This window comes from Dermacentor andersoni, chromosome 1, assembly GCF_023375885.2.
Source record: "Dermacentor andersoni chromosome 1, qqDerAnde1_hic_scaffold, whole genome shotgun sequence".
Lineage (NCBI taxonomy): Eukaryota > Metazoa > Arthropoda > Arachnida > Ixodida > Ixodidae > Dermacentor > Dermacentor andersoni.
This window is the reverse complement of record NC_092814.1, coordinates 342717793-342789881: the sequence shown is the minus strand read 5'-3', so window position 1 is coordinate 342789881 and position 72089 is coordinate 342717793. Positions and strand designations below refer to the sequence as shown.

The 72089-nt window shown below is 45.7% G+C and overlaps 1 long non-coding RNA gene across 1 annotated transcript; it reads left to right on the top strand.

Moving 5' to 3' along the window:
* Positions 1 to 55585: 55585 nt before the first annotated feature.
* On the top strand, positions 55586 to 62562 carry LOC129381287 (uncharacterized). The gene is made up of 3 exons (XR_011892325.1): positions 55586 to 55747; positions 61307 to 61414; positions 62195 to 62562. It is a non-coding gene; the product is annotated as an uncharacterized lncRNA (long non-coding RNA).
* The last annotated feature ends 9527 nt before the right edge of the window (positions 62563 to 72089 follow it).

Below are 72089 nucleotides of genomic sequence, written 5' to 3'. Positions count from 1 at the left end.
GTGATGGCGGCCCTTTCTGTCACAGTGTCCCGACCCTGCAGCGCCGCTTCCCTGCTCGACGCTGGAGGACCGCACGCAGCCGCACGGCCACGCGCACCGCGTGCTTCGTCGGGGAACTGCAGCGGCCGAGTCTCGACGACGCGGCCGCCCACAATGCACAGCGACGCGAGGAGAACGCGCTGTCGTGGCACGGCCGCGCTTGTTTTTCTCGGTGATGTCGCTTTTCTGTGCCGTCACTTCTGGCGGCTGAAGTTCGTGCGCTTTCTTAACGATTTTATTACATCTATAATTAAATAAGTATTCAATTGTCAACGTTTATTGTGTCTGCGCCTGGCCACCCTCGTTGAGCGACACGAGGTGGTTGTAAGCTGTGCCCAAGAGAGTTTTATCCTATCTTGGCCCCCTTGATTGGTTAGGGACAATAAAGAACGATAACTTTAAATATTCACTTGACACAACTTGAAGTTTTTATGTATGCTTACAACACTCGTACTCATGAATGCATGAATATACGCTATTGCCGTACAAACAATGGTAAACAGACGCTTCGGTACCGCCTTTCCGCACTGCTAAATTATTTCTTGCGTAGCCATGGCATGGGTATTGCTGCAATTTTTGAAACCCTTACACGTATATTCTTCTGATGAATGATGGTATCAACCCCGATTCAAACTTTATTGTTCGCCCTTTCACTGCTTTATTAGAATGCGTCTTGTTAGTATAGAGCAAGTATGTGTATACTACTATGTCGCGCAACTTCGCAATTAGTCCTTGACTTCCGACTTCCTTCATTTTGCCTTCGTAACTTAGCGGCACTAATGATCAAAGCGGTTGTATGTTCTCTCAGTTTAAGTAATGCATATGCATGATACGATTTTCGAATCATATGTGCAGTGTCATTAATTTCTGTCATGCATTTATCACGCCAGTTGTCCGTATATTATTTATGCCCTCATACGTACGTGCATAATTGTTTATTATATGCCTGTCCTAAGCATCTGTTTAAATGTCATGCTGTTCATTGCTGCCAAAGAGGGGGCGGGGGCCTGCTCGGTAGTTTTCATAGGGCTGCTCTCTCCCAGAGAAATGTTCAGGTTAATTGAGCTGAAACGAATGAGAAGTGTCTCTCAAAAATTATGAGGACATGGCACTGAGTGTGTTGTCACGCTGCTACATGTATGCAGCTCGATGGCTCACTACATGGCACGGACTGACGTTAGTTCTAAAGCACTGGAAATGGAAATTAGGTGCATCTTTTTCTCACCTCGCCTGCTATCCCAATTCGCGCAAACATGCGCATATCACCGCCTTTCTATCCACGCGTTAAGATAACATTCCGCCGTTCTTTAGGTAAACGGAATTCTTCGCTGTAGCTTTCTTTTTATCGCAGTCTAAGAGGTCAAAGAAATATTGGATTGGCGGTTTTGTTTACAGGCTACAGAGCGGGACAATTAAGCGCTGCCCTTCTTGGCATGCATCTAGGAACGATAATATGCCTATCGCGAATTTGCTTTTCCATTGCTGTTTCACGTTCTGCGCTAAGATATACAGGGCATATACTAGCTAACTTTAGCCATGGTTTAAAAGAATGCAGGAGCACTGTAGGAGGACGCTACAAATGCATGTTCGCTATTGTGTCGAACAAGCCTTGTGTTCTACTTAACTGCATGATTATCCAAGAAAAGTTAACATCGCAAGTATCAACTTTAACACAAACTTCCAATGAGAGGGACAGCGTTCTAGGGAACATCTAATTCTGCACTTTCTAACTTACGATTTCTTATGTAAAATCTTTCTGCATCCAAAATGAAGCCCGCGATATATGAAAAAAAAAATATAAAACACTTGGCACTACCGTTTGCTCCCCGCGATTTCAGTTCTCTTAAACACTCCACATATGAAGGCATTTAACACTAGAGCTTGATCAATTAAACAAGTATTTTTTTTATTCAGACGATAGGTTTTGGCCAATCAATGATAAAAGCCAAAAACTAGGCAGTTCGAGCAAGGTGACTGCTAGCTAAACAGCGTTGTCCATGTGGAGCGCATGCTGTTGCAATTATCATTCGTGGGTGCTGGTTCCAAGATGACCCAAAAAATCTGGTTCAGTAAACAATATGAGCCCTTCTATCGAAAATGATTAAGAGGAAGTTTGAGCTCAGGCCCAACTCCGACGCGGCCTATTCAAATACATGCAAAACGCAAAAACGTTTTTATTAGGTAACCCCTGGACCAATCCTAATGAAATTTGTTGCATTTGAAAGAGAAAGTTAAATTCTAGTGACTGTTGGAAGCGGAATCGCGATTTAGGGCTTGAATGTTCTGAAAACGATTTTCAGATATTTGACCGTTAGAAAAAAATAGAAGCACGAAGTTTACAAATTCGTAGCTCTGATCAAGAACAGATATCGCGGTTCTGTAAACGGCATTCATTAGATCACTCAAAGCGGACCAATTTGGTATGTCATTTGACATCTTACGTCATTTTGTTACGTTGTTTACAGGGGTTCTGCAAAAGCTGTATTTGCAAATTACAAAATTCAAAACAAACAGTCATTCGATATTAAGGTTTTCTTTTAAACACAACAAATCTTGTCAAATTTGGTGCAGCTGTTGCCGAGAAAAACTAATTCTCCTTTTACATGTATTTAAAAAGGAGCACCCGAGTTAAAGCTTCCTCCTAAGCCTGATCATGTCAACGTCACTATTTTAGATCTAAAAAGAACCATGTGGTTGCATGTGTAACATTCATGCACACATACAAAAATATTAAGACGCGCACACACGCAAAGTGCATGAAATTATGAAACGTTCACAGAGTCCAAAATATTGTTTTTTCGCATCAATAACCAATACCCCGTCTAAACGGGAAACTTTGTTATGCGGGAACATTGTATGGCCTCAGAATGTTGGCAATTTTGTTCCCCTGGAACACTTTGCCGTAAGAGAGCTTAACAGCTCAGTTGATAGGTTCTGCTTTAATTATTTTCTTCAATATTTCCGTTCATGAGTTCAGTGCATGAGTGTTACCTCAATGTCGCCGTTGTTGCGTACCTGTATTGAAGACAACGACGACGGTTGAGAAAGAACACAGAGACGTCGTTGTGCGAAGATCAGCTCCATTTACGGTTATGAGAGTGCCAAAAGAGGTATACGGTAGCTGTAGGAAGAACACACGCTGAACGCACACCTCCGACGCCTGGACTTCGTTGCTATGGCTGCGCGGGAGAGGATTCGCTCCACCTTTAAGCTAACGCTTTATAACAAACCGCCAAAAGTTGTCCCGAGCAAATAGCGACACAAAAGCGGGGATGTATATCCCCTGTAGGTTGGTGGGTAAAACTTTTTTTGAGTGTCCTGCAGATTGCTGACCCGGGCCCCGGTCTCCCACGTCGGGACTTCCAGGCCTTGCCTAGGCGACGATTCACGGCCCAGATTTGGTCAATGAGCGTGGAGCTGAGAAGGACATAGGCCCAACCCCTGCCGGGATGATGCTGCCCGAACAGAGTACACGCGTGAACCAAAGTTTGCGGGAAGATTACACTTCCGCTCGATCAAGCGCAGCATTCCAATGCAAAGCATACAAGCGACAGAAGGAATTCGAGCTCTTCGTGCTAGAAGGAATGCCACCTGACTGACGAAGGAACGTAGATTTTTTTTTCGAGAATCTCCTGCCCGCCAACTTTTGTGTATGAGTTTTGGTATGTGTGACTGCATATAACTCGGGTAGCCAGGAAAAAACTGGGGACCGCAGTACGCTTCAGGCGCCGGTTCTAATTGGCGGACTCGGAACTGCAGTCGGTGCTCAAGAAGTGTAATGAGCAGACGACGCTACTGGTGTACCTATCATTTTGATGCCAGATTTGGATGGGGTTGTGCTGCGACATATGCCAGGGATTCCGAGGGCCGTATATAGTCAGTGGATCTTGATTCATACATTGTTAGTGTCTACACTCCATGCAGGGGTAAAGGTCGCAGAGCGTTTTTCACTCCATTATTGAACCCTGTACTTGGTAGGCTCGTGGGCGATTTCAACTGCGTGTTAGAGGAGATGGATCGTGTATCCTATAGCGGTACTCCAAAATTTAGACATGGTTGGAGATTCAGTACTCTGAGAGCTCGATGATGAGCTTGGAATGTAGATGCTTGGCGAGGGCTGAAGAGCTGAATTGATCGGTTTTATGTCTCATCATCACTGTCACCCAGTATGTACTCTTCGTGGTTGTTTCGTTGGGCTCTTAGAGAGCACTGCTTTCTAATTCTGCGGTTTGCCGATTAGTATTTAGTCTCGCAGGGGAAGAGACCATAGCGTTTAAATCCACGGCTCTTAAAGGATAGGCAGGCAACCGCAGAGGTATTGTACATTCTATTTCGCAAGATCCATAATAAAGAGAATGTCGAAATCAGAGAATGGGATGAAGTGAAGGCAAGTATGCGCGAGTGCTTCAGGTCTTGGTACAAGTGTCGATCGCGCGAGATTAAGATCGTCTCTGACGCAATCCTGCTGCGCTCGATACCTCTGTTGTGCGGTCCTGTGGCAATTCTACCACTGTCATCTCTCGGAAAGGAAGATCGGATTCCCCTGCAACGGTGCTGGGATGGCTTGAGGCGATAGAAATGGAAGCATGGTGCAGAAGAAACGCGCTCCGTAGAAATCTTTCAAGAAAGAGCACAAGTCTCTCTTCCTTAGTAGATCCAAGCACTATTTGCATACTAGCTTCACCAGATGGAGTTCTTGAGTTGGCGAGGCTGTTTTATAGGAATTTATATGCTGATCCAGCTGCCATTCCAGCAGTTGTTCCATTTGTTTCACCAGTTGAGCCGCCGGAAGTTTCTGATTCAGCCACAGTTGAGAAAGAGCTCTTTTCGGCTTTGAAGTCTATGAAACATAATCGCACTCCAGGATCTGATGGTTTGGCAGTTGAATTTTATGTTAAGTTCTGGCAAGAGTTAGGGAAGCCTTTTACATCCCTGGTGAATAGGCTGCTCAGTAAAGAGACTTTGCCAACGTCTCAAGTAGATGGGCTAATCACTCCCCTTTGTAAGCATGAGTCCAGAAGTACCGATATAAGACAATGGCGTCCCATCACACTTCTGAACTGCGATTACAAGCTCTTAGCAAAGTGTCTTTGTATGCAACTCAATCCACTGCTTATTGCTATTTTGGGCCCATATCAGACATCTTGCGTCCAGGGTCGTTTCACTTCGTCAAAATGAATCTGTAGTCCCCCATTACGGCGTGCCTAATACTCATATTGTGTTTTTGGCACGCGGACTCGCCGAATATCACTTTTCATAATAAGAACATTCCATATAACCACAGACCATGCGGCAGGGAGATGATCTCGTGACTCTGTCATAAAACACGTTGAGCGACTAAATGAGAGTTTACACAGTTTTTTTAAAGGAAGCATGCACGGTCGCAGGACTCATTCACAAAATTTCGCGTCGGCTAAGTCCCATTGAAGCCGAATACAAATTTTAATTTATCTGCCAATTCCGGTCACTTGCTGTTACATATACAAAGCTTTTTCTGACCAGAAAAATCTAGTAATTTTTTTCAGTGGGAAGCGGTTTATCTCGAACATTAATACCATGCTCTATCCTGCTTCACAAGCGTCAAACCTGCTTTACATTATTTTCTTGCAAGTAACTCTCATTACCAGTTTTTACTGCGAAAATATTGTTTGTCTAAAGTAAAATTTCATTGCGCCTTTGAATCCCCCCTCCTTTTTTTTCTATTACGTTTAGTGCTCCAGCTGCGTAGTTAATCGGTCAAGTACCAGCCAGCCTGAACTTCTCAACTTTCTTTTTTGAAATACGTAAGACGCATTTACAGAACTAGGCATATTGAAAATGGTGATCTAAGTGAAGGTAATGTCACCTGTTTTTATAGCGCTAATTCTCATCGCTCGACGAACGCCGCCCGGAACATGTGCTTGCTACCCGTTTTAGAAGCAAAGGAAGAAATAGTTACGCTGAGCCGATTAACTTCCAGGAGTGAGCTGTGTCAGGACGGAAGTAATTAAGTTTAAATTAATTAATCTTGCGAAGGTCAGCATAGCAGCACAACACTACGTAACTTTGTTTTGCCGTATAATTTTGTCCGCCCTTCCATCAGACGTTCCAGAACGGATTTCAGGTCAATGCTGCTAAAGCAATGCATGCATCAAACACGCACCGTGGCGACCACTTCATTTCCTGAGAATAGCATCAAACGTCTTTCGTGATATGCAGCTGGGCAGCAACAAAATGGGGATGTCTGTGACCAACGGAGCTGGCGACCGAACACGCAGCACGCGCTGGACAGACAAATCAGTACGAGTGCGCCGAGACAACCGAACAGTGACGATAAGTAAGCAACTGCCGTACACGCATGTGTACACACTTATGACTATAGCAGACGAAGCCAGATGCAATGCACGCTAAGCGTGGGGATGAAGGCGACTCCGCTCGATTTCGTAGGAAATAACGTCCCGCAACATTCCGTATGTACTGTTCTACAAGAATGCTGACTCGCATTTCAAAAACCCAAGCAGAGCAGGTGTCCCCCCTCTGGCATCGTACTCGAGAGGATGCCATTGAGATATCTCGGGGCTAATAGCATCGGATTTACGAGCGCCGCAACAAAAAAGAAAAAAGAAACACAGCCGTAGGGGTTCCTGTGACTGGTTAAGGTACCCTGAGTCGATATAAGGCGAGGATTCCTTTCGATCGATTATATTGCTTTTTACAGTGGAGCTATTACAACCTCGCTGGCTTTCTCTTGACGTGCGCCGCTTCGCCGAGCTGAGGGAAGAGAGAGGAGAGAGAGAGTGAAAGCAGAGTATGAAGGTAGCACAGCATAGCGACGCAGCGAGAGTGGGTGGAGCCTAGCAGGGGAGAATGAACGGCGCGCACGAGAGGGAGGAACGCGGCCCGGAGCGTGCCCTCTCCATATGGTGTGCGACACAGGGGGTTCAGGCGAGGGAGGAGGAGCGTTCTTCTCCGGCTGGTGCTAGAGTGCCCGATGTCCTCCTCGCCCGCTTCTCCGTACAGAGTGGAGACAACCACGGCTTCAAATACGGCGTTGGCCGCGCGAACTGCGACGCCGTAGTAAACTCTTTTGGCGGACGCCGTGGATATGCGTTGTTGGCGCTCGTGTCTCTTGTGTTCGGTTTGGCACTACTTTACTGGCCTTGCCCCAGTTCCACTAGTCTCTGGTGTTCGCGATAGCAGTGTCACGCATAATTTTTTCAATATTCACCCTTCACGGCCCGGCGGAGTGTAGCTCGGACCACGGACGAAGAACCAAAAGGAATATCATTAGAGTGCAATCTTTACAATATACCGACCCTATTAACGCAAATAAACTAAGGCCCCTTTAAACATGCCAGTTAGACATGCATATAAACTCCAGGACGGTTCGTGTCGCTACTACATCGCCAGTACTGCTACTGCTACGCTCGAAGAAATAAATTTCGCCGCCGCCACAGCCGAGAGCGAAAATAATAGCGAAAATATACAGCGAAAATGAATAGCATTGTAATGAAATCTTTACAATGTACCGACCCTGTTCACAGAAATAAAGTAAGGCCCACTTTTGCACCCCACATAGAGACGCATCTGATGTCAAGGACGATTCGTGTCGCTACTATATCGCCAATATTTCCACTGCTACGATCTAATAAATAAATTTGGTCGCCGCCACAGCCATAGTAATCACCTTAAGTAGAACTTGTCACGTGTTCTTAGTCGTCAAGTGTCAATGCGTTAAACTAGTTACAGTTTGTTCCTAAATGGGAAAATGTGGAGCAGAAAACACGAGTAGCCTTAGTCAAGCCCGGTGTTCACTTAACTCCTGTATAAGCACTCCACTCCGCTTTTCTTTTCTGTTCAGCGTAAAATATAAAGTGATTGAATGCTCAAAAAATAGAAAATGTCAGTTTTTTGGGAATATATTCATGCAATGGAAGCAAGGAGCTTGGTCAGTATTATTGCGTTTAGAGTTATCACCACTTCTGACAGGAAAGTCTAGTAGGTCCTCATAGTCCTCAAGCTGCTGGCTTGGGAGACCAAAGTTTGTTTAAAAGGAGAGTAGAACGATCGATTCGAATGATAGAACGGTAGCCAGTGCAATCAGGGTACGATATTCACGTGTTTTTCGACGGGTATTGAACTGTAAGGGGAACTTCCGTGTTTTTTTGAGTTAGCCTATAGCTGGCAAGGCCGCGGCCGATTCTACATTATTCTCCTGAACGCAGCGAAGGTGACGTGTTGCAAAGAAAGTGTAGAGACGTGATTCACATTGGTAACACGTAGTGCCAAACTGAATAGTGTATTTAAGGCCTAAACAAACTTTCCCAATAATTTTTCGCGAAGCGTCGGCATATGAATGTTGCGCGGTTTCTGTAAAACACGGTTTTCTAGAAACTGGAATACGGTGGCGAATTCCGTGCGGCAGAGGCTGCTGGAAGTGTGAGCATCGCACGCAGCACCACAGGCATGGGCGCCCATGTGTGTCGCCCGAGTCCGGGGCCACGACACCCGAAGCAGCCGAAGTGAATCCTTTTTTTGCCGAACGTGGTCGCCGCCTGCACTGCGCTGCTTTTTTACGAACGCATTCTTTTTTTTTCTTCTTCTTTAACATCGCTTTTCGCGGTTCGCGTCGGTTCGACTCTTTAAGATAGAAAACATTCCATCGGTAAGTATTGAAATAATGAAGATCTGTTTTCGTGTAACATAACTTTTTCCCCCATCACAGATCCTTCTTGTTTCAAGCTATACAGAGAGGCCTGAATATATCTTATCCCCAATGCTACAGACCTCCGAAAAGGGAGGACAACTCCACGAATGCGTGGCGGGGACGTGCATGCAAATAGGTGCCCGACCAAATCTATCCGACTGAGGTCCGATCCCAGACCGAGTGGACTGTCGATCTTCGCTCGAGTACTACCGGGTGTTTGCGCGTCGCAATAACGCATTTGGCAGGTCGATGTTCCTAACACGGGCTGTCGAAAGAAAACTTCCTTGCGAAGCATACAATAACAGAAAAACGTTGCGTCAAATATATTACATCGCCATATGCTTGAGTCTTTATAGTTCAACAGCCAGTAACTTACGACCATCCCTGGTTACGTAGTGACTTTGTCGTTAAGCTGCTAAGCCTGAGGGCACGGGAATAAATCCCGGCCGCGGCGGTCGTATTTCGATGGGGGTGAAGTGAAAGAATGACCGCCTAGCGGGCAATAAGTGCACAATACGCAACCTCAGGTTGTCAGATTCAATCCGGAATCCCCCACTACTTCGTGCCTCATATCATACTGTGGTTTCACCCCTAAAACCACAATTTCAATTAAAAATTCAGCTTCCCTTCTCACTCTTTTTTCTTTCTGCGTATAACGAGTGCAAAATAATATACGGCAAACACATGGTTGTTCGAATCATTTACTGTATTACGGAACGTAATTTTCCGTTTTTCAACGTGTAATAAGAACGTATTACATTAAGCGACACTAACTTAAAATTTTTAGGTTTGAATATATCAGGGTCGGGCACACCCATATTCAATGACACCTGATGTAGTTAGGTTCAAGACAGTGCTTGAAGGTAGATATTGAAGCGAGACTACAGAATGCCGTCTTCATGATTACGTGTATGTTATTGAATAACTACTTATTAAAGTGACCCTAGAGCTGTCTGTTTGCGCGTCTATTTTCGCCCCTATTGGGATTATTAGCGTTTTTTTATTATCTCAGCATTCCTACGAAGCAGTGCATACTAACGCGATTATACTAACTTGGAGCGGAAGAGGGGCCTTTGAGTTCGCCCACGGTTTTCAGAAGAAACATGTCCGCGCCTACAGTCTGGGCACAGAGTTTTTTTTTGGAAATGACAGGTCTCGGCCCACCTCGTGGCAGTAGGTGAAGAACCCTCGGTCCTGATTTTGTGCTCTGATAGGCTGCAGCTAGGTGAAAGAAAGAATATGCAAGTCATTCGTTAGCGAGACCACAACACGTGTCACGCACATGTGTGGCACGTGAATACCTGCCGCTGTGTTGAGTCAAGGACCTGCGCAAGCAAGAACAAGGGCACGGCGGCACGAAACGGTCAACGCTGTGTGTACGCACTTGCTTGCTCGACCTCGAGGTTGAGGATCGCAAAGTTTTACGATCGTAAAACTTTGCGTGTTCTTAGTTAACAGTTGAGATGCCAGTCAACTATTACGTACAACCAACCGCCTTAACAAGCTTAACCATAAACATGTTGAAAATAAGCGTTCGGAAAAAAGCGTCTACTACGAGTCTTATAATTGAACTATAGTTTGCGCAAGTGAAATGGAAAAATACGTTGTTCTTTTTTTCCGGGAAAATTCTGCGGCTGATAGTTCATGTCAGTCCATTTTTATTTGAGCTCAATTGATAATCACATCTCCTTCGGAAGTCAAAATGTACCATTTTTTTTAATCAATGAAGTTTCTGTTATAGAAAGGAAGAAGTTTCTGTTATAGAAAGGAACCTAAAGAGGAGCTAAAAATTCGGAAGTTCCATTGGAGACAGCGTAGCCTGACCTCATTTATTTTCTCCCTCACTTATTTACTTCATGCTTGCGGCACCTACACCTCCAACACAGCGACTAGATATGCTTCCAAGCAGGGCACACCGACATGGCTTCCTCACGAAGTGTCGTGGAAACGAGGACTTCAGTAGCTGCACCCTTGCTTCTCGCGAGCTGCAAGCAACCGCCGTTTACAGCGGAGAGCTCCGTTTTGGCCAAATCACTAAAGTATATAAAGAAAGGCATAAGGCTGGAAATGTGCTCGAAACAGTTTCAAGACGCCTACCTACACGTCATGCGTCAGTGGTAGCATTTCATGTTAAAAAAAGGTAGGCATGCAGACACGGGCACAAACAGAGGGAAACGCAAAACAAACACCCACCGTCAACTGAAAGGGCGCAGAGTGGCGGAAAAAAAGGCACGCACAAAACTTATTGGCGCATACTGAGGAATGGTAGTACCTTCCGTCAAAATTAGCTGCTCAAGCTCGGTCGACGCAGCTCCAAGAGTCAATCAGGGATGAAAATAAAGAGGAAGTGTCAGGCCTTAACAGTTATATTTCACGTAGGTCCACATGTAACCCCACTTAAGTTTTCGCACTACCACTGTGGCACTGCAATACTTACCCGCCTTGAAGTCTTCAAGCTTTTAGGTCATTTCTCGAGTTGCTGCACAACACAGCGTCAGCTGCAAATCGAAGCCTTCATGACCTATATTTCTCATTGACATGTTAACATTCTCAATCTGCCAGTTTGATTACTTTTTTGCACCCATATAATGAATAACTTTGGAGAGGAGGTGCTCACTTGCAGGGCATTGTTCTTAATCGGTACTATCCCGTTGCGTGAAGATCTATGCGAATAATCCATATTTGATTTCAGTAATCAACGTGCACGACCTAAAGACGGCAATTTGTAAAAAAAATTAAACAATTCGGGCCTGGTGCAATGCTCTAATTCGAAGACAAATACGCCAACGAGACGACGCAAGGCTTCGCCGTTACATGTTCTTTTCGTTCTTCTTCCACTACAATCCTGCCACATGTCCACTGCAGGGGAGCTATAACTAAGGGGTACGCTTAAGTTACATAACACTTTGAAGTTCGAACAGATTAGTTTAGTGAATTGTTACAGTGCGATTAATCTTCGTAATGCAGGCGTTGTGTAATCGTGAGCTAACATTGATAGGCCATTAGCGACGAGAAAAAAGTACGCCGACAGAACGCACATCTTGGTATCAATGTTAAGCAAAGCTTCAGTAAAGCGGTTAAATAAATGCTTTGCATCTATCGGCCACGAGTACATTTGTGTTTGCTTTCAGCCTATGCAACCCGTAATCTCGTGCAATATGCACCACAAAGCTCACAACTTTACAGTCTTGCGATTTGTATGCTTATACACTGCATCGTTCAGAGGCTATACCGAAATGCAGTCTTAATCAGGGGGGTGGACAGTGCGAGACGTCTACACAAAAATGTCCACGAGGACACAGGCGTTGCATGACTCTTGTTGAGGGAAGACTGGGGATGACAAATGCGTGAACAGAAAAGTACGACACGTATGAAACATTTCGGGATTCTGTACCTCTTGTATCACAGCGGGCGAATTCATGAGAATTGGCCAAGAACTGGAACACACACACACAGTGGCGCATATCGAGAGGCTACATCACAGCGAATAAAGTAAATTGAAGAATAAGTAAATCACAATTCGCCATTTCATTAAGGTTGAATCCGCCATTTTATCTGACGAAGAAACATAGTGGCTATGAGTGACCAATAGGGACAATGTCTCTGGAATAATTTTGGCCGTCGGGTATTTTACAACAGGACTTTGACCACGTGCACGTGCAGAAGGGTTATTCATTCCAACCGCAATGGAATCCGGCCACGACTTCTAGGAATCGAACCTACGAACTCGAGATAAGAAGCGGACCGCTATACTCTGAGACATCAAGCGGGGTAACAGTGTAATAGGTGCACGAACCCTGTCCTTATACTTAGAGTAAACGACTTCTGTGATCTTGCCCAAATGTTTTTCGTAATGGTTCATGGCATTCTGTAGCACTTCATGAGGTCATAGCTTCAGTTGCCAGTCACGGCCACATAATTTCGATAGTGCCTTAATACGAAAACGCTCGCGCAACCTTTCGTGGGTGCGATTTCAACCCCAGGCGGTCAGCCGTCACCCGGAGTCCACCCACTAAAGTGTCACACGTATGTCTATAGCACACTTCAATAAAGTGAATAAACCACACAATTATCCTTCGTTCTTGTCTTTTTTGTTATTTTAGCGCGGAAGGAGCGTTCACATAAAAATATGTGACATTTGTGCTGCATCTGTCTGTCCTTCATTTCACAAACATTTTCGCCACTCATACGCTTATTCATACGCTAAATCATTCGAAGTCCAATCGGTTCCTGTTACATAGCATTTCGTCATTCTTGCTGAAATACTGATATTTACTTAGTTTGCGCTCTTCACCTAAAAAAACATACGGACTGTCGATTAACTTTTAGCCTTCCATAAAGCTTTCATGTGAGCATGATGCCCACAGATCTGTGTATACAGCTGAAAAAAAGTCTCATTTAAAGCACATTCATCGAACTTTCATATTTTGACTAAACATTGCAGCCACTTTCTGACCCCTCCCCATCTCTTCCCTTTCTGCACAGACTGGCTCATACAATGTGACGTTGTGATCGGTGGTAAAAGACCTTTCATTAAAGGCTGTCCCTGTTCTCTGTGCAACAGTCCCGAGCAAACGCGGAACAGGACGGCTGCATCAATGAAGTGTTTGCCGGCCAACAAGTGAAAAATACAGCGATGAGGACAATGACATAAAATGGTGACACATAGAATGGAAGAAGGGATTACGAAACTCGCTCGAAAAGCACCGAATCATTTCCTTTTGTGAGCTCGCATAAGTGAGAGAAAATAAAAGCAAATAGAACATGAAGCTGGCGTTTGAGACTGATTTGGGAAAGACTTTTAACGATGTCAATCTACAGTGCAGTAAACACATTCCATACTCGTATTCATAAACATCTCAAGAGCGATGCCCGTCGCGGGCGTGCGAGTAAAAGACGAAGCGCCCTTCTGCGTTCGACGCTGCACGAGACGCTTCAGGAGAGCAACCAGCCAACGAAGAAAAGCAACTCGGAGGCGATGGCCCCTTCAGCCGCTCCGAAATCCTTCATGCGTTCCCGGATGCGAACACACCCTCATGCAAGACGTCAACGGCGAACTGATGTCGTCCGCCGTCCAGTCTCACTCTGCATCCGACGTCGTGTTTACGGGGCTACGCTGCGGGTTTCCACCGACCAGTTATCCCTCCGGCTGCCTGGGCGCCACAAGGACTGCAGCAGGTCTCGCCACGTCTTCCAGCGCTAGTGCCGCCATGACGCCATGTCAAGCTGCTCTCTGGGATCAGCAGCACTACCTGGCAACTCCAGCATCCTACCGTGCTTCTGGTTCCGACACGAAAGGATGCGCTCCTGCAGAGCCCTGGCAAGTCACGGTTATTCATTCGCCGTGAGTGTATGTAGCTGCCCTGCAGTTAAGTTGAGTTCACAGGCAGATATAGCACTGTGCGTCACAGGATATCTTTCTATTGAATCTAAGATGCGCCATGCTGACTTTCTGATCTTTAACTGTTTGGATAGAAAACCTCTTCACAACATTCATCAGTAAAAATGGAACGGTCTATCATGTGTTTTTATTTATTTTTTTTAATCCTTAAGTTGGTGACTTAGTGTAGGTAATTGTAAGTACTTGTCTATAAGTCATTTGTCTATTTTTACAGCGGCTGAACCACACGAAACGTATAATCAAAGAAGTGCCTCTGTGTGCAGCCCATTCATCCATCTTCTTTAGATATATTTTGTCCATGCAGTGAGCGCTGTGAGCGAATAACAGTAGCAGCTAATAGATGACGAGGTAATAAGCAGTCAGGGTAGCGCACCGGCCATGTTGTCGCTTCCAGAGGTCGAGGTCGTGTGTTCGATCCTAGAGGCGGGGCGCCAAATTCCTGCAGCGGCGGAATGCAAATACGTTCGTGCAAGATGCATTCGTTACATGGCAAAGAACCCCGAGTGGTAAAATAAATGCCGGAGTGGTGCGACTGATCATTGGATTGTCGTTCTGGCACGTAAAACCCCACAAAAATGTCTGTGTATTAAGCTGCATCATTTAAATGAAGGACAAAATAATTTTATGTAAACGGATATGTCATTGTGTGGGTGCGCAAAGTGACCACATAATATACAAGCAGAATTTTCCTTCCTATTTTATCACATGCCCCTCAGGCCACTAAACGCAATTAGACAGGCAGTATACTTAGCCAATAGTCAAAAGCTAGCGCCCACACCTCACTACGCCATGTGATACGTCAATGCCAAAGTGCTGCAGGCGCGTTGCTGAAGTTTTGCCTCGACGGCTGTATAAACTTTAATTCACATGGATGTCCACTGCGAGTATTTTGCACACAATCCCTTTGACAATCATTGCACATTCACAATTCGTACTATGAAGTAGCGGGAATAGCATTGTGCTTTTAGAAGTCGCAATTTAAATATGATGAAAACATCTTTTAACTATACGCGTAATTTGAGATAACTCAGCGCTTAACTTTTATGAATCTTAATAAACAATGCAACACCCAAACACAAAGCAGAGATAATGGATTGCGTAAGTGAAGCGATTCGTCATACCTCATGGGTCGAAGAGCATAAGGACCAGCTTCCACTACCGTAGTGTTTAAACTGTAAACATAATAATAGGGTTATCGCCTTTCAATAGCAGCAGTAAAGTATAAAGCTTTGATATGGAGCTAGAGAATACGATTTGAAATGACCACCCTAGTTGCGCGGTCGCGCTATTCTGTAGCACAGTGATGTTATCAATCTTCCGTGCATGTATGGAAGCTGTTCAGATTAGTTGAAGACAGTTGCTTACGGTGTACGCGCGTGCGTCTATGTGCGAGAGAGAGAGGGAGCGACCGATAGAGAAAGAGAGAGAGAGCAGTATAGCTCAAAAATCGGGATGTGTGTTACTGACGCTCAGTGACCCCTTCAGTCGATCGCTATAGCGGCCTTCGGCTATCTGGTCCTTCAGCATGCGAATATTTAGCCCCTACACATTGAGCAGAAAGCCCACTGCCAACCGTCTTTGACAATGTCAGTTTTTTTTAGCACTACATCATGACACTTAATTAGCAAGGAACCGGAGTACAACGTGACATAATATGTTGCCACTTGCTCCACTTCACAACGCAAGGCTAGCTGGAGCTTGCAGTAAGGGTTGCCGAAATGCCGTTCGCGACCCCCGTGCCTTGTGTTGCTCGCGATAGGAAGACAACGTTCGCCTACGAACAAAAAAAGTTAAATTAATTAGCTTGGAAATATTAGGATGTCACCAGCCTATCTACATCCACATTCGTAACCGTCCTTCGTAACCTTTGGTGCAGGCTTCTTCCTTGCCATGTGCGTCGGCCAACAACGGAGCACCGGCTTCATTGTCACAGACTTCATCCTTGTCATCTACGTGGGGCAGCTTCATCTCACGTAGTGAAAGAGTCGACTCCAGTGAAGCGCGTTGTTCATGGAAGAATGGCGACCGGTCAAAAGAAGCCGTTCCAGTCCAGAGAATGATGACCTTGATCCGTCTATATAGTTTTCAAACACAAGTATTCGGAGACGGCTTGCAGTGGCGTGGTCCAAGCACTTACGCGATGTATTGCGTGCAGCAAGATAAGGACGGTGGCAAGGATCGGCATCTCCGGAGCATGTTCTGCTATCAGGAGGAAGACACGGCGGAAGTGGTGCTCCTACCCAAGCCTGCCTTCCCCACTCCGCAGCCTGTTCCACATACTCGCGGCCTACGTGGGCGACGTCTGCTCAGCCGTTCGGCACCTCTTCCTTCTTCTGCCCCGCATTCCTCGAAATGGCTGTGGTGGCATCATTGTTATTTTGTCGATGCATGAATAATTTGTTTAGCGCGCAAAACGACAGAGCTTTCGACATGCTTGCTCTCCAGTGCGGATGCTGTCCGAGAGTGGCGTTGATATGATTCTTTAAGATACTCTTGTACAAAGTAATTTGATTGTATAATATTTACAAACAAGGAGCTATTTATTTCCCAATCTCAATCTTCGCGTATGTCGTAATCCTATCGTCGTGCGAAGAGATGCCTTTTGAAGTTGCGCCAAATGGCCTGTTGTCTCACTCCCAGAATCACGATTGCAGCGATTCCACTGCGCGTCGCAGTCATGTGCATGAAGCTTTCGTCCTACTTTAAGGCTGTCACAGCATTTATAAGACATCTGGTGGATTGTCAGTCTCATTTAAAATAGTTTTTTCCAGTCATCATTAGTAAATTTCATACTTGCATCGAGTTCCTTTAAATCACATTAACAGGTGCGTCGGTAGGTGCGTCCATTTCCTTGTAGTTAAACATTTTGGCACATGGTCCATCATAAGGCTTGCTGCATCCTTTGGATGGTCTATAATATGTATCACCACATAAAATGTCTTATTCCAATTCAGTTTTGAGTTACACTTTAGTGAGCCGGACACTTAAAATATTGCGGTTTTACGTGCCAAAAATGCAATACGGTTGTGACGAACATCGTGGTGGGGGACTCTGGACGAAAGTAAGGCGCGACGCACTTTTGTACGCCACTTCAGGTCGCAAGACGATGTCGTTGCGTCAGGAATGCATTCATCAAGGATGTTAACCTTGATGGCAATGGTAATATTGATGGTATTGCTTGGAAATGAAGCGCCCGGCTGGGAAACGACAGCAAAGCTCTTATGAACAGCTGCGATGCCCATGGCGGAAACAGAGCCGCATACGAATCTGGCAGAGGGAAGTGTAAAGAGTTGCTAGCCCAGAAGGAAACGGACCAGCTGCGTAACGGAGAGAAAAATAGCTTTTTTTTTCACATTACCAAGGTACTCGCACGAATACTCATCACAGGCCCGTGCAGGTGTTCATGAAGGTACCCGCGGTGATTGGACCCCAAGTACTACCTCCTATTAAAGTGGACTGTGCCCGTACATTAAAGCTTTATCTACCTCAGAGTAGGTCGTAGACGAAGGTTTCGCAACACAAGTACTAAAGTTTACACTTGCGGGCAGCCCGACTCTCGTCCTCCATATGTTAAATGTAATAGGTCTGTGGTCAGTGGCGTAGCCAGAAATTTCTTTCGGCGGTGGGGGCTCACATTGAAGCTCGGTCTCCTCCTTAAGAGGAAGCTTTAGCTCGGGTGCTCGTTTCTAAATACATGTAGAAGGAGAATTCGTTTTTCTCTGCAACCAATGCACCAAATATGATGATGTTTGTTGCAGTTAAAAGAAAAACTTGAATTCTAGTGACTGTTGGTTTCGAATTTTTCATTTAGGTTGTCATTTCTTTATTAAAAATTCACCAAAATCGCAAATTTTCAGAAATCTAAACTATCGAGTTTAAAACTATATAACTCGGCAATAAAAATTATATCACAATTCTGTGAATTGCACCTAATAGTACATATACAGCGGAAAAAATTCCTATGTTACACGTGAATCTCAAGAAATTAACATTATGGAAATACGGCCCTGTACACAACGTAGCCAATTCACGTAAGATACGAATTGAGACACCAAATTTGTCCGCTTTGACTGTTATAATAGATGCCGTTTAATAAACAGCGACATGCGTGCTTGATGCAGAGCTATTAGTTTGTAAACGTCATGCTTCTATTTTTGGTGGAAACTTTCACGTTATTCAAAATATTTAAACAATGTTCAGGCCCTAAATCGAAATTCCGCTTCCAAGAGACACTAGAATTCAACTTTCTCTCTCAAATGTAACAAGTGTCATTAAAAGCAATCCGGGGATATCACAAAAAAGCGTTTCTGCGTTTTACATGTATTTGAATAAGCCGCGTCAGAGTTGGGCTTCCTCTTAAAGAATTTCTCTGGGGATCAAATACATGAATAATAACTGCATTGTCATTGCTAAAGATGCTGCAAACGAATTCTTGAACGCTACGCACTGTCAAAACAAGTAAAATAGGTATTTTTTCATACACGAATATACTTGTATGTGCCAAAAATTGTTCCTAAAATAACCGATATCAATGCTTCCATGTTTTTTCTCTATTTAATAACTAAAGAAAATATCACACGAGCTTTAGAACTATATCAGTTCGAAACCAGCAAGGCAGTGCATGCCGCTGATATGAAAAATGCAAAGGCCATGAAATTAACAAGCTGAGGACAAATATTGTAATGAAACTTTGTCATTCATGAACCTTGTTTAGATTCTTGTACATATGCAACGGCCAATGAAAACTGTCAATGACGCTGTCATTTGTTCCAATGTATTACGAAGGAGCAGCTATCAGCGGTCATGTATCGTGAGTAATTGCACCGAAATTATAGCCGCAACAGAGAGCACGTATAAAAAAGGAGTTCTGCAAAATAAACGAGGGCGAGTCAAACGAAAGTCAGCCAGTGCGAATATATGACAAACGGGGTCATTTAAAAGTAGTCTCCATGATCCTTTAGACATTTGTCCCGTTGTCCAACGAGTCGCGTGATTCCCGTCTCATCAAACTTCTTGGGCTGCTGCTTCAAAACGTCTGCAACTGACTCTTTCACGCCACCGCCCGACACGAATCTGGTTCCCTTGAGCTGTTTTTTCAAATGCTCCAAAAAGTGGAAGTCGCAGGGCGACAGGTCTGAGCTGTATGGCGGATGTTGCAGCGTTTCCCCCTTGAACATTGCCAGTATTGTATTAACCACATCAGTGACGTGGGGACGGCATTGTCGTGGAACAAGATGAACCCATTCGTCAATTTTCCACGTAGTTTGTTCTTGATAGTGACACGCAGCCGATCTGGCGTTTTACAATAACGAAATGAATTGATAGTCTCTCATGATTTAGCAAATTCTATCAGTAATAGCGCCTAACGATCGAAAAAAAAAAAAGCCAACAACAGCTTTCCGGCGGAAATGACGGCCTTTCCTCTCTTGGGGGTGGTGAATTCGAATATTTCCACTGTAAGCTTTGCTGTCGTGTTTCAGGTTCGTAGAAGTGGCACCATGGTTCGTCCTCGATCACAATCGGAGACAAGAAGTCGTCACCCTTATTGTGATACCGGGTCAGATGAGCCAAGGTAGCGCTGAACTTCTCCGTCTTCTGGCTGTAGTTCAAAACTTTTGGCAACCATTGCGCACACAAGAGCGGATAACGGAGATGTTCATGAATTATGGCGTGAACCGAACCGCGACTGACGTTCACACGCTCTGCCAGTTTATCGATGCTTATCTTCCGTTCTTGTCTCATCAGCTCATCAACCTTTGCAATGTTGTTAGGGGTGATGCACGATGGCTTTGGTCCGGTCTTGGATCGTATTGGCAACTTTCACGCCTTTCTTTGAATCGTTTGCTCGAACGTTTCACAGTGGGCAGTTAATGCAATATTCAAAGTACACGGCTGCCATACGGCGACTAATTTTTTTTTTTGTAGATAACTTCAGCTGTCAAAAACCTCAGGGCACCACGCTGCTCAACTTCTAGAGGGCCCATTATGTCGCGCTACCATGTTCAACCCAGGTAATGACAGCATTAAACAACCTTGATACTCAGACCTGCGTGTCACTTTTGTAATAGAGAGATGACTCTGTGTCATGTGCATGCCTCGCAGATAATGGACAGAACAATTATTGCGCGGGGTGGGTTGGCTCACTTTCATTTTACTCGTCTTCGTCCATTAGTAATGCGAAGGTACAATGGAATATACAAATGCGAAGATACAGCTTGATTGAAGGCAAAAAAGTGTTACTGGAAACAAAGTTCACTGCACGTATACACAAAACCTCGCAACAAGATGTTTAAATATACGTATAAGTCTCCAATAAATGTAAGTATCTAAAAAATGTATACTGTAAACTGTACACTGTATACAATGCGTCAAACAAGGCATATAAACATGGTGCGCAATCAGTGATTCACTGAATCCAAGATCCCACCCCCATTCCATCCACTCCCCCAATGTATCGCGCGCGACGGAAGGCGGCGCGCTTGCTCCCCGCTTTTCCCTTTTGCGCACTCACGACTGAGCCACCATCGTCGTCTTACCCATTACAGCCTCCCATTGCCCTCCCTACGCTTTCACTCGCAGATACAGCATGCGGTGCGCGGTCACGATGTTATCGCCCTTGGACTTTATACGAAACATGAGGGCGATGGCGACGGCAGGAATGCGCCTGGAGTGTCCATATAATTGCTATCGCAATACTATATAATAAGACTATCCGAAAACTGAAGCGTCCCGTGGCCCATTACTGTCCGCAAAAAAAGAAGTAACAAAATCGAACTTTCACCATACGACAATTCGCTGCGCCACAACGTCTTTCTTTTTCTTTTTTGGGGCTGGGGCACCGAAATGAAAAAGCGCAAAGTGTGTTGGCCATAATCAAATGCCTACTTTGGGCACCTAATGTAGCTACCGAAAGAATATCGAAGAAAACGCGAGACGCATGGTCGACGGAGAACCATACGCATACTGCTCGGTATCCTACACTGGCGAGACAAAACTTTCCGTAGAGGTTGCGCTCAAGTGAACGCGGTGCAATACGTCGAGCCCCCACAGTGATGGCGGCGAGCGACGATAGTTTCTTTTTCTCGTCTGCTAGCCAGAAAGTGCCCAAACTCTGCCAGGCGAAAATCCGCTTGGCCAGAAAAAAAACGAACGCGCATTGATGTGCGCCGCGCGGTGGTCGGGGTAACACCAGTCTGTATAAGTGTTCTGTTGTAACACGAGAAAAACGCATGCACTCTGGCTGCCTCTGCAGCCCTCGGGTATAGAATAGCGAGGACAAAAAAAAATTGAAGGGGCTCAATGTGTCCTCGCGAATAAAAGTCGAAGTAGAAAAAATAAATAAAAACGTAGTTACCCTGGCTGACTTTAGTGTCTTGACATGGATGCTTCGGCGTAGGTGAAAAAAAAATCATATTTTTTATGTGTCATGACGGCAAAAATGAACCACCACAACACTTCATCTCATCCGACCTCGCTGCGGGCTTTGTCAACTTGTCTGATAGTGTGTTGATTTGGCTTGTCTCGTTGTATGGTCTGATGTAAGACTTCAGAAAAGTCATGCACCTTTGGCGTCCAATATTTATATTAACATAAAACTCACAAAGTTCCGCAATTGAAAATCTAAAGCACAACTTTGGAAGTGTCAATGCACCTTTCACATCAAAATTTTATGAGAACGTCATGGCCATACATTTCGGAATGGACATCAATGTGCTGCGTATATTCCGCGGCCTCCGCAAGATGCCGTGGCGAGCCCGTTCGCCATCAAAACGCCCTTGAAACTTTGTGCTCGGATGGGGCTGCTTGGCGTTATGTGACTCTCGGTGCATGGGCGCTGCCGCGAAATCCAGTCCGAGTTCGCAAGGTTCACGCTGAAATGTCTTTTCGAGCGTGAAAAAGACATTCTAGAGAAAATTCCGAATGATTTCCGGCACCGGAGATTGCTTGGGTGGGCGGTGCATGGACAGCACGAAAAAATTTCGGGGGGGGGGGGGGGGGGCTGAAGCCCCATAAGCCCCTCCGCCTACTGGCTACGCCCTTGTCTGTGGTGTTTTATAAGCAAAACGACGGTCTGATCATGAGACACGCCGTAATGAGGGACTGGGGATTAATTTCTCATCAGTTGGGGTTCTGTAAAGGGCCCCTAAATCTAAGTACACTAGCATATTTGTGTTTCGCCCCCGTAGAAATGCGGCCACTGCGGCCAGATCTGAACGCGCCAGCTCGAACACAGCCGCGCAGCTTATGGGCTTATGGGCTTAAAGAGCTTATGGCTCGAAACGAGTTCTGAATATTAATTGCGAGAATCAATCTGTTTCCCCATTTTGTTACATTTACCTAAACAAAAAAGGAACTTCAATGCTGTCACAAAGCAGTGAAATTTAAAGAAAGAACATCAGCTCCATCAGTGCGTCTACGTCCGTCTATTGAGTACAGTTCAACTTTGTTATGTCACTGTCTCCGCCCTATACTTATCGAAAGTTCCGTGCCCTTGCAAAAATAATAAAAATAATGAAATTCATTTCAGAAGCTCCTGCAAACCACAAATTGACATTCTAGTTAGCGATATTGCGTCAGTAATACATGCACGTAGAACGTTAGAATTTTTAGAGCTGAATACTATGGTGCCCTGAAAATACTGCGATTTCTATTTTCTACCAGGTAACACAGAGCCGGCACCTTCGCAACAACATTGGAAATACCATACACCAGACATTTTTAGTAAAGGATACACTAATAGCGTTGCTCGAGTTATTGCTACGCTTTTTTATATTTAATTCTTTGTACCTTCTGCAATCGGTACATGACCGAGTGGTACCTAAGGTTCACTGCTACCACGCGCCCCTGTTGATCGCGGATGAATGTCATCGTCAGTACCAACCCACAGAGACGCTGACGTGCAAGTACAGTTTTCTCAGTGTTATCGTAGCAACAGAAAGTACCAGACCGGCTCTACAGCACAGGACGACCGCTTACGGCATATGCCCGCATAATTTAATAGAATCCTACCGTGCACACTTTTTTTTGTGTCGCCAGCACATCGTTAAGAGCAGCAAGAAGACTTCGCGGCCTTAGGTATCCGCAATTGTCGATTCTACAGAGATCCCACGAAGGTTTTTTTTGTGCGTAAGCATTTTGATGAAAGTAACTAAAACGGGGATATTGGGAACGGGAAGCGTTACGAAGAGGTCAGAGGAAGAAACGGCGTAAGAAAGCAGATTTGCACGGTTTCGTTCAACCTGCCGGGTTCACCTGTCGAAGAACGAAGGGGGTACGAGGGATGACATGAGGAACGGTTGCTCAGTAATTTCAACACTTTGTTTTTCTTTTCGAACACGCCACTGATGCTTTGAACGGGCTGGTGTCTTATTTATATAACCGTCTTCGGGAAGCGGAAGGGATTCTAACACGCTTCCTTGGGCTAAGAAGCGGAACCTCCCATTGAGACGTCAAGCGGGGTATACAGGACACTCGAACAAATCTTAAAACTCTGTCGTTTTATCGAATGCAAATTATCTCCGTAATTTTGCGCAAATGTTGATTGGAATAACCTGCACAGGCTGCTGAGTGCTTCTGGCTCCTTCAGGCTTAGCGGGGCTGCAGCAAACGCATATCTGTGGGGTCCGCGCATTTACCTTTATCACGCACCATTCTCCAGGTATGCGCAGAAACACCAGGCGTTCAATGGTAATCCGCAACCCGTTTTCTGCATTGTCCCGATCAGGCATGCATGGTTAACTGTAGGAGCTGAGCTAGCGCAGATTCTTTAAATTGCTGCGATAGTTTCGTTACAGTTGAGGCTTAATCGCGCTTTTTGAACGAGAAGCCGTCCGAGGCGATGACAGACGGCTCGCCATCACTTGTGCTGGGCACGCTTCTTCGCACTTTGGCAACCAGTGATATTTGTGCAAGACTCACCACGTCGACGTGGAGACGTCCGGTTCCTGTTTCTGCAAAAGCTAATCCTCGCACTCCTGCGTCAACTACACCTTCGTGGAGGTCAAGCGTTTGAAGAGCAAATGCCGCGGGACAACTAAGCGCGTGAGTGAGCACAGCCCCAACGGACCGTCTACTAATAAGTTGCAATATTGCGTTTGTGCCTCTCGACGTCTCAAATAATTCCGTAAATTCTCAACACATACCTTGGCTACTCTGGCTCTGAAAGGAATCAATGAGGTGCGTTTAAACACTAAGAAACATGCAAGCGTTATTTACAACGTCATGATTGACATAACAGATAAAGAATTCCAAGGGCTTCTGTCTTCAACAGTGAAGGTCATCGGCGAGCTTCAAGCTTCTTTTCGAGGGAGACACGATACCTGATGACGTCATGGTAGGCTATGTTGAGACGCACGGTGCGTCCTTACGTGCTCCACCTACTGCGATGTCGCAAGTCCCAAAAACTAGGCCATGCCAGCGCTGTCTCCAGAGGCCAGACAATGCAAGAGGCTTGGCAATGCAGGCAGCCACTGCGTGTGTTTATGCACGGTGGAAAAAAAAATAAGTGCTTGACCTACAAAGAAACACACGAGGCAAATGTCAATGATTGACCCCAAAAGAAAAAGAAGATAAAGAATATTGAACCAAACGAGCAAGAGAAGTATATCATACAAAGGGGTGGCAGCGTCAGCGCAGCACCGGAAGAGACTATCGCGTCGTCGACGTGAACAAGCTGTAGGTCCGAATGAGATTCCCCCGGATCCCATTCCGCAGTTCCAGCGGAAGGTATTTGAATCGGCATCGGTGGGCCTCTCCGAGCCATATTGTTTCAAGCGAGCAGCACAGGCCTGGAATAGAATGTATGGCCACGCCTGCCGCCGCGCACAGGGGCCTTGGACTGTGAGCGCCAGGAACGGCAGTGCAACGAAAAATCACCAACGGGCTCTCTCATGAATGTCATGCTGCGACGTATAATCGACGTCCTGCAGCTGCTACTATCTGGTTTTAACATGCCAGCGGCTCCAAGAGCTGAAAAAATCTTGCAAGCTATATACATTGTCGTAACTACACAGCAGTAACCTCTACCTCCATCCGCGAAGATGACTGTGCTGCGCCATGAAGTGTGCGTGTACGCGGTACAGAGGAACAGTATGCTACGCCTCCATAGAATAAAGAACAAACTTAGAGAAGGGAAACTGTACCTTCCACCGTGGTTCGAAAATAAGCAGCGGCAGCGCATGGAACTTACTTTGGGGGACGCCAGATGACGTTGCTCAATCCGGAAGCGGAAGTGCAAATTTTTTTTTTAGAGCAAAATTCAATATGGCCGTTTTTTGCCGGTCGCGTACGCTGGTACGCGCCGTGCTTGCCCTGCAGGCTGTGCGGCATGCCTCAATGCCTTCGCTGCCGCGTAGCTGGTGCGTTCTAGTTGCCAAGAGCCTGTACTGACGCCCATACAAACAAGCCACAAGTGAGTGAACAGAACGCGCGACTTCATTGGCAGAAGACAAGCAGTGTACATTCTCGTGCAATAGCAGAAATAAAATTTGCAGGTCGAGATACGCTGGAATCATTGACGCGAGCTCGTAAACGGCTCACCGTCGTCGTCGCACGTGGTGGTCAGGTTAACGAGCAACAACCAACAGCGGAAACATATTGGACAGAGTGTGCCACTTGTTTGCAGCGACAGTCGCCGTAAAAAATGCCCAAATTGCATTGCGAAGCTATCGGGAGACGCAGGCATCTGCTGCCGCAGCCTACACAGCGACATGGGCTACCCCAGATTTTAGCCGTTCACTCCTTTCCAACCTGCACGTTTCTTTTCTTTCGGGGGCCGCTAATGTGTGGCTCACATTTGTTGTCTCACATTGTCTCACTATGGACAAGTCGCTTTCGTGGGCATCGCCTCCATCAGCTACTTTTGCGGGCCTTTCCAACCATCTGGCTATCAACTTCATACGCATCGGACTATGTAAGCACGTATGCTGGTCTCCGTTCATGCCTAATCGCGGCCGAGAAAGGCCAGAGGCACAATATGCCCATTGCTGCAGCAGGAAAGCGCGAACGGGGAGCACGAATCACGGTGCATGAAAATTGGGAGTCTATGTCGCTGTGCAGGCTGCAGGAGCGAATGCTTACTTCGAGAGACTGCTTCCCAGTGCAACCGACCAGGCCGCAATATTCTAAAAACATAACACTGCAACCATAACCAAGTGACATAACAGCAAAATTAAACAGCAATCAGTCACCGCATGAGGTTCAGACAATACATTATACATTGGCGACGAACCATATGGCAACAGTGAGCATTCACATACACGGGTCTCTTAGGGTACATTGAGCTGCCTACCTACAGGCGTAGTGCCTGCCTTCGTCGCACGTGGTGGTCTACTAACGAGCAACAACCAGCAGCAGAAACAGATTGGACAGAGTGTCCCACCTGTTTGCGGCGACAGTCACTGTTAAAGATGAGCAACTTGCAGTGCAAAGCAATCGGGTGACGCAGGCATCTGCTGCCGCAGCCTACACAGCGACATGGACTACCCATCATTTTAGAATTGACTCCTTTCCAGCCTGCATGTTTCTTTTCTTTTGGAGGCCGCTAATGTGTGGCTCACACTTGGTGTCCCACATCGTCTCAATATGGACAAGTCGCTTTCGTGGGCATCACCTTCATCAGCCACTTTTGCGGGCCTTTCCACCCAACTTCATACACGTCCGACCATGTAAGCACTTATGCTGGTCTCCATTCATGCCTAATCGCAACCGAGAAAGGCCAGAGGCACAATTTGCCCATGGCTGCAGCAGGAAAGGGTGAACGGGGAGCACGAATCACGATGTGCGTAAATTGGGAGTCTATGTCGCTGTGCAGACTGCAGGATCAAATGCTTACTACAAGAGGCTGCTTCCCAGTGTAACCGACCAGGCCGCAATATTCGAAAAACATAACACTGCGACCATAACCAAGTGACATAACAGCAAAATTAAACAGCGATCAGTCGCCGCATGAGGTTCAGACAATACATTATACATTGGCTACGAACCATCTTACAGGCATAATGCTTGCCTTTGTCACATGTGGTGGTCTGGTAACGAGCGACAACCTGCGGTACAAACAGATTGGACAGAGCCTCGCACCTGTTTGAACCAACAGTTGCCGTTGAAGATGAGCAACTTCCATTGCGAAGCAATCAGGTGACGCAGGCATCTGCTGCCGCAACCAACACAGCGACATGGACTACGCGGCATTTTAGCGTTAACTCCTTTCCAACCTGCACATTTATTTTCTTTCGGGGGCCGCTATGTGTGGCTCACACTTTGTGTCCCACTTTGTCGCAATGTGGACAAGTCGCTTTTGTGGGCATCACCTTCGGCAGCGATTCTTGCGGGCCTTTCCACCCATACGGCTATCAACTTCATACACTTCGAACCATGTAAGCACATATGCTGGTCTCCGTTTTGAGCAAATCATGGCCGAAGTAGGCCACAAGCACAATTTGCCCATGGCTGCAGCAGGCCAGAACGAACGGGGCGCACCAGTTATGGTGTGTGTATACTGGGAGTCTATGTCGCTTTGCGGACTGCAGGAGCAAATGCTTACCTCGAGGGACTGCTTACCAATGCAACTGACCAGGCCCCCACTTCTGAGAAACGTAACACAGTTACCACAACCAAGTGTGGCAGCAAAACCAGATTCTGCAATCAATCACTTCACTGTAGCTTGCACAAAGACCCAGGCTATCAAGGAAGAGGAGCAATCATCGAGACTAGGAATATGGAAAATGAGAAAGCTTGCATTCAAGAGAGAAGCCACTCTGCTCTGCAAGCATTGAAGGCTAAAAACATCAAGAAAAGTAAAATGGTGCATAGCACATGTGCATAGGTTAATGCAAGACGCATGCCGATGCTGCATCAGCTATTTCAGGAGAGGAATTGCGCATGACAACATACACTAGAAGATACTGCTACAGATATGTTAGGCTGCTAGACAGTGACTGGTATTAAGTATCAGCTAAGAATCGGTTGACCTTTATATTTGGATGAGGATGAATGACCTCTAACAAAAATGGGCAATCAGAAAACTTGCATGTATAGAAGAAAATTACACTTGGCACAAACGGAAGTAACATGGCTAGGAAGCTGATTAAGGCAAACTGATGGAACTCAATCTTTTGGCCAGCGTCGACCGTGCTTGGTCAGATGTTGCAGGTGCATCTGAAGATGAAGAATTTCTAGAAAGTCCTTCTTGAGTTACCTGGATGACTCAGCCAAATGTCCGTGCTGGTGGAATGGTGGCTGAAGCTCTTTTCAGTCTTGACACAGTCCTCTGCAGACTTGATATCTCATTCATATTCTTCTGCATGTGCTTCTTTGTTCTTGGTGTAAAAGCCTTGCAAATTCGGCTCCAGCCCCTTCCTGTTGGCGCAGATAGGAGCTCCTGTGATGACCAAGATAGACTCTGTTGGGGCAAAACGGTGACACATGAGATACAGCACAGATTAGCCAAATTTATGTGTGTTTTATATGTTCGAACCAATTATACTGAACCATAAATATGAACAAACATACATATCTGCTGCAAACAGCAAGCCAATACAGCATACATCAAACATATTTATTTCTGAACCATGTGTTGTTTACCTTGTAGTAGTAGCCAATGTCCACACAATGACCTTGTTGTAGCAGGCAGCAGCTTCTGTTTAGTGCGTGGAGTGTGTTGCTTTATACTGGTGCCGTCCTCATTACTGCATGTCTGGAACAGAAATTTTGACTGAATCAGAAATTGTAAAAGCAAATTTTTGCAATATGAAATGCAAAAAGGTGTGACATATATGTTGTAATGATTTGCAACTACAGAACACATGCAAATGTACACTGTCTGTTCTAGGGTGCTTAAGCAGCATGTTAAATAAATATTGCTATTGTCCATAAAATTGATGTCTGCCTAACTACAATGTATGTCAACAGCGCAAGTACTATTAAGATCACAAATGAAACATTTGTGGGTTCATTTATGCACTAGAAGTGATCACACTGCTAGTTCCACAAGCAAATGCATGAAAGTCATGAAGCTATTAGAACTGATGCATTATTTTTCTGCACGAACGTGATGCACCTATTCACTACTGCAAAAATAAATGCCCTACGGTAAACCAATCTGAACAGCAAGAACATTTGGAACCAACAAGTACGAAATATGGGTGAATTATCATGCTTGCAACTGTTTAATACATTAAATTCTGTACTTTCACTTCATTTTACCAAAGGATTATTCGGTTTTGTGGACGAAAGACGTTGCCGGCCGACTCGAAAAAAAAGTTTAATATGTATATTGATAAGGTTACTCAGTCACCTACAACCACGGCTACAATAACATGAAAAATGAGACGCGCGTTCCGATATCGCTCTTTCTTTCCTGGTTGTGTGCGAACCAAACGACAGCCTCGCAAGTAAAGGTTTATTTAGGAAACAGCAACTGAGATCCTCACCGCTCATATGTAATGCAGGATCTAGTTCGTTAACTTGTGCCCGCCTGTAAGGTAATGAGACGGATATTATATAACGATTCAAGCAGCGGTGTTAAACAACTCACCGTTGTTGCCGTTGTCAGCCGCAGCAAAATCCAGCTCCCGTTTTGATGCAGACCTGTTCCGAATGGCTCACGACCGAAACCCAACTGCCGGGCTTACATGTCCGCTTGCAAACACGTAACTTCACCCCAAGTTAAATAACGCGAGACATCGAAGCGCAAGAAACTAGTTTTAGAAACAAAGCAGTCTTGAGTGTACGAACGAATGAATCCGTGCCGCCGTGCACTCGGAAACACCGGTAAAAATTTTAAATCCAGGCCAGAGGTCACGTGAAAGATCGATGATGCTGAACGCTATTTGCGTTTATAATGGCGAAGAAACAATAAACTCACTAACAAGGAGTACAATATCTAATTAGCAATGATAATTTTGCCCTGTTTTTATGTAAAAGAATATGCTTCGGTAATTGTAAGAGAAAGTTTGTAAGATAAAATTGCGCTTATTACGACGCCTCTACCGGGAAATGTTGGAACTAACGTACGCATCCCGAGGTGATGCTACTACGTCGGCTTTGTTAGCAGCGGCGCGCGGTCGATTTTTTCGCCCTCTGTGGCCATTTGTTGAACTTGAGAGTGTGCTACCCCTGACGCCTCTCTCATCATTATCATCATCTTCAGCACACCACCACCTCCCTTCCTCTTCATACCCTACCTCTGTTATTCCCCCAATTCCCTTCAACAGCGAGTAGTAGCAGGTTAGAGGCACTTCCCTCATGCCGACCTCTACCTCTTTCTGCAACTGAATACTGCCGCTCTCTCTCTAGTCAAATGTGTAGCATCGGGATGTTCAAGCACACATCTATTTATTATTTATGCTGAAATAAACATATTCAACACTTTTATTTGCATCTCTATCTCTCACCTTAACGATTATCACGACAGATTTGCACAAACGTTCCAGCATGCAAGGTGCCATTGAATGTTTCTCCGGCGCTCGGCGTAATCACACCGACACCGACTTCGCCTCATCAAAGCTAGATGGCGCAGCGTCTGCAATGAGAACCCCAAGAGAGGGCCCCGGCTGCATACACGTTTCGGCATCGGAAGTACCACATGTCACTAAATAGCTTCAATGCCAATAGCAATAACGCAGATGTTCATCGTAAGATGAGTTCTGCCATATTTTTTTTTCATTGTGTTTGTGCCTCACATTTTGAGGATAATTCGAAGCAAGCATGAAAGCACTGCACTTGAGATACACTAGTAAATATATTAAAACGATGCCAATCAGCACTGTATGTAGCATTGCGTTTCTGCAATGGCAGGCGAAATCCTTCTCTGATTACAAAGATCTCTTGCAAATAGTCGAACTACATCGGCATCAGAAGTGCAGACTACGATTGATCTCTGCCACGTATTACGTTTCTTTTATCTCCTCTCCTTTATTTCTGGCTTTCTTTGGGTGCCTTACCTTTACTGCTTCATCTTTTGCTTCCTCACTAATGAAACCTAAGCAGAAAAAATTGCCAATTTTATAACAAAAAATCTCACCATGGTTGTCGATGAAAGCAGCGTATTTGTAAAATATAGTTTCCGCTGCAGTGGCGCGCAAACGTAAAAATATGAACCTCGTTCCGAAAAGCCGGCCTCCATACATCCATTGAGTCCATGAAAGTGCCAGGTTTTCACAAGTGGGTCTACAACTATCGTACCTCTGTGCGGATGTTCATGACAATAAACACATTCCATTCTCGCATTCATGACCATATTAATAGCGATTCCTGTCGCGTGCGTGCGAGGATCATGTGCGCGTAAAAGACGAAGCACCCTTCTGCGTTCGATGCTGCACGAGACGCTGCACGAGGGCAACCAGCCAATCGAGCGAGCACTTCGGAGACGCTGGCCCCTTCAGCCGCTCTGAAGTCCTTCACGCGTTCCCGGATGCGAAGGCACCCTCACGCAAGACGTCAACGGCGCACTCAAGTCGTCCAATGTCCATCGTCACTCTGCATCCGACGTGGTGATGGCGGGGCTGCGCAGCGGGCTTCGACCGACCCGTTATCCCTCCGGCTGCCTGGGCGCCACAAGGACTGCAGCAGGTCTCCTCGCCACGTCTTCCAGTGCAAGTGCCGCCATGACGCCATGCCAAGCTGCACTCTGGGGACAGCAGCAGCTCCTGGCAACTGCAGCATCCTGCCGCGCTTCTGGCTCCTGCACGAAAGGCTGCGCTCCTGCAGAGCCCTGGCAAGTCATGTTTATTCATTGGCCATAGGTGTATGTAGCTGCCCTGCCGTCAATATGATTTCATATGCGCAGATGGAACGGTGCGTCACGGGATATCTTCATACTGAGTATAAGATGCGCCATGCTGACTTTGTGACCTTTAACTATTTGGATAGGAAACCGCTTCACAATAATCGTCAGTAAAAATGGAACCGTCGCTCATGTGCTTGTTTATTCATTTTAATATTAAAGCTGGTGTCTTCGTGTACATAATGATCATTACGTATCTGTAACAGTCATCTACACTTTTTTGCAGAGGTTAAGCCCCGAAAAACGTGTAATCAAAGAAGGGCCTCTGTGTGCAGCCTATCTATCCATCTTTTGTACAGATATTTTGTTCACGCAGTGACCGCGGTTCTATATTTTTAATAGAGAGTGAATAAGAGTAGCAACTAATAGATGACAAGGTAATAGGCAGTCATGATAGCCCAGTGGTTATCCTGTCGCGCTCCATAGGTCGAGTTCATGGGTTCGATTCTAGAGAGCGGGAGCCAAATTCCTATCAGGGCCGAATGCAAAAACGCTCGTGCAAGATAAATTCGGTGCACGGTAAAGAACCCCCGGTGGTAAAATAAATGCTGCAGTGGTGCGACTCATCATTGGAGTGTAGTTCCGGCATGCAACTTCCGGCAGGAAACTGAATCATTTAGAGCAACGACAAAATGATTTGATCTGAATGGCTGCTTGATTGCGTAGTTGCGCAAACTGACCAAACATACATGCTGACTTCGTGCTGATGGGGCTACGCAGCGGGCTTGGAACGCCCAATTTTCTCTCCGGCTGCCAGGGCGCCACAAGGACCCCAGCAGGTCTCCCCACGTCTTCCAGCGCTAGTACCACCGTGACGCCATGATGGCCTGCTCTCTGGGATCAGCAGGAGCAGCAGGCGGTAACCCCCGCATGCTACCGTGTTTCTGGCTCCGGCACCAAAGTCTCTGCCCCTGCCGAGTGATGGCAGCTTCTTCATTCGACATGAGTGCTAATAGCTGTCCTGCCGTCAAGATTATTTGATAGGCGCAGGCCCTAGAGTGCGTCACGTGATCTTTTTATATTAAATTTGACGCTACAATGGTGTGGTCTCTTTCCAGCGCTCTCGCGGCGCAGTTTGCATTCGGCAGGTCTGTTCAGAGCGCCGCGCTCCCATTGAGATTGTGAGGAGGCGGTGCTGCATGCCTGCAGCCTGAGAGCGCGACCGCTGTCCGACAGAAGTTCCATCACGTGGCTAGTCCGATAGCTCTGGCAGCAGCTAGCACGTTCGGCTGAGGCAGTATTTCTACGGCTCCAATCTCGAGGGGCACCGCATCGCTGTAAACCGACTTGGAGCGTCGTAGGAACCAGCAGAGTGTACCATAATAGGCACCGTGTTGGCCTATTTTCCCTAAACTATTTGGATTTGATGCCTTTGGTTGGAGAATATTCAGCATGTGTTTTGTTGTTGTTTTTTTAGTTATGCGGTTTGACGTAGCAAAACCACGATCTGCTTTTGACGCACGCCGTAGTGGGGACTCCGGGGTAATTTGGACACTCTGCTTTTTTTTTTAACGTGCACCTACATCTAAGTAGACGGGTGTTTTCACATTTCTCCCGCCATGGCTAGGATTGGATCCCGCGACGTCGTGCAACTACGCGGGTTGCAGCGTGTATGTGTAAGCCATTTGCAAAGGAAGGTTAAACCGAATAAGTGCCTGTGTGTCCAGTCAATCATATACGTCTTCTTCACATATATTTCGTCCAAGAAGCGATCGCTGTTCTGCAAGATAAGAAAAAAAAATGAATTATACTAGCAGCTATGTCTTCCTGGACTTTTATTTGTGCGATAGCGAAGGCTATGGAACTAAAGCGCAACTTTGGCACCGCTGTAGCAAGAAGTCCCGCAGTTCTGTTGACGTTTTCTTAAACTCGAAGAAACATATGGTATGGTTTTTTAAAGCAGATAAATTGCAACAATGCGTAACATTCAGCAGTAAGTAACTGACATTTTTGCTGTATTCATTAGTTTTCCCTGTAGAGTTCACATACGCGAGAAAATAGCCCGTTTTTGGCGTCCGTCAAAGTAAACATGGCAAAGGCAAAATGGCGGCCGCGTTTTCTGGTGTGTGTTCGTCGCTTGCTGTCCGGCCTGTCAGTTGATCCCCAGGTGGTCAAAATTAATCGGGAGTGTTGTCCACTACAGCGTAAAACCCCAGAATTCCCACTGGCACGTAAAACCCCAGAATTCACTCATTGCGTCTCTGAGCTGCCCCGATGGACTGATGACCAACAAAATACTGTTGAGGCAAACAAAACAAGTTTTTACACCGTCTACGTGGAAGCACGCTCACTACGGCATGCCTCATAATAATATCGTAGATTCGGCTCGTAAAATGCCCCAATTAAAATTTTAAGAAAGACTCGGTAACGAGATGAATCATTTAGTTGAATGCCAAAAGAATTAACTGAAAACTGCTGTTGCCTGTTGTGGTTGCACAGTCTTACGAAATGTGCTAGCCAAACTTTTCCTTCCCATTTAATGACGTGCTCGTCGGGGCACTCAAATCATTTAGGCATGCAGTAATTATAGCCAAGAATAAAACAATTACGTGCATGCATCCCTACGCCTTGAAATCTCTGACGACCAACGTGCCGCGAATACGTTGCGGGAGTTTTGTTCTGACGGTCTTGTAAGCGTGAATTACAATAGAAGTGCACTGTGAGTATTCTGTACGCAATCCAATATAAGCAATAATTTCACATTTATTCTCCTAAGTGCAGGCAATAGCAACTTCCTCGAAAACTCGCAATTTCGACATGATCAAGACGTATTTGAACTACGCGCGAGATAGCTGAGCGCATTAGTTTAGTGAGCTGTACAAAACCTTCCCTGCCGGGAAAAACCTCCCTTCCCGGGAACAAAATAGCGTACAACCTGGCTCGAGAACTGACAGGCCGAGCAGGTGACACGCAACAAATACTGGGAACAGAGAGAGACCGGATGACCAGCTTTAACGAGATCACCAAACACTTTAAATTGGGAAGGGCCCATTTCCCCCCCGGCACACTCCTCGTTAAATAGACGGCAAGCGACGGCATGGCGCCTCTTACATACAGATACATATCCGAACCCGGTGGCCTACCACCGCTACTACCCGGACCTTTACGCGGATAGATGTAGATTCTGTGAAGAAAGGGCGGACCTACAACATATGGTTTGGGCTTGTCCTCGTACACCCATACAGAATAAAATAATTAAGAACAGAGAGCAGTGGGAGACCGTGTTGCTCAGCTGTGCACCGGAACACCAACCCAAGGCAATCCAGCAAGCCGAAGTTGCCGCCAGGGCCCAATGGCTCGAGGCCGTCATTTAGGTAGAGGCCTAGGTCTCAAATCTGCTGTGCACAAATAAAGTTTATTCCTCCTCCTCCTGTACAAAACAAGACCTTCCCCCCATGAATAAATAAATAAATAAATAAATAAATAAATAAATAAAAAAAAAATAATGTACCATATGTGATGTCCTTCCAAGGCAAGTATAATTAAAGTGAACTATTCTCAATAGTCTTCACACACGATTGCTCGATAAGGATTAGGAGGATCTTCGACTGCCTTTATGTTCAAATTGTCAACGAAAAAAGATCCGAGGACACTTAAGCACATCTTATGAGTTATGAATCCGGAAACATAAGCGTAGAATTGAACGCCGCTGAACATTCTTTCGACTTATGAACTCTTCGCGGGTGCTAAGACAAGCGCGTCAAGACGCCTGGCCAACGCCTCCTAGATAGCACAAGGCCGGTGTACTTAGATCAGTGACGTAATGCTACCTTACCCGCCTGCCATGCAATCTAATAGGGACGCTTCCCAGTAAGTCGCTTTGATGTTGATGTCATTACATGCCGGGCTCATTATCATATATATATGTAATGCATTCTATAATAAATATTATGCATACATTATATATTATATATATCCTAAGTAAATAACAGTTTATTACACGAGCACTGCAAATGTATGCTCAAGTCAATATTTTTTGTATCGTAAAAACTGTACAACGTAGGGGAAGTTGCTAATGTAGCCACCTCATTGTGTTCAGGTACGGCAGTTCTTTCAACAGCATGCACTTCTTCGGTCGTGCTATTGTGCCGGGCCGACCACATGTGAAATCAGCTGAATCATTTTCCATGTAAGACATGCGAAAAAAAAATCTGTTGAGGTAGTTTTCACGTTGCTCTGTTTCACGTTTCTTATTTCTTGCGCGCTCAGTATATTCCATGGAAACGAAATGACAACCTCATCCGTAAACAAGAGATTTAACAGTAACTGAAAGTTCGTAACGAATTCTTACGTATAAGTGCGGCGAGACGGTATTTGTGCCTGCTTTTCCCGTCCAAAATTTATCATTTCGCTAGTAACTATTGGCTTTCCGTCGTGTGACTGCACGGGCACTTATAAATTCATACCCGCTTCTGTATATCACTTAAACTGAGTGCGGTATCGCTTCCTGGATTTCCCACAGAAGTGCCACGCAAGGGTGACAAAAGGGTTGTTTTGTGCTGTCGCGGTGCCAGGACCTGTGGCCACGCTGCCCTTCGGCGAGACTGCGGAGGCTGCTCCAAACCTAAGAATCGCACGCGGCAGCACAACTGGCGTCTTTGAGCAGGTAATGCATGGTGTGTGCACATCGGCCATTAGCGCCGGTCTACTGCGAATCGAACGTTAGAACTCTCTTATCGATCATTTGGCGCGTGACTGCTTCCGCAATACTTAATGATATTTTGCGATTAAACTTTCTAAAACAAGACGGAAAATGTTGTAAGTTGGTCCGATTCCTTTTGCAAGGCTTGCTATCTGCGTAGACCACGGTAAGGGTTTGGAAACACTGCTTACGAACCACAGATTCTGCAGGACAGGAAGACACGCAGCAGCAAGGGTCACAAGGGAGAATCGTTGCCAACTGCTAGAACGAAATGTTGCTCGTTAACGAGCATTCGCGCATGCCTGGTTACCTGTATGCGGCAAATCGGTGAATTCGCTCGCCCCAATTTGGTTGCAAATGGCATGTGCACTTCCACATTTGTCACCATCTTCGTGCGAGATTTTGATCCAACGAACTGTTTTTTCTATACTTGTTTTCACTAAATGTGAGACCCACGGGGATGGTTGATTAACATTTGACCCTCGCAGTGTCCCGATCTGCCGGCGTGCAGCCCTTCGGCGAAGCTGCGGTGGCTGCTCGATGCCGGAGAATCGCACGCAGCAGCACCGCCACGAGCAGCGCGCACTTCGCCAAGTGCATCGCATGCTGCAGCTGCTGCACCTCCAGCGACCCAGTGTTGCCGAATTGGGTCGCGTGGCCTACTCTGTCTCTAGAAAGAGTCTGCGCGCGTGGCCAGCTCGTTCATGCTAACGTACTTGATTTCATGATCCGTCGCTTTTTGTTCTTGTGCTTCTTTAATATTTCAATAAATATGGTTTTGATTGTCTACTCACATGACGTCTACGCTAAAACGCTGTCGTTATGCGAGAAAAAATGATTTCAAGCTGTGCCGAAGTCTCTCCTGTCCTATACGCTTGCTATTAACAACCGCAATGAGGGAGTAGAACTACTGAAGTGATAACGGTGATAACGGTGCGTTTCGCGGTAGTTTCGCGGAGCCTCTAGTTTAGAGCAGCAAATTTTTCTTTTTTCTTAATCTGTAGATCCTGAACCATTGTGTAATGGCACTGAGATCAATGATCCGTGTAGACTGTTTGATGCAACCTCACACCTTTCTGTGCATGCTAATCGCGTTTCAGTGCGGGACCTGCGCTCTCTCGGCTCTGTTTGCAGATTATGAAGGGAATTATATTGTTCTACACCATTCCGCAAGTTGTACACAACTACCGGTGTTCCTTAACTTGAACACGCATCGAAGGTTTGGAATAGAACTCCTATATTCATTTTCTAGAACAGGTCTAGAAAATGTATCTTCGCATATACCAACATCGTTTTCATTACACCGGCCCTGTTCCTCGTTCTATAGCACGGTTGGATTATCCGCACTGCCATCACTTCCATGCCGATGTAATCGTGCTGACATTCGGTGCGTTCTTTATTGTCGTTGTTGTTTTTTTCAAACTTCTTCGTTGAATCCATACTTGCCCCCAACTCCTCGATGGGCAGATTAGGGAATCGATTCAAATTATAGGAAGCGCGTTTGAAAATTACACTTACACGATTCACCGTGGTTGCTTAGTGGCTATGGTGTTGAGCTGCTAAGCACGAGGTCGCGGTATCGAATCCCGGTCACGACGGCCGCACCCGTGCACTTATATTTAGGTGTACGTTAAAGAACCGCTGATGGTACAAATTTTCGAAGTCCCCCGCTATTCGCCGTGCCTCATAATCAGATCGTGGTTTTGGCACGTAAAACCCCATAATCTAAAATTACTCTTCTGGTGTTTGCATTCGAAAGCCAAAACTCTATAGCTAAGAGAGACATGCCACATGCATTGAGGGGGTCCGAATTGTTTTTTGATCGCCTGTGGTACTTTCACGTGCGCCCATTGCTCGGCACACTATGGCTCTTGAATTGCGCTCCTTTCGGAATACGGCTACCGCTGTCGACAGCCAAACCCGCGATATCGCGTTAAGCGGTTTCGCCGCTGAGGTGCGGTATGCCACGGAGCCACTGCAGCCTATCTATGAGCCATCCTCTGTCGGCCGCGAACAAATCGGTGGTCGCGGGACAATGTTCACAGATGCGTTTGTGTTGCCTTTCTTTTTGCAGGGGGGGGGGGGCGGAGGAGGTGCGGATTTGTTTTGCGAGGACCACACATGTCGCGGATAATTTTTGCAAAAGATGAGTAGCCACAATCCCGAAATAAATACAGTGGCGCTACCACGCACAACGGTCGAAGCCGATCACCTGAGTGCGCCCGCGGCATTCCGAGAAGGGCGGCTGTTTATCGAGGCTGGTAACATTGCTGGGCGCAGCATGGCACGCGGCTGCTATTTTATTGCGAAGCAATACTACTTTAGGTCGCGCTTCAGCCCGTTCCGTGGCGAGGCGGTGGTAGGCACCATTCACCTTTAGCGTGACCTCGCTGCGTGACGTCCCACCACGTGACCTAGAGTGACGTCACACCAGCTGTGTAAAAACGGGGCCCCATCTCACGCCGTCGCGAGGCGAGGCGGTAGCCACCAACGGCGGCCTAACTCCCGCTCCTCTCACCCGGGGCGCGGCGCGGCGCCCGAGTCATCCTCGCGTGTCGCGACATCAGCAGCGGCCTCCTCGCAGTCGCCGACGTTCGGCGGGTGTCGAGCATCGAGAACGTCGTCATGCGCTACTTGGACCTCTCGTCCTTCAGCTCGTTACGGGCGTTCGCCAACGGCGTGCTCAAGTCCGAGATTCACCTGGACGTGCTGGTGCTTAGATGGTTCACTGTAAGCCGTAACACTAGCATAACCCAAGACTACCACCAGCCATACTACCAGCTGATCCGAGAATAACACACTATTGCTTCGCAATCACCAGGCTTAACCAAGCTAAGCCATGGCCGTTTTTATTTAAGTTGCGATCGCTTTAAAGCGAAAAGCAAAGGCGGCCGAAGGCTTGCTGCGCGGGTTTCCCAGCGTCCGCCAGCATCAACAGCGCCTGCTTCGAAGGAAGCGTCGTCTGTCTTAAGGCTGCATGGTTCGCAGTAATTGGTAAGTCATTTTCTTCTCACTTGAATCTATGATAGCGACGAAATACTTCTTTACACTCATTTAGGTTTTAATTCGTTACGCCTAAAATGAAAAGATACCATACACTAGAGTAATATTTCTCACACTTTACTCCGGAATCGTTAGAAAGAGCGAAGCGTAAACGTGAAGTAACGAACTAGTTACCCTGTACTTGTATCTAGTATAAACGTATCACGGCAATAGGCTTCTATTCAAACTCGGCTCCCTTTCTGCTGCGCAGTGAGTGAGTGAGTGAGTGAGTGGGGGAGGGAGGGAGGGAGGGAGGGAGGGAAAACTTTATTTAGCTCTAGTAATTTTTCAGGGGATTCTTCCTCCTTATGTCTTCTTTGTTGGTCTTCATCCAATGCTTCGTCCGTCCTCTATCGTAATGCTCTGCTGCCCTTAGGCCAGGGCTCCGCTGGCCTCTGCTGTCCGTTGTGCACGCCGCACTAGATTTGGCTGGTTACAGAGGCAGTAGGAAGCGATACCCTCCGCTGACGAAGCCCCTTAGCAGGGAAGGAGCTGTCCCATGGAGACAACTACAAAGCGGGTCGTACCCTAACCTTCCCGTGCTAAATAAAATGCACCCCACACTATATAAGAACACTTGTCCATGGTGCAACGAGAAGGCCACATTATACCACATAGCATGGGCATGTCAACAAACTGACGTATTAAGACGGGTTGCGCTGCCCACCCATAGAAACTGACGTACTCCCAGTCATGTCACTCCCAAATGCGGAGCAATGGGACGAACTCCACAGCGGTCACCGGACCGCTGTGGAGTGACCAAAAATTTCTCTCCTTGGCAGCACCGATCCGCCTGTGCCAATGGAACTGCCGGTCCCCGTCCTATCAGTATATCTTTAGGAAAAAAAGAATAGCTTGTTATAACACATGACGATGTGCACTTTGTGAGTCAAGATGACGATACAATGCCACCATGAATATATCTGTAGGGTAGGGTGTATATATATATAAATATATATAAATATATATATATATATAAATATATAAAAATATATATAATTATATATATATATATATATATATATATATATATATATATATATATATATATATATATATATATATATATATATATATATATATATATATATATATATATTTGTATATATATCTAGCATAGCACGTGTTCACAGGAATGCCTATTACAGCGAAGACGGTCTTTTCAAGCTGTCTCAACGCAGATGATGCCTCTTTATACGCTTTCAGACGAAATGAACCCTTCTCATGCCCCACGCGCGCATACTTGTTCACCGTGTATTTACCGTATTTTACGGCGTAATGTACGAAATAAATTGGTATATTTATATTTACTTGCACATGAAAACTGTAGAAGACCTACGGGGTTCTGTTTTGCCGTACAGCTGCTCCTCCCCATAGTATGTCTAGCCCGCTCTATTTATGCGGTCTCTTTTCGACTCTCACCTACGTTATTTTCATTTCTATGTTGTAACAGTATGCAAAAGATCCATAACAATACAGTTCAATTGCAAGAAAAGGCGCAGCGAAAAGTGGCTGGTGTAGGGTGCGATGCTCACACCTGTATAGTTTACGCCTCAGTTGTAGCGTTGTAAAAGCAACAATTCTTAACGACTTCACACCTTTATCAACCATTACATCATGAACTTAATAAACGGTGATCTAATAACTTGCAAACCACCGCAACTTTCCGGAAAGTATACCTATTTACTTCACACGACACAGGGAATACTGGTTTGTCCTAAGAACACGTGCTAATTGTACGGCTACCCGCGCATAGATTATTTCCTTCCCGCCCATAATTAAAATAAGTTCACTGCACGCCAACGTCGCTGTTCTCTAGATACCAGGAATCAACGTCGCCATTAGGCACCTTCATCGTCAAGCGGAAGGTGCAGGACCGGAGGAGTGTTTCTCAAGTAAATTTCAATCGCATGGATTGTCGAGAAGCTTGATTGAAATACCATCTTTGTTTGAGGCTAGGCTGGAGCGAGCAATAGTGGTGGTTCACCACGACTAGCATTGGCGTTATCTGCGGTGTGCGGAATCTAACGCGTTCAGAATAGGTTCCCTCATGTCGTGTGCGCATATGTATTGATCTCAGTCAAGGAAGGCCCATTGTCTTACTCTTTCTCAGGGAAGTACAAACCCGCCTCAGGTAGCACGCATCTAGCTAGTGGACGTCTACCTTTAAGCTTGATCCAGCTAAGAGTAGGGCTAGTAGCCGTCTTTCGTAAAATGTAACTTAGCCCTAGACTTCTAGAAGCCAGCTGGTACCTTACCAGCTGTAGCAGCTGCAATGTACTATCTTGCACATTAGCTCCCTGCACTTACGGCTATTAGCCAACTGGGGAAACAGTGCTGTAGCTGTGATGTGGGCATAGAATGTTCTGGCTTGTTTTAACTTAGCAGGTGCTATTGGCTCTACTGACCATGTTTACGTTCCTGGAAGGTTGAACACTAATCTTGCATGCCACTACACTAGCACAAGGCATGCAAGGGCCCTGTAAAATTTTCACTTTGACTGTGGTCAGTGTCTTTCTTATGCCAAGTTCATTCCCAGAAAGATGAGCTGTTTTATGCCCTTGATTTCATGTCACTGTGATGCTGCACAATTAGCAAATGTCCGTAATAATTATTTAAAGAAGCGATTAATAGGCGGTAACTGGTGACACGCGGGTAGTAAAAGCGAAATGCCATACTAAAACGCTGCTGCCATGCAGGGAAGTGACATCACAGTTATGATGGCGTTTTTAAACAAGTATGGCATGTTCCGGTTTATAGTTTTGCGCGCGCTGCTGGAGCTCCTTCAGCTTTTCAACTTAGCTAAAACAGAATTTTACGGTTTCTTACTGTATTGTGTGCTAGAATGTTGTTCTACTTAGTTGCGCTGCAAGAACCGAATGGTTTTCGAGCTTGCGATCTCGAGCGACACTTGGGCGCCACGCTTGAGCAGCTCGTTTCCCTATGCCTTGCAGCACGTTTATGGTTGGCAGTGTGGTCTTGTGCACCTCCTGTTACGTTTTTAGTGCTGTTGCTCTTGTTTCTTGAATTTGCTGTTGTGAATGGGGCATATGTGGGCTCTCAGTTTGGCAGCACTTTTTTCTCTTAAGGTAAAAACTTTTAAACTCGGTCTAAGTACTTGTTGCTGCAGTTGCCGCTCGGTGTTGTGCATCGATCGCGAAAAATTTTTTTTCATCCTTCGTAGGATGGCTGTTGCATATATTGCCTGAGTAAGTGAGCTGTTGCATTTACCTCTACTGTTTATTGTCTTGCATGTTCATATATATATACATATATATATATATATATATATATATATATATTTACATATATATACATATGTATACTGTTTCCTTGTTTATCTCGGATTTGGGCGGCTAGCGAATCGCGACTTGCTGGAGCACCTGCTCGCCACAGTTCAAAAGGCACATGTTCAGCAACCCGAATGTAAACTATGAAGACAAATATTGCACAACGTGGTCAAGCCACTCATAGTTCTACTCTGGCTCATTTTCGTTGGAAAGCTTGGTTGTCTTGAAGACCAAAACATTTTCTTAAATTTCTTCCAGCTAGTTTGCTAAACTGCTATTTAGTATTGCTTCTTTTGATGGCGCTATGCGAGGTACCAGGTTTGCGCAAATGTTCCTCGCAACTTGTTCTCAAACACGATGTAGGTTCATTGCAGGAACCTGCATTTGGTTATAGATGTGAGATGCACGCTAATATGACCGGTGTGGGTTTGCAGGTCCATGCGTGCCACTCGCAAGCAAATTCCAAGTTTCCTTTGTAAGAATCTTCCTTGACTTCGCAAGGCTTGTTTGGCTAATGCCTTCATCTGTGCAAAAGAATGCTCACAGGTCTTGAGCCTTACCCTGATCTTCTTGTCCAACAAAAAAAAAATCTTTTAGGCATGGCATTAGGGAATATATCTGGGTGATAATGGGACAGTTTTTCCCTCTATAGCCTTTCTTTTCTCCCATCTTATCAGTGAAGACTTTGTTCGAACAGAGTGCCGTGCAGTGACAAATTCTCATTACAATAAGAAAATCACTGAAGGAGATTTTTGAGTCTGACTAGGAATTCACTTTGGGCAAGTTGGTGAAGTCTGCTGCACATTGTTTTTGGGCGCAAAAAGATGTTTATAGAGGAAGGACACATGAAAGTGCAACTACCAACTGATTTAATGATTGAAAGGATGGAACATAGGGTACAAATTTTGCGCACACGCAAGAGGCGAATGTTGTGATAGTGATAGTTTGTCTAGTAATGCTACAAATCGGCATTAAACAAGTGCACCTTCGGGGCATTAGGGCAATTGAAGTGCTACTAACATGTGCACATTCTTTCTGATAAAATATACCTTCGTGAGCTCATGTGCTGTTTTGTTGCTACTCCTGCCCAGGATCATAATGTGCGAATGCACGCTCACATGAGCAGGACTTGCAATGTGCGCTGCACCACCCGGTTTATTTAAATTGTTTGAATGCTCCCTCAAATAGTCATTCAGGCACTGGGCCGTTTGGTCCACATAGAACTTGCCACAGCTGAGAGGTATCTTATAGACCAACCCACAGCACAATGCAAAAAAAAGGTTGGCGTGATTTTTCATACACCCTTGTCTCGTGGTACGAGAACACAATTGGGCTAATTTGACAGGTGTGTAAACGAACAATTGGGATATTGTATCTAGCAGGCATGTTCTTGATAGCTGTGGGCAAATTTATGTACATATTTGTACATTGCACATATTTGTACATGAGGCGTACAATTTTTGCACGTAATGTCTAATGGCGTCTGTTCAGCTTACGTCTGATTAGCAAGTCCTTGTCGAGCGGCTATTCAGCTTTCAGGGAATGGAATCGGCCATGGCACGCATGACCTATAGGATAAACCTGCTTTTAAAAGCCTGTCGATCTAATCTGCCTCATTTTGCCATTAGTGATAAATAATTCACTGCTGTTACTATAGCACCCACTTAAATATAGTCCAAGGTGATCCCTTTTTGGTCCCAAAACATGGACGCCGTCACCTTACCTGCACAAATTTGGATTTTAAATTCCTTAGGTTGAGGGGAACAAATGTCTTCATTTTTCCTTGTTTTGACATTGTACAAAAATAACCGTGTGCCAATTCATAAAGAGTAAGCTACAAAAACAGATGCCTCTCTTGACAATAGCGTACAAGCTTCTGGAACTGCCCAGGTTGGAGCAAGAACTATCAGTGCTTTGCATGGCAAGTTGAGTCAACACTGGCACGGTGAGACCGGTCTGCCAGTGTTGTGCTAATATCGAAACTGCATGCATGCTCTTGCTTAGAGCAGCAGGAATGGCATGAATTTTGCTTTCTTACTTGAAGCCAGTAGCAGAATTATTCGCTTTCATGTACGACAAATGCTGTACACTGCTGCGCACATTTTCGGCGTGAAAGAAGGGGTCTTTCTTTGCTGGAGTTGCAACAGTGATAGCAATAGAAACACAACTTCTTTTTCTAAACTCTGCCACACCGTATATGAATTTATGCTTTGAGATAGCAATTCAAAAGAGTCTGCGAGCACGACTCGGCTTGATATTCGAGTTACCCGCTCTTTCGTGGTACTGCTTCGACGCTTTAGTAAGCCCTCAATTTTTGCTTACTTTAGCACGCTCAAATTGATTAGCCGCTTCTCAAGCTAATGCACGGAGGTAATGATGAAGGGTGACCATTATATGCATGCCACTGAAATATCTATGCATTTCGCTGGATGTGCTACTGCGGCCACACTTTGAAAAAAGCGAAATGGAAAATTGATTTAGGGGCGTGTTAAGGTAGATATAAGTCCGGATTTTTATAGTAGGCCTGCCTCACGGTCCACTTCTGCCGGATTATGAGTATGCATTGCAGTGCTATCACAAGTCGGCGGCAAGCCTCACGCTATTTTAAATGTAAAACTTGTCTCTAGTTGCAAATCAGATTAAAGGGTCCGATTAGGGAGACACTGCTGCTCCATGTAAATAGCACCTCCCAGGCGCATACCTTCGCTGGACGCTGAAGTAACTAGAGCCTTGTCTGGCCACCAGCATGAAACAAGGGAGGTGATGAAGCCTTGAAGCATTAGGAGGGGGGGGGGGGGGGGGTCAAGGGAGGCACTAGATCACCCGGAGCAATAATCTAAAGAAAACATGTGTTTTATGTTAATCTTGATTTACTAAACAATTTTCTCGCAATAATCTGGCAAAGAGGGCATCTTAACCGAGCCTCTACACGGACAGGCAGAAGAATGACACAAATGTCCGGCAATGCCATTAGAAATGTCAACACACGAGCACAGAAAGCGCAGTTGCCGGTGATGTGAGGACTGACGACTTAACAAGTACCACAACGCGGAATGGAAAGCTTCCGTATGCTTAATATGCTTCCGCATATTAAAAAGATTCATGCTTTTATTGAACACCCCAATACCATGCTGTGCCGCGACCAGCTTCAAAGCCGCAAATTGCACTGTTTTGCAGGGTGCCTATTCCCCATCTGACCCCTCGTTGCGCTTCTGCTGTGACAAGTGTTGCGGTGCTCACTGACAAGCTGCACTGTCACGAGCATATACTAGATTGAGAAGTTACCTCATTTCTGCATTTCTTGTCAGCAATTGGGGCACATTTAGCTAAAACTTTCTTGTTTAGTGCATCAGTATTTACTCTAAGCTCCTTTATGACAAATCGAGTGTCTTCTACACATTTAGCTCAAAACTTTCTATTTTTTATAAAACTGATTCTGAACAGTATCCACAATTGCCAAGCAGGTCACTTCCTTAGGCCTCCTCGGACATTCTTATCTTCCAAGCTGAAGTATCCCGCATGGAGCTGAGCTACCGTTCTTTGACCAGATGATGAAAATAGACAATGAAATTGGAGAACCCATTGGGTAAGATAATTGTGCATTTTTTGGAATTTATAGATAGTATGGAAAGACAGATGAAAGTGGACGTAGGAGCTGAATCCACACAACCTTCATTAGGCATGTGGTGCCTTACCAATTCAGCTACTGTGGCACTCACCCTCCCATCTCCTTGGCATAAGCCAGTACCACTCACAGCCACAGCAGCAGACGTCTTAACTGCAGGCGTCATGAAATACATGAGCATGCAACTGTTCGACGACTCTTAATTCGGCTGCCCCTTGACGCCCTAAGGTAGGGTACGATGGTTTATTGGCCATTTGCCCAATTGGGGCAAGTGGCCTATTGACGCGATTTCATCGAATGAACAGGCATTTAAAATCCAGCTGTTGTTGTACATTCTGTTACCAAATCTGTTCTTTGAAAGGTGAAGCGTTGCTCACTAGGACACACCATCGGACATAAAAAGAACAGGCATCACTACACATGACTTTGCGCCATATGTGCTCAGAATTAGCCACAAATTGAAAAACTTGGCTGGTAGATATGGTGCCCCAGTGGTTTCTCCCGCACCCAAGCGATTAGCCCAATTGTGTCTTTGTACCACGTGTACTGAGAGACAAGGATGTCTGAAGAACCATGCCAAGCCCTTTGTGTGTAGTGCTGTGGGGGTTATCAGCGTGATACCTCTCAGCGGTGGCAAGTCCTATGCAGGTCAGAGGGACTAGTGTCTAAATGGACAATAAAGGCAAATATGTCAAGCTAAAGTAATAGATTAGTGCTCGAGAACGTCTGCATCACTATTATTGCGAACAGAGCTTCAGTAATTGATAAACCGAAGTAAATGCAGGACACAATTAGAGGCGCCTGGGACATTCAAGCACTAGCTCGATGACGAAGGTACTCCTCATTCCTGGAAGGCAAAATCCTGGAAGGCAATTCATAAATAAAAACAACTTGCAAGATGGGCTTGGTGGGAATGTGTGAGACGGAGACGCTACCACTCAGCCATGAGTTCGGTGGTTCAAAGCGTGACAAAAGAGCCTCTAGTGAATGCGGTGTTGCCTTAGAAACGGGCCGTAGGAAGTTATACTGCGCTGTATATCGGTAATTATGAGCATTTAAATAACAGTAGTCGCTGCTTAACGAGTAGCGAAGTACGTTTCCCCTACATTTGTTCTGCGTTTAGCGCACACGTAAAGCCATCTTGCGGCAAACACAGTAGACCCCCTCCTCGCAATGTACGACGCTGCCCCGACAGGTGGCCCGCCACTTGCGCGCTTCTCCGCTTCGTCTAGTCAAGAGCATGCCGAGCGTATGAGTGGGCGGCGCGAGCGGGGTGCGAACACGCTATCGCATTCCACTCTTGTAGACAAAGCTTAAGCTTGCTGCAATTTTTATCGAATGCGAATTATCTCCACAATTTTGTGGAAATCTTGGTTCGAATAACCTGTTTCCACCACTCAAAGTCTCGGGTTTTTAAGGTTTAGCCGGCCTGCGATGGACGCATATCTCTAGGGTGCGTGCATTCACGTTTATCATGCACCTTTCTTCAGCTATGTGAAGGAACGCCAGATGTTCAAGCGTATAATACGGAGCCCGTTTCTTTATTGTCACGGGTAGGCATGGTAAACTGCAGGAGCTGAGCTACCGTAGCTTTCTAAGTTTGCTGCGATAGTTTTGTTACAGTTGAAGCTTAATTGTGCTTCCTGAACGAAAAGCCGTCCGAGGTGATGACAGACGGCTCGCCATCACTTGTGCCGGGCACGTCTCTTTTCACTTTGGCACCCAGCGATAATTGTGCAAGATTCGCCACGTCGATGTGGAAACGTCCGGCTTCTACTTCTCCAACAGTGAATCCTTGGACTCGTACAACAACTACACCGTCGTGGAGGTCAAGCGATTGAAGAGCAAATGCCGCAGGACAACTAAGGAAGAGAGTGAGCATGGCCCCAAAGGATCGCCTACACGCAAGTTACAATCTTGCGTTTGTGCCTCAAGGCACATTCTCAAGACCTACCTTGGTTAATGTGGCTCTGAAAGGAAATAATGAGGTAGCTTTCAACGCTAAGAAAAACGCAAGCGTTATTTACGATGTCGTCATTGACATCACCTCTGAGGAATTCCAAGGGCTTCTGTCTTCAACAGTGAAGGTCATCGACGAGATTCAAGCTCCTTTTCGAGGGCCCCACGATACCTGATCACGTCACGGTGGGCTATGTGAGACACTCGGTGCGTCCTTACGTGCCTTTACCTCTGTGATGTCGCAAGTCCCGAAAGGTAGGTCATGCCAGCGCTGTGTTTACAGGCCAGACGACATGACTTCGCTTCGCAGGCAGCCACGACATGTGTTTATGCACGGTAGGAAAAAAATGAAGTGCTTGACCTACAGCGGACCACACGAGGTAAACTTCAGCGATTGTCCCCAATAGAAAAAGAAGATAAAAATATTGAACCAAACGAGCAAGAGAAGTATGTCACACTAAGGTGCGGCAGCGTAAGCGGAGCACCGGAAGAGACTATCGAGTCGTCGACATGAACAAGCTGCCGGTCCAACCGAGATCTCCCTGGCTCTCATCCCGCAGTTCCAGTGGAAGGTATTTGAATCGTCATCGGTGAGCCTCTCCAAGCCACATTGCTTCAAGCGAGCAGCACAGGCCTGGCATCGGATGTATGACCACGCCTGCCGCTGCGCACAGGGGCCTTGGATTGTGAGCGCGAGGAACGGCAGTGCAACGAAAAATCACCATCGGGCTCTCTCACCACTGTCATGTTGCGACAAATAATCGACATCCTACAGCTACTACTGTCTGGTTTTGACAAGCCAGTGGCTCCAAGAGCTGCAAAAATCATGCAAGCTATAGACGTTCCCGTAACCACACTGCAGTAACCTCTACCTCTGTCCGCGAAGACGTGTGGGTTGCGCTGTGAAGTATGCATGTACCCGGAGCACAGGAACAGTACGCTGTGCAGCTGTCATCATCATCATCTTCAGTCCACAAGTGCCTTCCTTCCATTTCGCATCCCACCTCTGTCATTCAGACAAAATCCCTCCCCAGTTTGGAGTAGCAGGTTACAGGTACTTCACTCAGGCCGACCTCGCCATCTTTCTGTCATTGAAAATTGCGCCTAGCTCTCTCTCGATTAAAATGTGTAGCATCGGGATGTTCCGCCAGACATGCATTTATTATTTATGGTGAAATAAGCATATTCAACCTTATTTCGCTTTTCCATTTGTCCCTTTAACAACTGTCACGAAAGTCTGGCACCAAAGTTCCAGCATGAAAGACGCCATTGAATGTCTCTCCAGTGCTCAATATACTAGGTTAATAGCTCAAAGCGATAGTTTCAACGCTAATCACTTAACGTAGATATTTATCGTTGTTCAATATGTGCCCAACCCTCATGTAACGTACCGTTTAGGGACTTTTGAAGCATACTAAATAAACAAATAAATAAGTAAGTAAATAATAAATAATTAATTAATTAATTAATTAATTAATTGTACTGAGAAATACGGGCGCCTGCAGAAGACGAAGAGGAAGAAGACGGCTGTTGTTTATGGCTATTATTTAATTTCCTTACGTTAACTTACTTTATTAAAATTCTTAACCATATTTTCATTACACTTCGAAATTACAGTTGTATAGTCCCACGCTCTATTATTCAGATCTAGTTTTGCTTAACTTCAAAGCATACGGAAAACCGCCTGCTTCTTTGCCATTCCCCTATAGCGGGTATGCGCCACTGTTTAGGATACAAGACAATAGAAGACAAGACGGTCCTCGCTTATGGACAAAATTATTTTGTATCGCCCCAACGCTTCCGAATCTACGACTCTGTCTGAAGCCGCCACTTATGCCGCAGAATGTCGTCAGATCGCTCGCCCACTTACCGCGCAAAATCACGCCAGCCAGAAACATGGCCGTGACACAAGCTTGACTTTTCCTTCGTATTCACCTGGAACGCTGGTATGGCTCCGCGTTCCTTCCTCTACTCCTGGCCTTTCTACACAGTTCAGCTCAAAATATGACGGCCCTTTCCGGGTTCCACAACAGACGTCTCCGGTCAACTACGTCAATGTGTCTATTGAGCCATCTGCGGAAGAACGGCATCGCGGACGTGAAACTGTTCGTGTCGACCGACTGACGCCGCACTACGACCGACCAGTGCTTGCTGTTCCATAGGTCGCCAGGACTAATACTTTTTTGGCGGGGAGTGACTGCAGTGAGAAAAACGGGTGCCAGCGGAAGACGAAGAGAAAGAAGACGGTTGCTGTTGTTGGTGCTCGCGCTCGCCGCGCTCTGCCGTTGTCTCTAGCCGATAAACGCGTGATATCAAAATAAATAAATAAATAAATAAATAAATAAATAAATAAATAAATAAATAAATAGGTTCTGCCGAATTTTTCTTTCATTGTTTTTCTGCCTCACATGTTAAGGATAATTCGAAGCAAGTAAAGCATGAAAGCGGTGCACTTGAGATGCACTAGTACATATTTTAAGATAATGTCAACCTACACTGTAAGTCGCATTGCCTTTCTGTAATGACAGCGACATCATTGTCTGATTACCAAAGTCTCTTGCGCATGGTCGTATTACATTGGCTACAGAGGCGGAGACAATGATTGAATTCTGCCACGTATTACGTTCCCTGTATCTGGTTTCCTTTATTTCTGGCTTTCTTCTTGATTAGCTTTTTTGTACAGATTCCCCCCTTTTTTTGCTTCCTTACAAATTAAACCTAAGGAGAAAAGTTTGTCAATTCAATGACAAAAAACGCCACCATGACTGTCGATGAAAGGACCGCACTTGTAAAATACTCTTCCCTCTGCTGCGGCGCGCAAACGTAAAAATATGAACATCGTTCCAAAAAGCCGGCCGCCATATATCATATGAGTCCGCGAAAGTGCCACTTTTCTAAAAGTTAAGTGTGTATACAACTATCGTACCTCTGTGCGGATGTTCGTGACAATAAACACATTCCATTTTCGTATTAATAAGCATATTCATAGCGATGCCCGTCGTCTGTGTGCGAGGATCACGTGCGAGTAAAAGACGAAGCGCCCTTCTGCGTTCGACGCTGCACGAGACGCTGCACGAGAGCCACCAGCCAACCGAGCGAGCACCACGGAGACGATGGCCCCTTCAGCCGCTCTGAAGTCCTTCACGCGTTCCCGGATGCCAAGGCACCCTCACGCAAGACGTCAACGGCGCATTGATGGGGTCCGCCGTCCGGTTTCACTCTCCATCCGACGTCGTGCTGGCGGGGCTAGGCAGCGGGCTTCGACCGACCAATTATCTCTCCGGCTGCCTAGACGCCACAAGGACTGCAGGAGGTCTCCTCGCCACATCTTCCCGAGCAAGTGCCGCCATGATGCCATGTCGGGCTGCGCTGTGGGGACAGCAGCAGCACCTGGCAACTGCAGCAACCTACCGTGCTTCTGGCTCCGGCACGAAAGGCTGCGCTCCTGCAGAGCCCTGGCAAGTGATGTTTGTTCATTCGCCGTGAGTGTATGTAGCTGCCCTGCCGTCAATATTATTTCATACACGCAGATAGAACGCTACGTCATGGGATATCTTCATACTGAGTATAAAGTGGGCCATGCTGCCTTTCTCTCATTTATCAGTCTGTATTGAAAACCTCCTCACAATATTCATCAGTGAGAATGGAACGGTCTCTCCTGTATTTTTGTTTATTAATTTTAATCCTAACGTTGGAGTCTTAGCGCAGGTAATTGTAAGTACGTTTTACAAATATAAGTTTTAGAAATATTAATCCATCTTTTGTGCGGATATTTTGTCCACGCAGTGGCCGTGGTTCTACGTTTTTAATAAAGACTGAATAATAGTAGGAACTAAAATTCGATGAGGTAATAAGCTGTCATGGGAGCCCAATAGCCATCCTGTCGCTGTCTAGAGGTCGAGGTCATGTCTTAGGTCCTAGACGGGGGGGGGGGGGGGGGGGGGGGAATTCCTATCGGGGCCAGCTTTAGAAATGCACGTGCAAGATGGATTCGTAGCACGGTAAATAACCCCCGGCGGTAAAATTATTGCCAGAGTAGTGCGACTCATCATTGAATTGCAGTTCCGACACCTAACTCCCGCGAGACCCACGCCAAAAAAAAAAAAAAAATAATAATAATAAAGACCTGGCGCCCTATACGCCTCGTGCACCGCCTATAGAGGCGCCACTGAAAGCCACCTAGCGGACATTTCCAACAGTACAAGCGGGAGCAGTAGCAGACGACAACCCTTTGCAGCAAGGATGGCTGAAGTTCGCGACTGCGATTTCTCCTTTGTTCGGGTGCCAGGCTGCTTCTTCTGCGGTGCCAGCTGTAGGGAAGATGCTGACCTCTGTGCGATCGGGTATGAACACGATGTTACCGGTGTTTGGGACAACATGGTCCCCATACGTGCAAGGTGTGCCCCGCAGACAAACGCCATGAAGCCCATTTACATGACGTGGAGCTCATGTTGACTAGGCGATTAATTTTGCTGAGTGATGCGATCTCTCGATGGTTTTTTTTATTCTGCCCTTGCCGCAATGCTGCTTCTGTACCTGAATAATAAACACCTGTCGTTAGTGCAGACTTATATCAAACAAATCCACACGGTGCAATCTCTGCATATGCCGTTGTGATTTTTCTGCCGATGAATACATGTGACATCGCCGATAAGTGCAGTCGAAGTTGCTCAAGAAGAGTAATTGCCAATTTATTGATGGAAACGCGTACACTACCCAAAGAAGTCACCAAACACACGGGTTAATAAAAGCGCGTGTTAGTGCTGTACTGCCAATGCATTTCTGCTGCATACGCCGATGAACTACCATTCCCGCTGCAGTTTGTGCAATTTTAAATTCCCTAAGAGAGCTACTTGGAAACGTACAAAGCTAAAGACTGACTAACTTGCAGTACTTCTTTATATTACTAGAGAGAGGTGCCACATGATATATTTAAAGGTAGAGCAGCGCCAGTCAAAGTAGATGAGCGCTGGCGGCAAGCCCCGGTTTAGTCGTCTGCAGCGTAAATATAAGAAAGAATTCAGTTGAGTACAAAACTCACATGCAAGAAGGGACTAGGTTGTGAAACAAAAAAATCACTCTGCGTGTTAAGTTTGCTCAGGCAGCATCGAGGTGTGATGACTTCCCAAACGGGACGCGAACTTTTCAGCAAGAAATGGAACAAAAATACCATATGCAGCAGCTATCAGCAATTCTCGCCCTGAACTACCTATTTTCTAAACACATTTCCAAAAACGCAAACAATATCTAAGATGCCCTCGGGCGAAAAGAATAAAACTGTTAAAGAAGCACTTCCTTGGTATCATTCCGATAAGACACAGCGTGATTTAACCCTTTACAAATAAGGCAGGGTGAAAACTTCGCAGCTCAAAAGAATCGACAAGAGTTATGCATGGAGCAACTAGCAACAGTTAAACATGTGCGAAGCTTCGCATAAAATAGATGTAAAAACATGAAGAGCTGGTGCGAGGATTTACCGCGCCACATGAAACCAACAATTTCAGTTCTTGCAAACTTCAGTAGCTTTAACACACAACGCAATGCGCTCGTGCAGTCGTGCTGCCTAGCTAGTGCAACGCGGTAAAAAAGCGGAAAACAATATAAGGGACAAACAGCATTCCGAACTTTAGCGAAATGCCTTTAAACCTCATGCTGCACTGCAGACGAACTTCGTTGCTCACGCGTCTAACTATGATCGAGTGGAAAAAAACACCGACGAGACAAAGGAAAGGATGAGAGCAAGAAATTTCCCTTCGAAACGACGGTTCATTTTTGCTACCGTTGCTCCCGCTGATGAGGCTTAGCCGGGAATGATTAGAGCCGTATCGCCGGCACGTTTTCACCGGTATTTGAGCCCCCCACCCTGCAACAATTCTTCTTCGACATTCCCTGAGGCTTTGGCCACCCCACACATGCGAATCGTGTTGCCTATCTTGCTCTGAAAACGTGAATAAGACAGAGAAGCACGATCAACGACACAACAAACTACGGCGCGCGCCAGGCTCCTCTCCCGCGTGTTCTGCGCAAGGTCGCCACCAGTGGCGCGTCCGTCGGCGTGCACGGCGCGTATAACGTAAAACTATTCCAATATGTTTTTATTCCAAACTTCCGACGTCAAGTTTGCTCAAACGCCGACGCAAGCATCACTCGTTGACCCGCAGCGCTGCCTGAACAGCCCAATCAAACATTCCTACTTTTCTTTGATTACGAAATGAATAATATTGCCTACGTTGAAGTGTTTCACTTGTAATTGGTTGGCAGGAGGCGAGGAGCACGCTCAAGTGCACAGCGCTTCGATGGGATCGAGCCACCGTACTGTAAGAAATAACCAGGTAGAAAGGGTGGTGTCGGCGTCTGCGATTGATCCGCTTTCTGTACTTACCTTGAGGTGGCTGGTCGAAAATCGCGACGTCGTGCAACGGAAGGTTAAGAATGCCGCTAAAACGAATCCTCAGCAAAGAAGAGTTGGAACAGCGGGATCGTAAACGTGCCGAAAGTGCTCAAAAAGGTTGCACGGCCAGGCAAGCAGTTTATTATCCGCGAATAAACCCATGCTTTCTGGCAGGTGCGAGTAGCCAGTGCCTGAAGGATCGGTGGCAGCCATCTTTTATTCCTTTGGGGACGGGGCAGGCTGCGGCTATTCAGAAGAAACTTCAGACTTGTTCGGTATATAAATGCATCTTTAACGCGTACACGTCACTTTGACGCTTTGAGTTCTTGCGGTTTTCTGACGTCGCGTGACAAACAGGTGAAGAGGGTGCAGCCCGAAAACTTTTGACCAATAGCCGCGAGCTAATGTCGAAAAGCCGTCGAATGAGAAATTACCATTTTTCTTTTGTTCGGTCAACTGATGCATAATCATTGCGTACAAGGTTTTTCAGAAGATGGGCTATCGGTCGAAAAAAGCTTTTGACCAATCGTGGAGGGCTGATTTCAGAATTGAAATAGAAATGTTTGGAATACTTTTACATTATAGCGGCCCTGATAGCTAACTGAATCATTTAGAGAAGCGAAAAAATCATTTTACTTAAATGGCTTTTTCATTACGTAGTTGCGCATACTGACAAAATATAGAAGCCGACTTTATGCTGGCGGGGCTACGCAGCGGGCATCGACCGACCAGTTTTCGCTCCGGCTGCCCGGGCGCCACAAGGACAGCAGCAGGTCTCCTCGCCACGTCTGCCAGCGCAAGTGGCACCATGACGCCATGTTGGGCTGCCCTCTGGGATCAGCAGGAGCAGCAGGTGGCAACTCCAGCCTCCTGCCGTGCTTCTGGCTCAGGTAAGAAAGTCCCTGCCCCTTCCAAATGATGTCAAGTTGTGTTTCTTCATTCGCCATCAGTGTTAAAAGATCTGCTGCCGTCAAGGTGATTTCATAGGCGCCCATAGTAAAGTGTCACGTGATATTTCTATATTGAATTTACAGGAGAGTGGCCTCTTTGGGGCGCTTTAAGGATGCAGTTTGCGTTCGGCTGGTCGAAACCAGGCGTTCTGAACACATTCGCGTGGTCTATTCAGAGCGCCGCGCTCCAGCAGAGAGCATTAGCAGGCGGTGCTGTATGCCTTCCACACGACAGCGCCACAGAGATCCTAGGAAAGCTGGATAACGCGGCTACTCTGATGGCTCTGGCAGCAGCTAGCACGTTCGGCTAGGGCAGTATTTCTACGGCTCCAATGCCGGAGGGCTCCGCATCGCTGTAAACCGACTTGGGGTGCCGTAGGAACCAGCAGAGTGTACCACAAGAAGCACTGTGTTGGCCTATTTTCCTATTTGGATTAGAAGACATCTACTCATCAGGAAAAACTGAGAGGCATTTCAAGTGTTCAAGTATATCTTTAGAATTTGGTGCATTCGTTAGAGAATATTCATGATGTTTTTTTTTTTATTATGGCGTTTTACATTACAAAACCACGATCTGATTATGACGCACGCCGTAGTTTGGGACTCCGGAATAATCTTCACCTCCTGTTGGTCTGTAACGTGCAGCTAAGCCTAACTGTTCGGGTTTTTTCGCGTTTCGCACCCATTCAAATGCGCCCACCATGGTCGGGATTAGTTCCCACGATCTCCTGCTTTGCAGCGCAATACCATAGGCACTAAGCAAACACGGCGGGTTACAGAGAGTAGGTATAAGTCATTCTCACGGTTCGACAAAGAAACCTTAAAGAGAAGCTGAATATTCTGTCGAATTCAATAAGACGCTCATATACGGATGTGGGAACCTTATAAACCATGCAGGTAAAATGTTGTGGGCGATTTTTCACTTAGGAGCGACGCAATCCTCGGTTAAAATTGCGGTGTAGCTCCGCCCCCCGTCTAGCGCCGCGCGCTGCTGCTGACGCTGACGATGCGAGCGGAGACCGGAAACCGCGGCGTAGTGACGTCAGCACTGGTGTTCCGTTCCTTCGCAGTCTCCGCGACCGTGCCTGACCGGGCTTATTTCTGCGTGCGCGCCGTCCCAATCTGCTGCGCTCGACCCTACATTCCTTTTTTTGTGTGTATATAGGAGGGGGAGTTGACGTGCGCAGCATCAATTGAACTTGTAAGCCGATCGTGCCGGCGTTCTGTGCAGCCTACGCTTGCACGAACAGCAGCGGCCGCGACGATGTTCCGATGTTCCATTAGTTCCTCCAAGACAAGAGGCTTTCAGCTAAGTGGGAGGCTGCTGTGAAGCGAAACAACTTCAAGCGCTCAAGAACAACAGTGTTGTGCTCTAACCACTTCCGTGACGATTACTACCGGAGTTTATCAATAATGTGTGCTTTGGGTTCTCATTCGTGTTAGCACGCTGAACGGAAGGTGCATGTTTATCTCCCACCCTTGACGCAGGTTTCATCGTCAGGCGCCGCGAATTTTCTATTCGCACGTGGGTTGTGAAACAGCCTGCTTGCAGCTACCATAACGCAGTGCAAGCGTAAAATTTGCATGTGTTGGAAAGCCTGCTCACGCCAGGACGCTGCGCTCCCCCTTCTTTCGCACACATAGAGAAATCGACCATCTCACGTAGCCGACGGAATTCGCCGGTTCCGAGTAGCGTGCCGATGGCGCGCTGATGAAGGTTCTATAGACTACACGTGCTACAACAGCCGGTAAACTTTTCCCGCGTTTAAACCGTCTGTGAAGATTGCCGACAGCTTTGGGGCAGCGCACAAATGCCGAAGATCGCATCACCGCTTGCGTTCTACAAGGAGGCATGCAGGAACATAACACTACAGTTGTTTGCCCAGAAACGTACTCACTGGAACGCTGAATGCAGCTTAGCAAAAAACATACTCGCCAAAGAACATTTCCAACACAAGGAGGTGCTAACACTTTCGTTCGCGTGGAAAGCAGTGCTTGCGCCAGCATTTTTTGCTTCTTGGAGAGGCCGGCTCTTCGCAATCGGCTCGTACATGTAGGTAGTAAAGTATAGACCACTCACAAGTGATCTTGCAACGCGATAGCGACAGCGCGACAAGCGAGGCGATGGCTATCGCGTTCACTCGTCGCCTGAAAGCCGAACTCCGCGCGAGCGACGGCTTTGAGCGACGACTTCCCGATGTGAGGGCACCAATATACGCGCCGAAACTAGCGTGACGCTTGCTTTATCAACTTAGGTTGATGTATTTTACTGAAAAAGGAGCATAAAATATTTCTGAAGGTTTTGCACTAGGGTCTTATTCTTGCACGTGTAAAATTCAATAGTTTGCTCGTTCCGTGCGACAAACAGTAATATTTGAGTTATGTACATCCAGTTCCGGCTTCGCACTATTGGCTAGTCGCTCATAGTACTTCCGGGCCACGAGCGACGAGCTCTAGATTTCTAGAAACGAGCGATCGAGCGACAACACCCAGCGATCTGTTCATGCGACGGCCCGTTTTGTCGCTCGAAGCCGTCGCCCGTCACCCTCACGCGCAAAATCGCTCTCGTGGAGTTTGGACTTAACGCCGAACTCCTCAGAGAAACGCAAGCTCTCGAAATTTTCCATGACCGTCTCAGCAAAACAGCACCAAACTACCTTGCATCGTGCTTTGTGTGTAGCGGCAGCAGTCGGTCCGGACGAACACCATTGTTGACGTCACGAGGCGCCCGACCAATCACAGGCGGAAACGAGGCGTGCGAGCTGGGCGTGTGTGCTGCTGCACTTTTCTTCGAAATAAAACGTGTTTGCGCTTTCTTTCGCTCAATTTCGATGCGATATTCGACTTCAGAGGGTTGAAAACCACGACCTACTGCAGTCCACTCATTTCGTCTGGAAAAGGTTTCAGCTTCCCTTTAAATCGAAAAAGTACCTGCTTGTCCAGTTAATAATATACGCCTTCTTTACATATGTTTCTTCCATTGAGTGAACGTCGGTCTTTACGATAAGAAAGAAAATAATTCTAGCAGCTTTATCTTTGTCGACAACTATTTTTGGCTCTAAAACGAAGGCTACGGAACCAAATCGCGACTTTTGCACCACTGCAGGAAGAAGTCCCGCAGTACTGCTGACGTTTTCTTGTGTTCAAAAAACACTGTCTTGTTCTTTCAAAGCATAAAATTGGAACAATGCGTAAAACAGTAAGCGACTGATATTTTACTGTTTCCGTAAGATTGCCCTGTTCAGTTCTCCCATAATCGTGAAAAGTCGTAATATTTATCGATATAAATCAAGTAACACCGTTTGTTATGACATTCTTACAGAGAATCCTCCAAAGTGTAGGTTCTTTGACGAATCTTTCGATATAATTACGCTTTGCCTTTCAAACAGACGGCAATGTGTTACAATGAAAGACTTCACTTCCTCAGCAGTAAATGCACAGAAATGAGTATAAGACAGGGCACCGTTCCACGGTGTGTTCTTTTCAATTTTTATACGTAAATTATTTCCCCATCCCTTGGCCTAGAGTACCGCACAGTTTAAAATACAGTACGTTGTACGAGCACAGGAAATGTGTGCTCAAGTCAATATTTTCCGTATCGCGGAAACTGTACAACGTCGGGGAAATTGCTGGTGGCGCCACCTCATTGTATTCAGCTGTGGCCGCTCATTCTACAGCATGCGCTTTTCGGTGGTGCTATTGTGTCTGACCGATCATATGTGAAATCACCGGAACCATTTTTCACATGTTAGCCACGAGAAAAAAACAAAACCAGTTGAAGCAGCTTTCACGTTTTTGTTGTGTCAATATAAATAGCGTATGGAAACGAAATTACAACTTTGCCCACGAACAATAGAATTTCGAGCAGCCGATGATGAACGCTGCGCTGTTTCAGCGAAACAGTTGAACAGTGACTTAGAGTTCCTAAGGAATTCGTACGTAGAAGTACGAAGGGAAATACACTGTAAATGACCTGTATTTATTTATTTATTTATTTATTTATTTATTTATTTATTTATTTATTTATTCATTTATTTATTTATATATATATATTCAATAACAGCATTGAATGCCCTGCGGAAGAGGGCATTCGAATTGGGGGACGGGGGAACACGAACGTACTGTCATCACAATTTCTGAGGAAAATGCAACAAACGCGCCTAAATACGTGACTAAATACGCAGACACATTCTATGTGTACTAAAATCACAGTTTGGATAAAACCAAATTAGGAGTATAGAAGAAATTTGAAAAATGAGACACCTAGAATTCATAATACGTAAAAGGCACTCAAAGAGGATAATTCGAGAACAACATTTACCGGGTGGCAAAGGTACCGGAGGAACACAACATAGAATATAACTCATCCATTGCACAGAGACATCACATTATGACATACGTACGCAGGATTTGTTGAAATTTGTCGGGGTGAACTTCAGTAAGCAATATCTGATGGTAGGTTGTTCTAGCTAAGTATGAATCTGGGTATAAATGAAATGGCTGCACGCGAAGATCTGAGTGATAGACCGGGCTTTGACTTAGAGAGGGTGATCTCGGCGAGAGAAAATGACAGAGCGTGAGTGAAAGAAGCCATCAATGCAAACGTTCGTGATGGTGAAGTTTATGAAAGAGCGATAGGGGCGCGTGTTTGCGGCGTAGTGATAGCGGATGCAATTCGGCACGATTCTTTAAACATGCAGCACTCGAGTACGGGGGATAATCTGTAAAGATAAAGCAAGCAGCACGGCTTACAAGTATTCAAGGTTACGCACGATAGAGTCCTGGTTCGGATCCCAGCTGGCGCATGCCTGTTCAATTTTGAGGTGTCACTAATGCAGTGTATATGCAAGATCTTTTTTTAAGTGTAAACGTGCTTACTTTAGTCTGTGTTTGATTATTTCAAATTTGCAGTTTATAGATGCAAGAGTAACGTTAATGGGATGACGAACATATGTTGGATTCCATTGCAAAGTGTCTCCTCAACAATATTATAATGAAGAGAGTATGACGTTGCAATACGAGACGAGGAGCGGGAAAATGACATGCATTTAGCTTTAGCATAATTTGAGGTCATTTGCCAGTCTGAACACCATGGACTCAATGCGTTTAGGTGTGGTTCGAATGCTTCACGATTAGCGCTAGCTGAAATTTTGCGGCAAATAGCGCAAACATCAGCGAAAAGTCTTATTCAGGACGAAATGCAGTTAGGCATATCAATAATATAGACTATAAAAAGCAAAGCACAAAGCACACTCCCTTGAGGAACGCTGGACGCAACTGGAATAAAGGAGGAGTTGTAGTGTTCATGGTGCAGGTGTTCCTGTTGAAATTTTATTATTTCGCTAGGAACTATTGGCTTGCGGTCGCCTGACTGCCCCGGAACTTATAATTTCATACCCGCCTCTGTACAGCGCTTCGAGTGAGCGTGGGCCATGTTAGTGGATTTGTCACACAAGTGCCACGCACGGGTGACAAAGGGCTTGATTTGTGCTGTCGCAGTGCGACGATCTGTGGCCATGCTGCCATTCGGCGAAGCTGCAGAAGCTGCTCGACGCCTGAGAATCGCACGCAGCAGCACAACTGGCGTCATTGAGGAGGGAATGTATGGTATGTGCACATCGGCCATTGGCGACGTTCTACTTGGAATCGACTGTTAGAACTCAGTTATCCTTTACTTGGCGCGTGAGTGTTTCAGCTTTATTTAATGACATATCGCGATTAACATTTGCAAAACAAGATGGACAATGTTGCACGTTTATCGAATTGTTTTAGCAAGACTTACAATTTGCATAGGCCGCGGTAAGGGTTCGGAAACGACTGCTTGCGAGCCACAGATTCTGCAGTACAGGAAGACATGAGGGAACAAGGGTCGTAAGACAGAGGGAGAATCGTTGAAAAAATGTAATGTAGGGTTTTACGTGCGAAAACCACGATCTGATTATGGTTCACGACGTATTTAGGGACTCCCTAAATTTGGACCAGCTCGGGTTCTTTAACGTGCACCCAAATCTAAGTACACGGGCCTTTTCACATTTCGTCCCCATCGTAATGCGCGGCCGCCGCGGCCGGGATTCGGTCCCGCGACCTCGTGCTTAGCAGCCCAATTCCACAGACACAAAGTAACAACGGCGGGTGAGGGAAAATCGTCGTCAACTGCTAGAGCGACATGTTCCTCGTTAACGACTATGCGCGCATGCCCGGTTACCTGCATGCGCAAAAAGCGCTGAATTTCTCTGCCCAATTTGGTTGCAATTGGCCCGCGCACTTCGACCCTCGTCACCGTCCTCGAGCGAGATTTTAATCCAACGAACAGTTCTTTTTATATATATTTTTAAAATAAATGTATGACCCACGGGTGGGTGGTTGATTAACATTTGACCCTCACAGTGCCCCGACCTGCCGGCGTGCTGCCCTTCGGCGACGCTGCGGTGGCTGCTCGATGCCGGAGAATCGCACGCAGCAGCACCGCCGCGAGCACCGCTCACTTCGCCACGTGCATCGCATGCTGCAGCTGCTGCGCATCCAGCTGACCAGTGTTGCCGAACAAAGTCACGTGGGCTACTCTTTCCCTAGAAAGAGTACGCGTGCCTGGCCACGAAGTTTATGTTATCGCTTTTGCTTTCGGGATCCGTCACTTTTTGTTCTACTACTTCTTTTATATAACAATAAATATAGTTTTGATTGTCTACTCGCGTTGCGTCTACGCTAAAACGCTGTCGTTATGCGAGAAGAGATGATTTCAAGCTGTGCCGAAGTCTCTCCTCTCCTATACCCTTGCTATCAACAATCGCAAAAAAGGAGTACAACTAATGAAATTATTACGGTGTGTTTCGCGGTCGTGTACGTGTACCGCGATGTTCTGGTAGTCTTGTGCTTAAATGCAACACAGGAGTTGTAGCGCAACTTTGGCGGTGAATATCTGGAAAACGGTGCCACCCTTAGGATTCGATCAAAATGAATATGCCTTGCAAAAGCGCCAGCAACCATTGTTAAACTGAATATGTGCCGCATAAAGCAGTCCGTTAAAACTTCAATAGAAATTTATTTATTAATAAGGCAGTTACGGATTTTGATTTCTCGCGCAGATATCAGCCTCTTCCATTATTCCAGTTGAAGGATTATAATTGCGTTACAATGCCGCAGGCAACTTTAAAAGTTTTATATACTGTATAGTCTAAAAAAAGTATAAACGTGCCATAACGCCCTCAAGCCCCTGCAGTTCTTAAGTGAGTCCATTAGGGTACCGCACTTTTGACATGCGTACCCAGAATAGACTTTCCAATAACGAGGCCTGCTTTTCATTTGCGCTTCTGCGTTCAGTACATGCCATTGTGTGAATGCTGTATTATGTGTCAGCTCCGATGTGTAATAAAAGCAAGAGCGTTGTGGGGTACGTCACGTGTTATGTGAATGTGATGAAACGCTGATATATGTGGGAAGCATCAAACATCATTAATCATTACAAAGATTAGCAATGCTTGTTGTGTCTGAAGGCGTAAATTGAAAGTGACGCAATAAGTGATGGGCGAAGATTTCACCCCTTGTGTTCCGCATGCACGATCAAAGCTGCTGCAGCACGGGAGGAACGGGGGGGGGGGGGGGGGGGGGGGCGTCATTTCAGCTTCACTATAAGCTGCATATGGGTACTCATATCATGAGAAGCGAACAATCAATAACATCAAGGAAAATATAGGGGAAGTTACTTGTACTCACTAACCGAATTAAATAATAGATCATTGGAAATAAATGTGGCTCAAAAACAACGTACCGAAGGTGGGGAACCATGCCACGTCTTCGCATTATGCGCCCCATGCTCTACCAGGTCAGCTACCGCAGGGCCGTTTGCCCATCTACATTCTCGGGTATTAATGTTTTACTACTAAACTAATGCTGTGAGTCTTAGCCAGCGCCACCCCTCGCCAGCCTTGGCGGCGTATGTGGCCCACCCTTTCTGCCAGAGGCGTCACGAGCACGTGATCTTTTTGGGTGAAGGCAACGCGTGCTACCTTAAGGCATGAATGTTTCCGGATTCGAAACCCTTGTTATGTAATAAACGAGAATTATTAATTAGGAATTATCATTTCTTTAATTCAATCAGTGAGTACAAGCAATTTTTTTTACGTTTTCCTTGGTGTGATTGTTTGGTGGCTTCTTATGATCTGATTATTCAAAATCGGTCGCCTCGGTTAACCGCCTTTCTTCTCGTTTATTACATAACGAAAGTCTCGAATCTCCACGCCAACATTCAAGGCAACATTGATGCCTTCAGGTAGCATGTGTGGGTTTATTGACTAGTTGCCTTCACCCAAAAAGATCACGCACTCGTGACTCTTGGGCATGGCGCGCTTAATGCGAAGACGTGGGATCGTTCCCCATCTTCGGCAAGTTGTTTTTTCATGCACATTAATTTCCAATAATCTATTAGTTCTTTAATTCAATTGGTGAGTACAATTAATTTCCCTTATGTTTTTCTTGGTGTCATTGTTTGTTGACTTCTTATGATATCATTATTAAAAAATCGGGCGCCTAGGTTAACCTCCTTTCTTGTCATTTATATGAATAATGGGTGGTTAATTTATGATGCCAATCAACACAAGATTCTGGAGCTGAAAATAATGCACAGCGGTATTTTCAATTTGATAATACTTAATTGCCGCAGTATAATAAAAATTGACGCATTTGCTGTCTCGGTTTCTTCTTTTAAGCCTCCCGTTGTAATCGGTACTGAATCTTGGCCACATGGATCCTTTCGCAACGCCGAAGTTCCTCGCTCAGATTACTACGCCTTGCACGCTGCTTAGCTCCTGGCCGGACGGGAAACTCCGAGCCGTGGGGAGAGCCGAAGAGGTCGCCGTCGCGTATCGCCTGGCCGCCATCCTGACGACCCCATGAATTAGTTCGCCACTCTGACGAATAAAGTGGCCTCTCTTTCTTCCGCGCTGATCAGAACACCGACGGGTGTCTTCAGCCTTGTCCGTTTTTGACGTTTTTCGAATCTTGCGAATCTGCGTGCCGTAAATTCAAGATTAACACGATGCTAGAAAGCTAATTAAAGACGACATTGCCATCGTTTTTCCTACAGGAGAAGTCAGAAGCCACGGGTGCATGAAATTACGAGGACAAAGATTTACACAAAGTTAAGGTTACTCTTAAAAAAAAAAAAAAGGCTTTTTCGTGTCACATAGCTTAGCATTTCAGACAACGCGAAGGAGCGGCGAAAATTTTTGAAGAATAGTGGCCGGGAGCAGGAATCTATTCCGAGGTTACAGTCAGATAGTACTACATACAGTAGCAGTCAACTATAAGAAGGCAAAATGCGAAAACACCCGTGTACTTAGATTTAGGTGCACGTTAAAGAACCCCAGGTGGTCGAAATTTCCGGAGTCCTCCACTTCGGTGTGCCTCATGATCAGAAAGTGGTTTTGGCACGTAAAACCCCATAATTCATGATAAGAAGGCATGCTGCTTTGTTCGTTATTTTCTGTTTGTGTTCACACACCCCTACTATGGCTCAGTACTGCATTACACGGAATTAAGGCTGGAGCATGTATCTTAAGTTCACTTTAACTATAACAGTGTCGTAAAATTACTTACAGGGCTAAAATGCGGGCCTAATTCCAGCCACAGTTAATTTCCCCGTTGCTTTTCTTGGCTTCAATATCATTTGGCTCGATATCGTCAGATTATACATATATATATATATATATATATATATATATATATATATATATATATATATATATATATATATATATATATATATATATATATATATATTACTTCAATTCATTCAAGTGTGCAAATTACGTTGTTTGCGGACGACTGTGTGCTTTTTAGAGCAATCGCTTCAACAGATAATCAAATTGATTTAAATACTTCTCTTGGTGGCATCATTGATTGGTGCAAATTGCGGCGAATGCGGCTTATAACGTTGAAAAGACGGTCTTTCTTCGCTTCACTCCTCAGAAAGCTCCACTAACCTTTAGTAACACGGTAGGTTCGTTGCCTTTGCAGGAAGCAACAAAATATAAGAATTTCAGTTTCACAATTACTAACAATTTATCGTGGAATTTACAAATTGGTAATATGTGTTCTTCGGCCTTGCGTAAATTATATTTTTTGTGACACAAACCTAAAAATTCTCCACCTAACGTATAAATGTTTGCTTATTATTCATTATATAGACCGAAACTTGAATATGCGTGTGTTGTTTGGGACCCGTTTACTATACAAAATATTAAATGTATCTAAAGGATACATAAGACAGCCGTGCGATTCATATGCTCAAAATTCTCACGATATGACTCTCCCTCAAAAATAATGGGAAAACACGGGGAATGCGGGAGATGGAAATTCAAGATGATGAGCAAAACGTGAACACGGTGAATGCAGGAGCCAACGTTTCGACAAGTGGACTTGTCTTCAAGGCGACGTACGCCTTCCTCGCCACAGTATATATAGGTGGGGTTCTTCTTCAAGACGACACCGGTTTCGAGATATAAATTCCCGAACTTCGCGAAGAAATGCATTGGCATTCCAGTCAATTTTTTTTTTGAAAACGTCGTTTCATGCACTGAAGCACACAAGTAACTGGAACGCCAATGCGTGTCTACGCAAAGTTTGGGATTTTATATCTCCAAACTGGTGTCACCCTCAGAATTCGTTTTAAGTGGATCCGCCTTGTGAAATCCACTGCTAGAATGTGTAAATTGCAATATGGGCCATCAGATAATTAGCTAAAAAGTTAATTAGTGATTTCTCAATAATTAGTCCATTTTGCATTTCAATTCTTCATGCAAGCAGCGTCCACCTCTTCGCGTAGACCGGCTCGTAAACTAGAATTGAGCTATCTGCCGTAGGCAACCTTTAAAATATTTTAAAAGGGTTCACTGAAACACCCTCTCTCTCTCTCTCTTTAGGTATATATATATATATATATACCTAAAGAGACCGCGCTAAATGGCTGTCAGTGCAATTATTGAACGTCACGGTTTTCTCGTACAGACCTCAGATCAGCTAACAACGCACGGGCCTGAGAGAGATTACCCACGAATGCACGCAAGATGGCCGCGTGACTGGCCGGTCGAGGCACTTTGCGTGTATTCGCGCGCTTCTTTCAGGCTCTGAAAAACTCTTCTTTTATAGCACGTATTGAGCAACGGAAATCTTTATAGGAAGTTTTTTATGTTGGCCTACATGTTTCTCACTGACGCTTTTCACCTAAATATAACATTTGAGAAGCTGATCAACTCATTAAGAGTAATTATGTGATTAGGCGGAATGGAAAGAATAATCTGAGTACCTCCATGCGACGGCGAACAGCATTACCTTGGTTCGGTCCAGCTATGTGGCATTCGCGTATTTTTAAACCTTGATGCATGATAGTTGTGACACTTTGCTGTTTACCTGCTGCACAGGTTCATTCGTGAAGAAATGCTGAACAATGCTTACTGGAAGCAGCAGGCCGGCTGCTTTTCTATATGCTTTACTTTATGCTTTACTAACCCAAAACCTCTCCGGGACAGACCACATTGCAGCCATCTGTGCAAAAGCTTCAAGGACATTAGATTACCTACTTCGTAATCTGGGTAATTCATCTTTCAACATCCACAAATTGGTCTTTCAGCCATTTGTTCGTCCACAGCTCGAATATACATACTCCATTTCGTCCCCACATCCTACCTACTTACTTATTCGACATGCTTGAATCAGTCCGGAACCGAGGGGCCCGTTTAATCTCACGTAGTTACAGCCACCAATGCAGCGTAACGCAAATCAAACTCGATCATTCCCTCCAGCCTTTCGTTCTTCGCCGTAATATCACTCTGGTATCCTTGTTTCACAAATATGTTTATAATGCCACACAATCCACGCTGCATATTCAGATCGCCTCAAAAAGGTCTCGCCGAATAAATAACCACTTAAGTTTCGCGCTCATATACGGTACGACACATGCTTTTAACTTTTCCGCACTCCTTACAGCCATTCGCTTGTGGAACAATCTTTCTGATAACATTGATTCCGAGTCAGATCACGAAAAATTTCGTCATACCCTACAAGAGTATTTTTCATAATAGTACATACAAACCACTTTATCTTGTTTCTATTACTTGTCAATGTGCTTCAAACTTCTTGCGATGTTTTTATTTCCATTGATGCATTGCTATCTCGATTTTATCAATTGGTATTTTATGCTGTGTCACGTGTTCACTTGTATGCCCTGCATACATTGCTGTTCTGCGTCTTTTTCCCGAAATATCCCTTGAAGCATTGTATTCCTTGATCTGTTCAATTTTCCTGTATTGTACTTTCTAGTATTAGTGCCTTACGTTAATTTTACTCGTGTTTTTTCCTTGAAGTGTGCCTTGGTAGCATTTTATTACTTCAGTTTTTCCTTTTTCATGTTTTCATCTTTCTAGCCATGTTGAAAAGCCCTGCATTGGGACGCATCTTTTATACCAGACTTCAGAAGGCTGCTTACTCTTCCTTTTGATGCATTTGATTTTGTAACCTCCTTACACATTCCCCCATAGAGCCTTAAAGGTATTATAAATAAATAAATAAATAAATAAATAAATAAATAAATAAATAAATAAATAGAGGGAGCCGACAACAAAATATCTTTCCGAAGTGTTCTGGAACTTGTGCTCCGTGAACACCGGCAGAACACACCAATGATTCCAGCGTATATGCCGTGCCTCCGTGCCATACAACATGTTAAGGGGACACCAGAGAGCCGTATGGTGTCATGAAAAAAAGAAATCTATGGGGGCAACAAAGAAATTGTTGCGTGTGAATGTGAGAGTTTAATGCAGCAGCAAAATTTTGCCGTGTTTAGCGCTGCTGCGTTATGTTTCCGAGGGTAATGTTGCTGCCAGAGAGGTCGCAACAACTCAAGATGACAAAGAGGCCGTAGTGCGATCTCTCAGCTGAGTTCTACTTAAACTATACTGTTTCACTTGCGTTGAGTGTTATTTCTCGGTGACTACACTTGGCCGAGTGATGCCAGTATTTTTCTCCCGATCCGGCACCATAGTGTCACCACTAAATTTCTTCATCGGATGTGTAGGCGAACTCCACCTCATACTACGGAGGGATGACGTAGTCGTCGTCATCCGAGGGGCACCTGAAGCGGGTTCCATCTTATTCGTCGATGGCGACTGCGGGAGCCCGACAACGCGAAAGGCAGAGTGAGTTTCTGCAGGTCGCCTCCAAGGGAAACACACCTGGTAGCGAAGCTTCCATAGGAGCCTATACGTTCAAAAACATGGCGGTTCATCTGCGGACGGATGGATGGATGGATGCCATGAGTGTGCCCTTTGGAACGGAGTGGTGGGTTGCGCCACCGAGCTCTTCTTATTATATTGCCTAATGTCCTACCTTTGATAAAAAAGAAAAAAAAGGAAAGCAGAAAAAAAAATCACGATGAATTTCCATAACCAATGTTGCTGAACCCCTATTGTAAACTTTGTTTTTGCATACCTCAGTTGTTTGTCGTTTGCCGACTTTTTATTCACCGATCTTCCAATCGCCGCTTATTAATCTCTTCTACGTACATACTTACGTTCCCCCTGCTCTCGCTAAATCCATGTTCTTCAAGGAGGCCTGATATGCCTAAATCGACAGCTGGACAGATATCTTCCCGTTCTAATAAAACGTGCTCGATCCTTTCCCCAGCTTTACCGCAACAGCCACATGCGTCTACTTCCTTCTGATATCTCGCTTTATAGGGCGTGTTCTAAGGCATCCCGCTGTCGCTTCGAAAAGTAAGAGCTTCCCTTGAGTTATCATGAATTGTTTCTTTTACGATTTCGTTTTTTCTTCTTAAGTAGTTACTCATGGCAGGTTTCTTTTTCAATGCCGCCACCCATGAGATTATCTCAGTCTCTCTGACTTTCCGCTTGATGTTCTTTGTTGCCATGTTGCTCACCATACAGGTAGCATACTTGCTGGAGAGCTTCCTAGTTCTTTACCTGCACTGTGCATCCATGTTTCTTCTTTTATTTTTCTACAAATACCTGAAAACTCTTCCAGCCCATTTAACTTTTCTCCATATTACTCAGTAGTGATTCATAATCAACTTCACGTTGAGGTTCTCGTATTTCAAAGCTTGCCCAGCCCGTATCACCCTGCACAGCTTCATTAGTAGTCGTCCCGTGAGCGCCCAATGCGAGGCGTCCCTCTGACCTTTGGTTGCCATCGAGTCCCGATTGTATCTCTGATTTCAAGCTAACAACTGCATTTTCTAATGTAAGTCCTGGAACCACCAAACCCTTTCATATACCCCGGAGCACCTCCTACCTATTGTATCCCCATAGTGCTCCGTGTTTCATTAAAAACGTATTTCTCTTCCCGTTTGCTGTTATTTTTTCCTGTGTTTCCCGATATCTATCTGGAAATGGTTATATACAGCACATGGTATATCGTTTATACATATACCAAGGTATTTACATTCTTTTTCCCGAGGTATTTCCTGGCCCTACATTGAGACAGTCTGTTCACTGTTTTCATTGAATTCCATAACACCTGGTTTTTAACGCTACATTTCCGACCTAAATTCTCGCTTTCCTGTCCACCGATATTAACTAGACGTTGCATATCACTTTGCTTGTTAGCTAGCAACACAATGTCATACGTATAAAACAAACCTGGAAGCTACTCCTCTACTGCTATACCCACCTGTTTGCATAAGAGATTAAACGCGATATTACTTCCCTCTAGCGCCCTTTCCATCCTCACCAGGGCACCCTCGCCTCAGTCCCTTGCTGATATCAACTTCCTCGTCGCTCCTCATCCTTTTCCATTCAACGCAAACATTATTTTCTAGGTAAATCTTTCTCAAAACCTGCATACAGTTATCGCCCAAGCATTCCCCTTCCAGAATATAACACAAAATTTTGCGGTGTACCTTTTCATATGCTCATATAATGTCTAAAAAGGCCAGGTATAACGGTGTTATAATTACTCTGTTGTTTATGGACCGCTTTGGCGGTTCGTAATTACTACTGGCGCCTATCTACAAGGTACGTCGTCATCTACACCCTCCTGCTGCGCCGTCGAGCTCGAGTTCTTGTGCGGCTTCGCGAGTGCGAGTGCCCCCGCGGCACTCGCCGCGCCGGCGCGGAGCATCCAAGCTGCTGTCCGCTGCGTCGAGGGAGCGGAACATTACCGATGCAACTGCCATCCAAGCCAGGAACGTCTCCTCCGTGGGGACAAGTGCAACGGGTGAAGGCGGTACCCTGAGCATGGATACCACCAACATGGACCAGAACAGCCCTGCTGTCGTGACGCACACCTCAGCCAAGAGGACGAAGGAAGCTACTGGCCTTCCATCGGATGAAAATGTAGCTCCAGCAGCCCCGAAAAGACCTCGCTCATCACAAGGCCTGCCTGCACGACCGACACGCACGTCTCCGGAGTCGCCAACGACATCGTGGTACAAAGTGGTTATCAAGCCTCGTGCTAGATATGACATGTCCACTCTGCACAACCGTATCATTCAAGCGGCCCTGGATGCCTGCCTCGAGACTTCCCGATTTCAAGGTTTTGCTCTACACAAACCAACTAATACGGTCTCAGTATGGGTGTCTGCTATGGCACTAGTTTATAAACTCGAAGAACTGCAACAAATACAAGTCTCGGAAGAGTGTGTCCTTCCAGTCCAGGCATACCTCGCCAGTGGTACAGATTTAAGACGCTACGTGGTTAATGGCGTTGACCTTGACGAAGAACCCGAGAGGTTCCTGCAGGAACTATCGTGTCCCACACACAAGGTCGTGGCTGCTCGCTACCTAGGCAGCGGTCGTACGTGCCTAATCACGCTTCAAGGTCCTAATTCCCCACCTGAACGTATCCTGTATTACGGCTGCGTACTGCGCCCGCGTCCGTTCAAGCCTTCCGTTGTGTACTGCTACTCTTGCTTTAGACAGGGACACATGAAATCATCCTGCCCCTACCCACCTAAAGACGACACCATGGAGCCTGAACCGTCAGCATCGTTTAGATGCGGCCTATGCCAAACAAACGATCATGACATCACTTCCACGACCTGTCCTACGAAGTTGAAGGCCACTAAGAAGGTTCGACAACGCCATTATCGACAGCCAGCACGGACCCCTCGAGATTCATCAATGAAACAAGTCCCTGTGTACAACCGTTACGCCGTACTGGCCTCGCTGGAAGAGGACGCTAGCCAGGTGACAAAAGCAAGTACAGAGACAAGTGATGCTGCCACTCGTACCTATAGCGCGGCTGTTAGGTCGTCCACTTCACGACCGCAACG